Below are 71,224 nucleotides of genomic sequence, written 5' to 3' on the forward strand. Positions count from 1 at the left end.
GCATCTCTGGGTTGTGATTGGATAAGAAGAGGTTCTGGACTCAGTCAGGTCGCCAGGCTCTCCTTCCATTTTACTGTCAGCAGCTCACTTTTCCTATACAGTGCATTCGGAAAGAATTCAGACCCGTTCACTTTTTCCAAATGTTGTTACGTTACAGCATTGTTATAAAATTGATTAAATAAAGCATGTTCCTCATCAATCTACACACAATACTCCATAATGACAAAGCAAAACAAGTTTTTTGAAATTTTAGCAAATTTATTCAAAATAAAAAACATAAATACCTTATTTACATAAGCATTCAGCTCCTTTGCTATGAGACTCGAAATTAAGCTCTGGTGCATCCTGTTTCCATTGATCATCCTTGAGATGTTTCTACAACTTGAATGGAGTCCAGCTGTGGTAAATTCAATTGATTGGACAAGGTCCCACAGTTGACAGTTTATGTCAGAGCAAAAACCAAGTGATGAGGTCGAAGGAATTGTCCATAGAGCTCCGAGACAGGATTGTGTCGAGGCACAAACCTGGAGAAGGGTACCAAAAATGAATGTGGCATTGAAGGTCCCCAGGAACACAGTGGCCTCCATCATTCTTAAATGGAAGAAGTTTGGAACCACCAAGACACATCCTAGAGCTGCCTGCCCGGCCAAACTGAGCAATTGGGGGAGAAGGGCCTTGGTCACTGTCACGTCCTGACCAGTATAGGGGTTATTTGTTATTGTAGTGTGGTCAGGATGTGGCAGGGGGTGTTTGTTTTTTGTGGTTCAGGGTGTGTTTTGTGTATGTGTTTAGGTAGAGGGGTATTTGATGTATTAGTCTGGGGTTTGTTAGTCATTGTTCTATGTTAGTATATTTCTATGTTCTATCTAGTCTTTTGTATTTCTATGTTTAGTTTATTGGGGTTAGACCTTCAATTGGAGGCAGCTGGTTATTGTTGCCTCTGATTGAGGGTCCTATATTTAGGAGTTTGTTTTTGTGGGAGATTGTTCTTGTTTAGCTGTTTTGCCTGACAAGACTGTCAAGTTCGTTTTGTTTTGTATACGTTGTATGTGTTTTCCTTCTTCACCATAATAAAAAGATGAGTGTACATTTTCCCGCTGCGTCTTGGTCTCTACCCTACGACACTCGTGACAGTCACAGAGGTGACCAAAAACCCAATGGTCACTCTGACAGAGCTCCAGAGTTCCTTTGTGGAGCTGTGAGTACCTTCCAGAAGGACAACCATCTCTGCAGCACTCCACCAATCAGGCTTTTATGGTAGAGTGGCCAGACGGAAGCCACTCCTCAGTAAAAGGCTCATGACAGCCCGCTTGGAGTTTGCCAAAAGGCAACTAAAGTACTCTCAGACCATGACAAACAAGATTCTCTGGTCTGATGAAACCAAGACTGAACTCTTTGGCCTGAAAGCCAAGCGTCAAGTCTGGAGGAAACCAGGCACTACTCATCACCTGGCCAATACCATCACTACGGTGAAGCATGGTGGTGGCTGTATCATGCTGTGGGGATGTTTTTCAACGGCATGGACTGGGAGACTAGTAAGGACCTGAAAATAGCTGTGCAGCAACGCTCCCCATCCAACCTGACAGAGTTTGAGAGGATCTGCAGAGAAGAATGGGCTAAACTCCCCAAATATAGGTGTGCCAAGCTTGTAGCGTCATACCCAAGAAGACTCAAGGCTGTAATCGCAACCAAAGTTGCTTCAATAAAGTACCTGGTAAAGGGTCTGAATACTTAGATAAATGTGATATTAAAACATTTAAAAATTGCTAAAATGTCTAAAAATCTATTTTTGCTTCATCATTATGGGGTATTGTGTGTAGATTTATGAGGGGGAAAAAACGATTTAATCAATTTTAGAATAAGGCTGTAACATAACAAAATGTGGGAAAAGTAATGTGGCCTGAATACTTTCTGAATGTACTGTACACACACACTTTCACACACACTTATGCACACACATGGTCCATGCAGTGTGTACAGTATCCAGCCTCACAGCAGGGCACCAGGAGAAGCTTGGACGGAGAATGTGTGGTCATGAAATTACCCAGAATACTGTCAGCCATCCGTTAAAAGAGGGGCCCAGAGAGCACTCTCTGAGGCACTTAGAAAAACACACATAAACCCACACATCCATGGACGTTCCACCAATTAGGTGCCTTTTGAGTAGAGTAACTTGGTGATTTCTTCAAATGTATTTCACCTAGTTTTAACAGTCTGTCATAAAGAGCACATGTTCAACTTAATAAAAAACATGTTTTCCCATCTCAAGAGGTACAAAAACAAAATACTATAGTAAATGCCTATTAAGCGCAAAATAAGGTTACAGGGTTGGCCGTAACAGGGTTCACCGTAACAAGATTGACCGTAACAGGGTTGACGACTTCATCTCAAATCATCCATACATCCCCTTGTGACAGGGGGAATGGAAGCTGGTTGTATGCAAAAGGGAAGGACAATTGAATGCAAGCTTCACAAAAACATTGAAATTGTTAAAATATTTCTAGCCTATCTATCTATGGGTAACAGGATTGATGTGTTATGCTTGACCCACTCAGTTTCCCATCACCAAACACCAGAAAATGGCCAGAAAGAGTAGAACCGGCTCACCTCCCTTTACACTAGGATTTGACTATTAGACTGGGGAAAAAATGATTCGTTTCACCATGTTAAAATGAGAGTTCAGTTCACGTAACAGGGTTTTCCTTAAAATAAGGGCCATTTTTTTAAATCTTAAAATGAATCACTAATCACATGAAATAAATAATAATCTTCAGAAATGGCTTTGTCAAGCAACTAAATGACTAGGGTGATGAAAACGTGGATAAATGTTGGGGTTAAGTAGGTTAAAATGTTCCTTGAAGTCAAACAGGATGCATCGAGGGACAGAATTTTGTCACTATAGCAAGTCTTTATTGATATTAAAAATATGCTTTAATGAATTTTCAACGTGGTCTATATTAAAGGGCACTTCATTTAACATACAGTAACAAACTTTTAAAATTCTATATTTGTGCAAAAGTTCTACTTAAAATATCAAAGGGACGCAAAAGGCACTTATTTTGTGGAATGACCCACGCACACACACTCACACACACATAAACACACACACACGCACACACATCCCACTCTTAATGCTGGTCTCATTAGGGATAGCTTTGCTTGGCTTTTCTCTCTGATGGACCTCAGACCCATCAATTATCCTTATTGGATTTGCCTCATCACAGAACTGATATCCTTATCTGAAGAACAACAAGCCTTTATTATCATTGTCAGAGCGTTGTTTCACCCCCGTTTGGTCAACATCCACTCTCTGATCTACAATTCATAGCTAAATCAGAAACATACTTTGTTAGGAATCCGCCAAATTCAATTTTACACACTAAGCAGGAAAACTGAAGGCAGATGTTCCACCCTGTTACTGAGGCTTAATAATATTTCTACAACCTGAGGATATATTGCAGATCCATGCAGTACCCCATGCATGCAAAGCCAAAGCACACAGCTAAGCATAGGCCTGTTACAAAATGTTGTCATAAAAAGTCTGGATGCAGCTTAGTCCATGAGTCAGTTGTACCATGCACAGGATAGGATGGCATAGGACTGTAGAACAATAGAGTACAGAGAGGGAGAGATGGGGGGAAAAAATGGGTTTATGTACGTTTATGGACCTTTCACAGGAAAGCCTGTGTCTCTGTCTGGGAGATGAGAGAGCAGTCGGGCACAGGCCTCGGAGTGGGACCTCTGGCATGGAGCCAAGGTGGAGGAAACGGGGGGAGGGGTCTTTCAATGCACATACAGTTGAAGTCGGAAGTTTACATACACTTAGGTTGGAGTCATTAAAACTTGTTTTTCAACCACTCCACAAATGTCTTGTTAACAAACTATAGTTTTGGCAAGTCGGTTAGGATATCCATTTTGTGCATGACACAAGTAATTTTTCCAACAATTGTTTACAGACAGATTATTTTACTTATAATCCACTGTATCACAATTCCAGTGGGTCAGAAGTTTACATACACTAAGTTGACTGTGCCTTTAAACAGCTTGGAAAATTCCAGAAAATTATGTCATGGCTTTAGAAGCTTCTGATAGGCTAATTGACATCATTTGAGTCAATTGGAGGTGTACCTGTGGATGTATTTCAAGGCCTACCTTCAAACTCAGTACCTCTTCGCTTGACATCATGGAAACATCAATAGAAATCAGCCAAGACCTCAGAAAAACAATTGTAGACCTCCTCAAGTCTGGTTCATCCTTGGAGCAATTTCCAAATGCCTGAAGGTACCACATTCATCTGTACAAACATTAGTACGCTATTATAAACACCATGAGACCATACAGCCGTCATACCGCTCAGGAAGGAGACGCGTTCTGTCTCCTTGAGATTAACGTACTTTAGTGCGAAAAGTGCAAATCAATCCCAGAACAACAGCAAAGGACCTTGTGAAGATGCTGGAGGAAACAGGTACAAAAGTATCTATATCCACAGTAAAACAAGTCCTTTATCGACATAACCTGAAAGGCCGCTCAGCAAGGAAGAAGCCACTGCTCCAAAACCATCATAAAAAAAGCCAGACTACGGTTTGAACTGCACATGGGGACAAAGATCATACTTTTTGGAGAAATGTCCTCTGGTCTGATGAAACAAAATAGAACTATTTGGCCATAATGACCATCGTTATGTTTGGAGGAAAAGGGGGAGGCTTGCAAGCCGAAGAACACCATCCCAACCATAAAACACGGGGGTGGAAGCATCATTCTGTGGGGGTGCTTTGCTGCAGGAGGGACTGGTGCACTTCACAAAATAGATGGCATCATGAGGCAGGGAAATTATGTGGATATATTGAAGCAACATCTCAAGACATCAGTCAGGAAGTTAAAGCTTGGTCGCAAATGGGTCTTCCAAATGAACAATGACCCCAAGCACACTTCCAAAGTTGTGGTAAAATGGCTTAAGGACAACAAAGTCAAAGTATTGGAGTGGCCTTCACAAAGCCCTGACTTCAATCTCATAGAAAATTTGTGGGCAGAACTGAAAAAGCGTGTGCGCGTAAGGAGGCCTACAAACCTGACTCAGTTACACCAGCTCTGTCAGGAGGAATGGGCCAGAATTTACCCAACTTATTGTGAGAAGCTTGTGGAAGACTACCCAAAAAGTTTGACCCAAGTTAAACCATTTAAAGGCAATGCTACCAAATACTAATTGAGTGTATATAAACTTCTGACCCACTGGGAATGTGATGAAAGAAATAAAAGCTGAAATAAATCACGCTCTCTACTATTATTCTGACATATCACATTCTTAAAACAAAGTGGTGATCCTAACTGACCTAAAACAGGGACTTTTTACTAGGATTAAATGTCAGGAATTGTGAAAAACTGAGTTTAAATGTATTTGGCTAAGGTGTATGTGAACTTCCGACTTCAACTGTATCATGACCACTAAGAGTCTACTACTGGGGTGGATGACTTGGATGTTGTGTGTTCAGTATTTCAGTGTTTTGTGTGTGTCACGGGTGTCGTAGGGATTAGACCAAAACGTAGCGGGAACGTGTAAACTCATCTTCTTATTTTATTAAAGAAGGAAAACAAAAGAAACACGTATCCAAAAACAACAAACGACACTAAACAGTCCCGTCAGGTGCACGAACACAAAACAGGAAACAACTACCCACAAATCCCATAGAAAAAACACCCCTCTTAAATAGGACCTTCAACTAGAAGCAACGAGGAGCAGCTGCTTCCAATTGAAGGTCCACCCAATAAACACCACATAGAAATAGACATACTAGAACTAACATAGAAATAGACTAACAAGAACATAGCCCAACAAACCCCGAAACATTCTAAACAAACACCCCTCTTAAATAAGAACATAGCCCAACAAACCCCGAAACCCTCTAAACAAACACCTCCTGCCACGCCCTGACCAAACTACAATAACAAACAACCTCTTTCACTGGTCAGGACGTGACAGTGTTATTGTACATTGTCTGAATGTTTTTCACCCTGTATGTGTGTGCTTAAAGAGGTAAGTAGGGGGCTTTTAACTGTAGTGTATTCAAAGCTCCAGTTGCTTTGGTATCAGTCACAAACCCAATGACATTCAGTGCGGCTAAAAACAGCTCCCGTATAAAGTGAATATATCACATGTCACATTGACTGATGATATTTAAGAATGGGCTTTGCTCTGCCCAGAATGCCAACCGCCTTGCCCACCGGGGCTAAATTAAACGTACAGATTTTATCCCTGATAGATTGATGGGCAGTCATGGCATCACCAGCCAGAAGGAAGTCTTTTTTTAAGTCTGACAATTAGTAAATCTTTGATAGAGTCCCTGTTGTATGTGTCCTTCAAAGTATCCTCTAACATGTCTGGTAGGGTGAGTAATCAGAAAACCAATATATATTTTAGTGCACACAGCAGGACACTTCTTCTCTACTCCCTCAATATTTTCCCTCATCCTTCTGCCTTGTTGTTTTCTCCCACCAAAATTGTATCAATCAGTTTAGATAGTTTGCTCTTTTTTCATTCAGCACATTTTTTACATTTTTCTCTGTCAACCACAAGCGTAAAAGCAGCTTTCCCCGTTCGACCTGGAAAACATTCACATTACAGCTTAGTCAGAAGTGGGTCACATCAGCACTGCGAAGGGGAACAGAGGTAAACAATCAATGGACCTTTTCCTGGAGATCACAAATACACCAAAAACTCTGCATGTCATTGAAAGCTTACAAAGCAGCACTGCTACTGCCGATGCTACTGTCGATGCTACTGCTACTGCTGCTGATGACAATAGTAATAGCATTGTGTGTGCGTGTGTGTGTGTTTTAGGTGTGTGTGTTTGGGGGAGGGGGTTGGCATCAGGGTTGGCTGCGTTATGCCCTAGTAATGGGCTTTTAGCATGTGAGCTGTAATGGTTTGGATAAAACAACTGGGACGTAGCAGCGGGGGGACGAGCGTGACGGAGCGAGCAACATATGTGATTATTCTAATGACCTTAGATGGAAATATGTCACATTTTGTGGCATGCTGACAATTGGACATGCTGATGATGATTCAGCAGTCTGTGTGAGTGAGCGTTGAACCTCTTCCCTTACCAGTAAAACAGCACAATGATGAACATCATGTCAACATAAGTCAATAAACGCTGACGAGACAGAATCTCTCACATCCGGCTCAGGCTCCACCACATCTTATAATAAATAGATGGAGAAGAAGAGAACATGTAGGGGACTGACAGAGAAGGGAAAATAAAGAGGTTTAGAGTAAGGGAGCCTGAAAGAGAGAGAGTGGGAGACAAACAGAAGGTAGAGAGCTGAAGAAAGAGAGGGGTAGAAATAGATGGATGATGGAGTATAAAAGAGTGAGCGACCGGCTAGGTTGGTGGAGAGGTTGGGAGGTTACATGGTTATGGAGTCTTTGTGGACCAGTTTTAGACTCTTTAAGTAGATATATCCACTCTAAATTCACATATGTTTGCTCTTTATTTCCAGCACTGATTCTGGCATGAGTTATCTGGCTCTACATCAAGGCTGAAATGGTCACGCAAAGGTCACTATCGATAATATGGCAAGTCAAGAGGTTTTCTAAACCTAAGCCGTTATAATCTGTGTATAGTGTGCGTATAATCGTCTGTATTCATTTCATGTGTGACTGAGTCTAATGGAAGAATGATCACCCCCAATGATTTATTAAAGGCAGGCCATTAAAGTTGTGCGCTCTGAGAAGCACATTATTCTGTGGCTCGTTCGATAATGAGATCCGGTACAGACCAGACCATTTAACCACTGGAATGGGCTGAGCCCTGCATGCGGTTCACTGGCCAGGTCTCTCTGCCCTGGGTATGGCTCAGTCCTGTCTGCCAGGGAGAACTGGATGACGGGCTAACCTTGCTGCCTGGTCTCTGCCAAGTTTGGCGATGGGTCCGTGGGCTGTATTACCACCCAGCCCCCCTGGACAGCTGGCCACTGCCTCCACACCCGCCCCACCCTTTCACAACCATTCCAGGCCAAACGTCCGCTAGACTCCTAGATAACCAAACGTCTCGACCTCCTCCCACAGGAAACTCCCCCACCTGTTCCCTGCTGGGTGGAGAGTTATTAGTTACAGGGTTAATGCTGCTGGACCAAGGGAGAGAATGGAGAAAAAACATCTGAGATAAAATGAAGTATAGTAGCATTGCATGTGAATACAACACATGCTGACCACAAGAATGCCAAGTAAGCCTCCCATGGAAGAATCCCATCCCTTGCACCCTCCATCAGAATTGAATGGACTATTTCAGACTGCAGGCCTCCCCAGAGAGGGATTTGGGTAAGGTCAGGGTCAGGGTGTGTGCGTGCATACGTACATGAACATGCTTGTGTATAATGGTGTCTGCATACTGTCAGGATGGGAATGTCCAGGGAGAAATACATTTCAAATCAAATCAAACTTTATTTGTCACATGCGCCGAAAACAACAAGTGTAGACTTTACCGTAAAATGCTTACTTACAAGCCCTTAACCAGCAGTGCAGTTCAAGAAGCGTTTGCCACTCCTGTTGGATTTCTTCATAATAGTAGAGATTCAGGAAATCTGTCCAGCTGATTATGTTTTTCCACAGTAATGTCCTGCCTATAACTCCCAGACCACATGGGAAAGTTCTAATTACAGTACAGCATGTATAGTTCTACAGCACTGTCATATCCTGTCAGTATCAAATACTTCTCAACTGCACTGAGCACCTTATAACAACGAGTTCATCTCCACACCTCCATCTTCCTGGCTCACCCAGCAGTCTTCTCCTGGGATTATTAACACTCTCAGCGGTTAAGGAGATACAGCTGGTTCTATGGTTAGGGTCAGAGAGTCAGGTGTTGAAAGGGGGTTGGAGATACAGTTGGTGCTAGGGTTAGACATGGGATAGGAGTAGGAGACAAGGCTGGGCCTGGGGTGTGTGTGCGTGGTTCTGTTGAACGGAAAGAGACTGAGGTCAGTGTCACTCTAAGGCTAGGTGTGTTTAGTCTGGTTTTTCTCTGGTCATCTCATCACTCCTCATGCTGGCAGGGAAGGGCAGGAGAGGGCAGGGCAAGGGTCAGGAGGGTAGAAGAGTCCTCAGCTCTTGTCTGTGACAAAGAGATGATCACAGGCTGAGGGGGCGGGGGGGTGAGAGAGGAGAATGTCAATTGCATGCTCTTCGTGTCCTCTCTTCTCGCCTCCTTCTCAAAACCCATTGGAGGAAAAGGTCAGAAGGGAGGGACCTCTGGCTTTCTCACCAAATGGGTTTTGAGGAGACGAGGAGAGAGGACGCGAGACGTATGCATTTGAGATTCTCCCACATACTGTGAGACATAGAGAAAGTACATTAGCACTAAATACACCATAGTTCCTTCCCAAGAGAAATATAGAAGCACACTACTCAACATGTCTGCTCCATTAGCTCCTTCCACCAGATCAGTCAACCAACCCCAATGACCACAATCTGACATCCTCTGTTCAGATCACTACTTTTCTCTGCTGACACACACATCAAGCCCACATCCACCCTCTGCCTCCAAACTCCACTATAAAAACTAATTTGGCCTCTTGGGAAATCATCCAGATTTTATTCACAGTTGGCACTCAGTCCAAATATTTCATTGTACTTTTTGTATATCTTATTTAGTTCCACTCGCTCTCGCTCTCTCGCTCTTTCTCTTTGTCTGGCTGATCCTCAGTGCTTTGCAGATAAAACCATATTGTCTTTAAAGTCAGAATGAAAAATAGATAAAGAGGAAGTCAAAAGAAGTAAAAATGTTAAGGCTGTTTGTATTTGGAAGTCATGTGTGGGGTGATATTTGATCTAATTCTCACAAAACTATCCCTCATAGTTTTCTCTACTCCGTTTTGTAATGAGAATCAAAATGTATACTAGGACATTAGTAATAATGTCATATTCAATCTGCTGTCGTGGCTTTGTCTCATCTTCTTCAGTTCAGTCATCCTCTAAGTGGCATTCATTTGTTCTATGTAAGACAATGTAATGAATTTGCTGTACGTTGCGTTAACTCTGAATAAAGACGGGGGAAAATCGATGCATAATCCATTACCTTAACTGACGTACGTCCATTATTGTCATTGTGGAGCATCTTATCCGTGGTGTGGTGCAGTCTCTGGGCAAGTGTTCACATTCTCCCCCTTGGTTATGACCATTGGTCATTGGTGTGTGAATGTCTATGTATGTTGTGTAGTTTGAGGATTGGGGAGTAGTCGTGTAGTGTTTCTGTGGATAGGACATTAGGGTCCAGTGTTTGTTTATTTGTGTGGGTGTGAAAAGCGATGGGAGAGGTGATTGAGTATGCGTGTATGTGAACGACTGAAGAGGGAGTAGAAGAGAGCGATGTTTATTTGTCTAAGTTTGTGTGAGTAATGAGTAAAGAGACGTGTGTCTGGGTGAATCATTTGGATCTTTTATGTTGTCTTTAAAGTTCATGTTGAGGAGATATTCATCATTAGGTGTGCTTGCTGAAGGCAAAGCACAACAATTGATTTCTTCCATACTCTTATTATACTTTGATTACTTTAGCCCGCTCTAAAGCTTAAGCGATTTTTCTCTATGAACACGAAACCAACTTCCAAAACGTACAGACGGCCCCAACTTAGATTGTTTGAGAAAACATTTTTTTGATAGCATTTATACTTTGGAAAATGAGTTCCCAATACATTTCAATGGGGGGGGGAAGGCCATAGACTTTAATGGTGAAAGTAAATAATTCTCTATGTTCAGGCTATTCTAACATCAAATTCGTTAAGATCTTTATCAACTATAAATATATAAAATGTACATAAAATGACTCACCAACAGTTACTCTTGAGGATAAACACTCTTGGATTGTTTTATTTCCGCTAGAGCCTGTGTTCTACTGCCCCCTGCTGCTGAATGTCAGATATGAGGTGACTTTAAATTAAAGGAAGAGAGGATAGAAATAGGAGGATTAGGGAGACAAAGGACAGAGAAGAGGAAGAAAATAGTAAATGGAAGTGAAGAGTGCACTCTTGACGTTAGTACAACCACCACCAGTGAGTGATCACTGTCATACCCACTCCAAGGGTATTTCCACCGGCCACCCCTGCCACATCCTCCTCCTCCCTCCTGTCTGTCAGAGCCTAACATTAGCCTCACATCCAGCTCCAACCGTCTGTTTGTTTAACTCTTTTCCTGGCAGCTGTGGCAATCTGAAGGGGTTAAGGGTCAGGCAGGCCAGCGTGAGGGACAGGAGGCCTGATCAACCTCTTCAGTCACTGCAGGAGGAAGTGTTGACCTCTAAGGTCATGTCAGTACCCTTCAAAGCACAGGAACAACTCTGTGATGATGCAATGACACCTCCGTCATTGTCATTTCCTCCACTCACAAAATAAATATGAATTGATGGAATCAAAGTAAAGAAATCAGAATGTTAGGTTTATTTACTTTTCTAAGTTAACACTTTAGGAAAGGCAGATAAGGTAAAAAGGGCAAACACCTGAAATCAAATGGCAAAAACACTGTTGGATAAAGTAAATGCACTATTAGCACAAAACTTCAAAATAACAGGCACCTCAAACATATTGACAGGCATAAAGACAAACGAATTCTGGCAGGAACAATCATTGTATAGTTGTAACTGCTTCTTGAACATAATATACTAGTCTGCTGCTAGCATCATGGATAATGCTGTGCTGATCCCTAAGCAGAAGACATTTGTCATCGACAGTGCATTGTCAAAAAAAAATATTCTAGATTATTGCTCACTTGTAGCTGTAGTTACTTTACCCATGGCAACTAACTGCTACTGTATGGTTATGTGGTGTTCACATTGCTAGACTACAGTACACTTCAATACAGATTTTAATTAGAAATCTTTTTTTCTGAGTTTCTCATAGTGTCTATGTACCATAGTACCATCATTTATGGAGAAATGCTCCTAGGAACCAGTGACAGTTCTGAGAGTACCTGAGGGTTGCTTCTTAGATCACAAAGATGGCAGTCTGACTACATGTGAAGATCTCACTCTGAGTACTACATATTTTCATACAGAGAAACATGGAAACACACATTGGCATCCAAAGACACCACGGCACGCACACACACACACACACACACACACACACTTTGCTCAAAATGTCATCAACATCTTTCCCATGGAATGTGAACAGTCCATTTAACACACATCTCCTTCTTCTGTTAAACTTCTTTCAGGACGCAGGGATTCCTTCAACCTCTGTGTCGACTCTAGAAGATCCCAGGCAGCAGGCGATAGGGAACTGCATCCGTGTAGCGCTTCCAGTCTTTGCCGTACTTGCTGCTGCAGCGATGCTCGTCTCTCACACAGCGGTGCACCAGCAGGATGGTCATGTAGACGATGTAGAAGTAGGGATGAATGTGGCCGAAGCCGCAGGCTGCACAGTAGGCCAGCGAGCCCATCAGGTCGCCCATGTAGTTGAGGTGGCGTGCCACGCCCCAGAAGCCAGAGGTCATGAGCTTGCTGTGGTGCAGGCCGCCGTCACCCGAGCGGTAGGCACACTCAATGAAGGTGGGCTTCTTGCCCCAGATGGAGCACTTCCCCTCGGTACGGCGGAACAGGTCCTTCTGGTGGTTGGTGGAGCGGAAGACGTAGTAACCCACCAGACCCAAGAGGAGGACAGCAGCAGCATGGGCTGTGGAGAGCTGGACTGGGTTATACACCAGGTACAGGCCCTGTAGAAAGAGACATTAGGCCAAACATACAGTATGATTTCATGACTGTTGAATAGAAAACAAGAGAGAGACTAAATAACATCTACATTTAGATCGGCCAGTATAATAGAAGCGCATCGACTCAACTACAATTTCCATGACTCATATTTTTGCATTGGCTTCTGTCTTGGGTTTCTGACTAGTTTTTTTTATGACGATGTGACTTACCTGCAGCGTGTAGAGGAAGGGCAGCCACACACAGTCCCCCCAGCCCAGGTACCAGCCAAAGTGGTCATGGCAGATGTCAATCGTCTTCAGGTACCATGCCTCATTCCAGAAGAAGTCAAGAACATAGATTGCCTGGAGGGGTAGATATTACATTAGTAGCCATTCATTGGAGGTAAAGCTTGCCTAAACTGGTTCAGTCAAAGCTACCACTCTAAGGTCTAGTTTAGCTAGCTCACTTGCTAACATACCCTGCCATCTAGTGGTAAAGGGAGAGGAGTGTCTCACCTGCAGCACATTAACCAGGATCATGGAGTTGGTCACATAGCCATAGAGCTCCTGCTGTTTGGCTGCATAGGAGAGGTTGATTAGAGTCCAGGCAACAATACCAGGTCTCCCGTTGAAGAAGAGCTTGAAGTCAAACCATTTCCCGATGCGGGGATTGAACTCAATGCCCATCATGTAGTTATAGAAGACGTTGCCTGTGAATTTGCTGGAAAATGATAAAGGCAATTCAGATTAAATAGGCCCAAAGTGACAAGTTTGAATGAAATATAACAAATTATTGGGCGCATCTAGTCCTCACCAGTCCTCTGCATTGGTGGGGAAGAGGTAGGCCTTGACAAAGGCAAAGGTGGACACAGCATAGCCCAGTATGTTAGTGCACCACAGCAGTGGGATCCAGTTGTCAAAGATTATGGTGGGGGAAAACCAGTGGAAGTATTGAGCGTTGGCATACCATAGGGCATGGGTGATTAGCCACGACTGTAAACCATTGATCTCATACTTGTTTATGAGGCCTAGGAGAGAACAAACAACGTGGGGTGAAACCAATGACTGCATATATGAATGGACAAAGCCATCGATCACGTGACACTACTCATTTCTATGTGAAGACTCAATAGCGCATTGAAGCCAAATGAAGTTGTTTCAGATGGCGTCTCATGGAGACAACGTGCGCAGTTTGAGCTACTCCTGGAAGTGGCGTTGCAGGCTAGCTAGGTGCTGCCCCCTCTCATTGAGTAAATCAGGTTGAAGGTCGATCTGTAGGCTACCATTAGCAACTAAACTATCCTTAGAACTTTGTCTGTGTGTGATTTTAAAAATGATCTGTTCAAGGACATACATCTTGTGTATTGGAAGCAATTATCGGTACCATAAAGGTCTTAGATTTTGGGGGGGGATCTACACTAAGATTGCCCTATTTTCATTCACTATAATGGGAGATCATGTTTTCTGAAAACAATGCCTGCAGTACCGTGGTCAGGCTTGAACTTCCGTGGCTTCAATGAGAGGGGGCAGTAGTTCTCCTGGGTAGAACAGAGCCAAGTGTTTGCAGACGACTAAACTCAACACTATTGTGCACATAAAATATCTGTAAATATTAATAGAAACCAATCCTTCATGCAAGAAATCTCCAAAAACTACAATTTTCTCTTCTCAGGTGCCTTACCTGCTGGGGTGCGAGCGCCATCCTGAACCCCACCAGCATAGCCAGGCAGGAACTTATGAGTGATATCAGGAACACACATGTAGAGCACCACCTGATGGAGAAAGTGTCATTACACAGAACTCCCATCGCTGAAATATTCTGATGCAATAAACCATAATAAAATGTAATTTACACACACGGCCCTACCTATGGCCTTACCTGGAAGGAGACCCAGACGGTGTAGATCTGAGCAGCGGCCCAGGTGAAGGAGGGGGCCTTATCCCAGATGGAGCGCAGGGTGGCCTCTCCCCTGTAGAGCTCTACCAGGGGCTGGCTGACCGAGCACTGGTATTGGTCACACACCATGACGAAGAAGAACACCAGGAAGGGGGCTGTGCACAGCAGCAGGATCACAGCGCTCAGAGAGAACCAGTCCACCTCCCTAACAGAGTGGTAGGTGTGGAGGAGATGGGGGAAATAACATACAGAGTTGTAAAGGTGAAAATGCATAATCATTGGAGTGTTTATAATAATTCATAATTCCTGAAAATGTTTCCGTAAAAAAAAACCCCCAAAAAAACACTTGATAGCCTACTCTAATTTATTTGAGAATTGTTATTATTAGGCTGTAGATCTAATCTAACGTAAATTCTATGGTGCGAGGACTTTGCCTTGTGGTGTCCTGCCAACTTTGCTAGAGTTCACTCTAAAGATAAGATAAACTGGTCATGCTTACAGGCTAATTTGAAAAACACTGATTATATGACAAGAATGATATAGGCCAACATTTCAGTGACTCCATGTAGTGACTGTCCATCAGTGGAGGCTGCAGAGGGGAGGACAGCTCGTAATAACGGTTGGAACGGAGTGAATAGAATGGCATCAAACCCATGGAAGCCATTCTGTTGTTGATTTACTTCTGTGTTTTGGGTCGGTGTCCTTTTGCGTCACCCAACTTCTGTTGAGCTTCAATTGGCGGACAAATAGCCTAACATTCTCCTGCAAAATGTCTTGATAAACTTGGGAATTCATTTTTCCGTCGATGATAGCAAGCTGTCCAGGCCCTGAGGCAGCAAAGCAGCCCCAAACCATGATGCTCCCTCCACCATACTTTACAGTTGGGATGAGGTTGATGTTGGTGTGCTGTGCCTTTTTTTCTCCACACATAGTGTTGTGTTCCTTCCAAACAACTCAACTTTAGTTTCATCTGTCCACAGAATATTTTTCCAGTTGCGTTATGGAACATCCAGATGCTCTTTTGCGAACTTCAGATGTGCAGCAATGGTTTTTTTGGACAGCAGTGGCTTCTTCTGTGGTGTCCTACCATGAACACCATTCTTGTTTAGTGTTTTATGTATCGTAGACTCGTCAGAGATGTTAGCATGTTCCAGAGATTTCTGTAAGTCTTCAGCTGACACTCTAGGATTCTTCTTAACCTCATTGAGCATTCTGCGCCATGCTCTTGCAGTCATCTTTGCAGGACGGCCACTCCTAGGGACAGTAGCAACAGTGCTGAACTTTCTCCATTTATAGACATTTTGTCTTACCGTGGACTGATGAACATCAAGGCTTTTAAAGATACTTTTGTAACCCTTTTCAGCTTCATGCAAGTCAACAATTCTTAATATTGGGTCTTCTAAGATTTCTTTTGTTCGAGGCATGGTTCACATCAGGCAATACTTCTTGTGAATAGCAAACTCAAATTATGTGAGTGTTTTTTATAGGGTGGGGCAGCTCTAACCAACATCTCTAACCAACATCTCGTCTCAATGATTGTACTCCAGGTTAGCTGACTCCTGACTCCAATTAGCTTTTGGAGAAGTCATTAGCCTAGGGGTTCACATACTTTTTCCAACCTACATTTTGAATGTTTAAATTATGTATTCAATATAGACAAGAAAAATAACAAGAATTTGTGTGTTATTTGTTTAAGCAGACTGTGTTAGTCTGTTGTGACTTAGATGAAGATCAGATCTAATTTTATGACCAATTTATGCAGAAATCCAGGTAATTCCAAAGGGTTCACATTCTTTTTCTTGCCACTGTGTGTCACTTTTTAACTTATTTTAGTGACAGCGACCCATAACCCAATGACAACTGGAACAGACATATAATGGAAAGATAATGTGTGGGCGATGGAAGCTTGTGAACTGATTCAAACTGGTTGTTTATTTTCCTCAGTCAAATACTTTACTTCCTTTTCATACTACCTTTGTCTACTGAAGATTAAGCAGGTCCCCACACACAATCTTGCCCAATGCTTTGAGCTGCTGCACTCCCCAAAGAAATATAACGTCCCACTGTTCAGCAAGAATAGGAGCAGGACAAGTTTCATTCCGACAGCCATCAGGCTGCTGAACAGTGGGACATAGGACAGACGTAGGTCCAATGGTCAGACAGTAGGCCACAGGGACTGTGAATATGTGTGCATTAACGATGACATTTCCAGTGTTCTCTGTATTAGGTATTTGTATGCTGATTTCACAAAATGAATTTCCATATAAAATGGAGATTAAAGATGGAATCCGCACTTGGGGAAACAGCGCCACTGTCCGCCCCACAGCCGTTTCTGTTTTTTTTGGCGAAGCAGAGGTGGGGAGTGTAAAAGAAATCGCAGTACATATGCTGCTGCTCTTCGCAGTAACTACATTGTTGTTGTAATATCGCAAACAGATGTGGCAGTTTGACCAATAAGGATTGCAGCTTTAAGTATATCGTATCATAATCAGTCCTGAACCAACAGACAGCGAACCTAGTTACATGTGAACCCAGTTACCTGAGTAGAGCATTAATGACTACAGGCCTACAATAGGTCAGCTTCATCTTACCATGCTCTTCCCCACTGCCCTGCAGGTTCCTCTGTCATCTCAGACGCCCCCCCATTAGAGCTGAGCCTCTGGCGCCTCCGGGTGGCCTCCATGGCCACTGCAGAAGACATCTCTAGAGAAACAGAGAGAGAGAGTAGAGAGTCGTGGTAGTGACCAAGACATAACAGACCGACTGTACCTTATAGCCAATAAGGTAATGTGGGATATCAAAGTACATCTGGTGGCCTTTGAGGACCTGACCTAACACATTATGTGATGGTGCTGTACATGATACATGGTTAAATAATATTAGTAAACCTTAAGGATCAAAAGTCGATTACACAAGGCCGTATGGGGTGTGTGTCCAAGAGTGATAATGACAAGCCAGATGGCTACTATTTGATGCACACAGGATGTTGTATAATACAGATCAAAATGTCACAAATCCTTTGGTCCCAGTGTGGTAAGGCCTACAGTTTGTCTGTTTGACACATGCACAATTGTAAAGTTTATGAATAGACTTGAGCATGATAATTCTACAATGAGAGGTTTTAGCACAACACAGTTGTGTATGTTAGCAAATCTAATGCAAGTGTTCAAACATATCAAACACATTGGAAAAATGTGTATGTACACTTTAATAAGACCATAACTGCTTATGGTGTGTGATTACTAAATGGGCTCAAAGACACCATAGACACCACCCCCATCATTAAACTACTTCTAATGTTGCTCATCCCCTCCATTAATATAAACATGTATGCATGCATTACTACGTCGCTTTGGTTAAAAGTGTCTGCTAAATGGCATAGATTACATTATTATACCATACATCGGAGGTAGGGTCTACATATGTACTGTAACAATCCACAGAAAACAGTCCATAAACGGGGTCTGGAGGGGTAAATCACACCCACAGGGATAGTAATAGCAGGTCTCTGGGCATAGGTCATGTTATGTCAGCTGAAACGTTTTTGGACAAAATCCAACATACAGATAAAACGATAATGCTGAGGGGAACACCTTTTGTACGTAGTTGACAACGACACTTTTGGCAGAGTGGCGGCTGTCACACATTCACATAGACCTCTCAAATAATTTTGTATACAAGACTGATTGAGGTAAGTATGTGCAGAAGGTGGGTTTCATAAAAAGTATAGACTTCATTCTCCACCCTTTTAACGTTGCTTAAAATTACTGATAGGCCTACAACACGCGTCAGCTGCTTTTACACCCGATTATTGAATAAAATACCCGCAAGTCCCTGAAATGGTAGTGTCAATAATTCTGTACGACATGTAGACAACGGGTCGAATGAATAAATAGACGTTAGATAGAGGCTATCACAAAACAATTGATAACGAATTGCGTAACGCTGCCATAACGCACCTCCAGAAAAAGCCATAACTCATATGGACAATAGACCATGCATAATGTCGAGGATCATAGACGGAAAAATAACATAAGCATTATAAGCAGACATTGCATTTCAATAGGTCTGTCTAAAATATAATTTCGTAGGCTACTCACCAACTTCTGGGACCTATGGGAAAACTCTTGCACCAGATGTGTATGATATAACGAATAAAAGGTTCTTCATTAACAACAACTCCGCCCAAATAATAAATGCGTGCGACGTACAGCCAATAAAGTCTGAGTAGGGTATGCGCCGCACTGCCATATCGACCTCTGATTGGGTAACACTGACCTGAAGCCACTAGCACCTGATGAGCTCATGAATAGTTGGGCCATTAAAAATAATAAATCTACAGCCAATAACCCGACAGATTACCTGGCATTAAACCCAAATAAATCCTCAACATATTTTGAACCAATAAGTGGACAACATCACACAGTTTTGACGAGTAGCCACACTGTCTTCATGATGACAATATCTGCATACAGCTGTCAAATGATGACAGAATAATACAGGATTGTGTAGCTAAAATATATACAAATATTTATAGATTAAGTAGTAGGCTACTTTTATATTGTCTTTTTTTTCATGAAGTCGCAACTTTACACAACTTGTGAAGTTTGAGATCTACTTTTCACCTTGGTTTCCACAATAGTTTTTTTTATGGAAGCGTCACAATTTTTAAGTCTGAAATATATACAATTTCTAAAACATATGAAGACGACCAGTACATCTACTCCATACAGGCATCCTAATTTTGTACAGAAGAGGCGGAGCAGCTGGTTGTATAAATACGCTTCCTGTCTCTTTAATAAGACATGTGAGGAGGAGGGGCAGTATAAGCAAAGATTTGTATACCTAAACCAAGATAAACCACAGCCGTTTCAAATCTGTATTGAGATAAAATTAGCGCAATGTCGGCCAAAATCCATCGCGTTCCATCTTTTTCCCACTGCGGCCCCTCGGCTTCCGCTCACTACCATATTTGGTACATTATTTGAGCGAGTGGAAATACCACTCGGATGCTTCACATTTATGCATCCGGTGAAATATCTGTCGCGTTGTTCTAGCTGTGCTAGTACTTCCCGGAGCGAAGTGACACAATTGCAACTTTGGTAGTTTTGAGTCGAGTGTTACAGTAACTCATTTGAGAATTTTGACTAAGGTTCCAACGTTTGAATATCAGCAAGGCTACTTTGTTGAACCATTATATGAAATGGGACGAAAGGTTATATTAGCTACGTGCTCCTTGAATCAATGGGCACTAGATTTTGACGGAAACTTAGAGAGAATACTGAGAAGTAAGTCCGAATAAAATAATTGAGTATCACACTCTGCAAGCTTCTCCGAAGTAAAAATCGTCGAATTGAAGATGCATTGTCCATTTAATTTAAACTGTAGTGGGTTCATATACAGAGCTGTTTTAAAGGTAATATGATGTTGTAATGATTTATAGACATTCCACTTATAAGCCTGGAGTATGCTATACTAGGCAACTTGCTCTGCGGGAATAGCATGCAAGTCTTGCAATCTGGTCTCTGGACATGTCATTCATTTTAATAATGATATCTTTCTCATGACTAGGTATCGCGATAGCCAAGTCTCAGGGGGCTAAATACAGACTGGGACCAGAACTGGAAATCTGGTATTTATTATCTACATCTCCTTCATCAAAGTTGTGATTGTTGAGTACATTACTGTATACAGTACGTAACCTAGAGCACACATTTAGCTTATTAGACAAATGTATGTCTTTGTTTGTGGTCTTTTTATTTGACTCCTATAAAGCGCTGTGCATTTGCATATAATAAGCATCCTACATGGCCATGCCTGCTCTGAATTTCCATGAACTTTCCCTCAACCTCCTCTCTTTCTGTCCCTGGTCATCAGTGGGTATGGCTGTGCAGACCACTTCTATGAGTCAGACACCCTGCTGCACTGCTTCCAGGTACTCAGGAAGCTGCTGGAGTCACCTGTCACCCAGGACATCATCTGCGATGTTGGCATGTCAGTCACACTTCTCACAAGCACTTCAGCTCGGTTGTCCCTCTCTTTGCGTCCTGGACTATCACACCCAACTAAACACTGTATGTTGTAGTAAGATTTCCGTAACCTGTGGCTAATGTTCTCTATGTCCCTCTCAGGCCCATCATGCATCATAATGTTCGGTATAACTGCAGAGTAATTTTCCTCAACAGGTAAGTCTCGGAAATAAGCGATTCTGAATTGATGTAGGTTATGTGCATCGTCAATAGCAAGTAGGTGTAATTGTTCACAATTCTTACCCTCTTTTTAAAGGAAAATCTTGTTGATCCGACCCAAGATGCTGCTGGCAAACTATGGGAACAACCGGGAGTTCCGCTGGTTTTCACCATGGAATAAACTGAGGTTAGTGATCAACATTGAATCTGCACAAGAAAGCCTTCCTTCTGAACATAATGATAATACTTTGATAAACAGTGAAATTAGAGCGATTCTCCGGTACTTTTGTATACTTTTTAGCCAGTAGTTCGGAAAGTAAGGCTTACGAGCCAAAAGTAGTCTCAGAAAATGGCATACTATGTCACATATGTTCAGATATGTGCACCATGTCATTGCTCTCGCTCTGCTGTGTGGGCATCTTGCTAGCTGACACTCAAATGGCGAGGGGTTGAAGGGGGAAAATGACGCAGCACAGCTTCCAGAAAACAGTTGCTTTCAAACTAGGGATTTCGTGGCTAATTGAAGTAAGACAGTAATTCTGCTCATAGATTATGCATATATGAACTACACATGGACACATCCAGCCCAAAGCGGGAGGTTTAAAAAAGACTTAGTAGTCGCAGAAGTTCCGGAACGTCTTTAAATGTTCAGGTCAAAGCAGATTTGGTACGGGGAAAAGGACACTAATCCATATTTTTCACATCACACATAATAACATATATGCATTTTGCTGCACCTGTCAAAACACCTGCAAATCTCTGTACGTGACCATTAAACTTTGATTTGAACATGGCATTATTGTGTTTGTCTGCCACAGACATGTGGAGGAGTACTTCCTGCCCAGGATGATCCAGGACATGACAGGACAGGTAGGATCCATCTCTCTCTAATGGCGGGGTGTTGGTATGCACTAACAAGGATCAGTGATAAGAGGATTATTTGCACGTTTCTTCATTTAAAGGGAATCTGCACCATTAATATACAGTACCAGTAAAAAGTTGGACACACCTACTCATTCAAGGGTTTTCTTAATTTTTACTATTTTCTACATTGTAGAATAATAGTGAAGACATCAAAACTATGAAATAACACATGGAATCATGTAGTAACCAAAAAAGTGTTAAACAAATCAAAATATATTTCATATTTTTGATTCTTCAAAGTAGGCATCTTTTGCCTTGATGACAACTTTGCCCACTCTTGGCATTCTCTCAACCAGCTTCACCTGGAATGCTTTTACAACAGTCTTGAAGGAGTTCCCACATATGCTTGGCATTTGTTGGCTGCTATTCCTTCACTCTGAGGTCCAACTCATCCCAAACCATCTCAATTAGGTTGACGTCAGGTGATTGTGGAGGCCAGGTCATCTGATGCAGCACTCCATCACTCTCCTTCTTGGTTAAATAGCCCTTACACAGCCTGGAGGTGTGTTGGGTCATTGTCCTGTTGAAAAACAAATGATAGGCCTACTAAGCGCAAACCAGATGGGATGGCGTATCGCTGCAGAATGCTGTTGTAGACATGCTGGTTAAGTGTGCCTTGAATTCAAAATAAATCTGACAGTGTCACCAGCAAAGCACCATCACACCTCCTCCTCCATGCTTCACGGTGGGAACCACACATGTGGGGATCATCCGTTCACCTACTCTGCTTCTCACACAGACACGGCAGTTGGAACTAAAAATCTCACATCCATCGGTCTGTCCATTGTCCGTATTTCTTGGCCCAAGAAAGTCTCTTCTTCTTATTGGTGTCCTTTAGTAGTGGTTTCTTTGCAGCAATTCAACCACGAAGGCCTGATTCACGCAGTCTCCTCTGGACAGTTGATGTTGAGATGTGTTAGTTACTTGAACTCTGTGAAGCATTTATTTGGGCTGCAATTTCTGAAGTGCAGTTAATTCTAAGTGAATGTATCCTCTGCAGCAGAGGTAACTCTGGGTCTTCCTTTCCTGTGGTGGTGCTCATGAGAGCCAGGTTCATCATAGCGCTTGATGTTTTCTGCGACTGCACATGGAAACTTTCAAAATTCATAAAAATGTCTGCATTGACTGACCTTCATGTCTTAAAGTAATGATGGACTGTCATTTCTCTTTGCTTATTTGAGCTGTTCTTGCCATAATATAGACTTGGTTTTTTACCAAATAGGGCTATCTTCTGTATACTACCCCTACCTTGTCACAACACAACTGATTGGCTCAAACGCATTATGACGGAAAGAAATTCCACAAATTAACTTAACAAGGCACACGGTTAATTGAAATGCATTCCAGTTGACTACCTCATGAAGCTGGTTATGAGAATGCCAAGAGTGTGCAAAGCTGTCATCAAGGCAAAGGGTGGCGATTTTGAAGAATCTCAAATATAAAATATATTTTACATTTTAGTCATTTATCAGACGCTCTTATCCAGAGCGACTTACAGTAGTGAATGCATACATTTCATAAAAATTTTTCCCCCCGTACTGGTCCCCCGTGGGAATCGAACCCACAACCCTGGCGTTGCAAACACCATGCTCTACCAACTGTTTAACACTTTCTTTTAGTTACTACATGATTCCATATGTGTTATTTCATAGTTTTGAAGTCTTCACTATTATCCTACAATGTAGAAAATAGTAAAAATAAAAACCCTGGAATGAGTAGGTGCGTCCAAACTTTTGACTGGTACTGTATATGTGCAGCCATCAATAGTATCATCCATTTAATGTGATCGTTAATGAATTTCCTTTCCATTGTTCTGTCTCCTGAAGGACACTGTCCCCTTTGGTGACTGCGTCCTCTCAACCAAAGACACCTGCATTGGGAGTGAGATCTGTGCAGAGCTGTGGAACCCTAGGAGGTACATTCAATGAAGAGTCTCAAATGAAGGCCTTTTCTTTTCAAACCTTTACTCAATTTCTGTAGTGAGTTGTGTAGTACTGTGTGTCCTTAGTTATTTGTGTAATGGATCGAAGGAGAGCTGAAATGTTTTTGAGAGATTGAGATTGCATATGTGAATAAATATATACTGTGTGTGTGTGTGTGTGTGTTTTTCTAGTAAGCTACGGTATGTAATGATGTATGTGGGAATGTCATGTGCTTGGCAGCCCCCATGTGGACATGGGTCTGGACGGTGTGGAGATCTTCACCAACTCCTCAGCCAGCTACCACGAGCTACGCAAGGCAGACCACAGAGTCAACCTGGTTAAATCAGCCACCACGAAGGTGATCATACACACACGAACGGACGGACGGACACATGCATGAACACACACACATGTTATACAGCATATCAAACTCAACTCTGGACCTGGAAGCCAGTTCCACTGCATGTTTTCATTGTTCCCCTCTAATCAGGGACTGATTTAGACCTGGAACAGCAGGAGTGTACAATTAATTATAAGATAGAACAGAAAACCAGCAGGCCCCGGACTACGTAGGGTAAGAGTTGAGTACCTCTGTTATGCAGTATGTTTAGTGAGAATAGAGGTACTGCATGTTGCCTGCCCAGTAACCACTTGGAGGCACTGTTTTGTCAGTATAATACTGCGCCATTTCATAGTGTTTTTCCTACATGTATACAGTCGTGGCCGAAAGTTTTGAGAATGACACAAATATTAATTTCCACAAAGTCTGCTGCTTCAGTTACTTTTAGATATTTTTGTCAGATGTTACTATGGGATACTGAAGTATAATTACAAGCATTTCATAAGTGTCAAAGGCTTTTATTGACAATTACATGAAGTTGATGCAAAGAGTCAATATTTGCAGTGTTGACCCTTCTTTTTCAAGACCTCTGCAATCCGCCCTGGCATGCTGTCAATTAACTTCTGGGCCACATCCTGACCGATGTCAGCCCATTCTTGCATAATCAATGCTTGGAGTTTGTCAGAATTTGTGAGTTTTTGTTTGTCCACCCGCCTCCTGAGGATTGACCACATGTTCTCAATGGGATTAAGGTCTGGGGAGTTTCCTGGCCATGGGACCAAAATATCGATGTTTTGTTCCCCGAGACACTTAGTTATCACTTTTGCCTTATTGCAAGGTGCTCCGTCATGCTGGAAAAGGCATTGTCAGTCACCAAACTGTTCCTGGATGGTTGGGAGAAGTTGCTCTTGGAGGATGTGTTGGTACCATTCTTTATTCATGGCTGTGTTCTTAGGCAAAATTGTGAGTGAGCCCACTCCCTTGGCTGAGAAGCAACCCCACACATGAATGGTCTCAGGATGCATTACTGTTGGCATGACACAGGACTGATGGTAGCGCTCACCTTGTCTTCTCCGGACAAGCTTTTTTCCGGATGTCCCAAACAATCGGAAAGGGGATTCATCAGAGAAAATGACTACCCCAGTCCTCAGCAGTCCAATCCCTGTACCTTTTGCAGAATATCAGTCTATCCCTGACATTTATCCTGGAGAGAAGTGGCTTCTTTGCTTCCCTTCTTGACACCAGGCCATCCTCCAAAAGTCTTCACCTCACTGTGTGTGTAGATGCACTCACACCTGAAGGCTGCCATTCCTGAGCACCTCTGTACTGGTGGGGCCCCGATCCCGCAGCTGAATCAACTTTAGGAGACGGTCCTGGCGCTTGCTGGACTTTCTTGGGCGCCCTGAAGCCTTCTTCACAACAATTGAACCGCTCTCCTTGAAGTTCTTGATGATCTGATAAATGGTTGATTTAGGTGCAATCTTACTGGCAGCAAAATCCTTGCCTGTGAAGCCCTTTTTGTGCAAAGCAATGATGACGGCACGTGTTTCCTTGCAGGTAACCGTGGCTGACAGAGGAAGAACAATGATTCCAAGCACCACCCTCCTTTTGAAGCTTTCAGTCTGTTATTCGAACTCAATTAGCATGACAGAGTGATCTCCAGCCTTGTCCTCGTCAACACTCAAACCTGTGTTAATGAGAGAATCACTGACATGTCAGCTGGTCCTTTTGTGGCAGGGCTGAAATGCAGTGGAAATGTTTTTTTGGAGATTCAGTCCATTTGCATGGCAAAGAGGGACTTTGCAATTAATTGCAATTCATCTGATCACTCTTCATAACATTCTGGAGTATATGCAAATTGCCATCATACAAACTGAGGCAGCAGACTTTGTGAAAATTCATATTTGTTTCATTCTGAACTTTTGGCCACGACTGTATTTTGATTAGTATGAGATTGGTTAATACTTATTATCACATTGTTCCTAGACGTGTGTAATAACACTGTAATTACTACATAACAACATTGTTGTTACATGTTATTGCATAGTAATGAAGTTGAGCGGTTTCTGATATTACAAGTGGACTAAGGACAATTGTGTTGTTTTGCACAGAGTGGGGGGATCTACATGTTTGCCAATCAGAAGGGTTGTGATGGAGACAGACTCTACTATGATGGTTGTGCCACGGTGGCAATCAACGGGGACATAGTGGCCCAGGGAAGACAGTTCTCCCTGGATGACGTGGTAAGGACAGGTTAAACATAACAGAAGGTAAATGTGAGAAGAATATCTTACAGCCTATTATTTCACCCTCACTTCACACACCAGGGTGAGCTGTGTTTGATTATATGGGTTGGCCAAGTCAGCATGTTGTATAATGTTATCGTTAATTCTAGCCATTCCCAAAGTGAACTCGTGTGTGTGTGTGTGTGTGTGTGTGTGTGTGTGTGTGTGTGTGTGTGTGTGTGTGTGTGTGTTGCAGGAGGTTGTGACTGCCACTCTGGATTTGGAGGATGTCCGCAGCTACAGAGGAGAGCATTGCCACCCACACGTGGTGAGCTGACATCTCTCTTCAAAACAGGGCACTTTTTACTTCTCAGAAATGGTAGGTGTGATTCAGAAACACATTACTCCCCTAGTGAAACTAGCCACACAAGGGGAACCAGAGGTGATCCTGTTCAACATTCAACTCCCCAACCCAAGGCTCTGTCTCTGTCCGGTGTCGTCTTTCCTCCCTATACTGGGTACACAGAGAGTCCCTTCAGTTATTGACTCAGACTCAAAATAGCATGCCGGTTACATTTCAAATGTCACATGGTTTGCTGATATGTCCTCTGCTCCACTGTGTCCAGGAGTATGAGCACAAACCGTGCCATCGAGTCAAAGTGGACTTCTCCCTGTCTGATTGTGACGATGTCTACCTCCCCACTCACCAGCCCATTGAGTGGCAGTTCCACACCCCCGAGGAGGAGATTAGGTATGGTACCCCCTGACAAAGACTGTGATCACAAGAGTGTTGTGTGCTAAAATGCTTCCCATAATAAATAGTAGCTATTTCTGACTCCCTGTATTTCGTTTTTTCACCATGGAATCATTGAAAACAGACAGCGATAGCAGCCTACTATATTGCCACACAGTTGATTCAGGAGTTTGGCGTGTGACATTATTTTACCCTGACTGCTCCCTTTGTGTCTGAAACTGAGCTGCCTGTCTTTGGTGGAGCCAATCCCTGTCTGAGAGAAGTTAAAACTAGAGAAACACGTTTTTTTAAAGCTACTTTCCAGATCTTGTGACTGCCCACCTCATTACAGTTTACACATATATATACCTTTACAGTCATGTGACAAACAGCACAGGGCCTTCATTTTAACCTGCAATTTGACCCATGTCAAATACATGTACATGCGTGTCTCTGTGTTCTTGTCTTTGGTGTCTTCAGCCTGGGTCCAGCATGTTGGCTTTGGGACTACCTGAGGAGAAGTGGTCAGGTGAGTAGTGCTATATTTGGTTTAAATGATGTGTGAATGAGCTTATGCTTACCTGCTTATTACTGAATATTTGTACTAAATATACAAAGAATATACAAATTGTACTGAATATTTATATTGTCTGTCTATCTCTATCCATAAACACTCCTGTTATTCCCTCCTCCAGGCTGGTTTCCTCCTGCCCCTCAGTGGTGGTGTGGACAGTTCCTCTACAGCCTGCATTGTCTACTCCATGTGTGTGCTGGTCTGCCAGGCAGTCAGAGATGGCAGTGAGTAATGGACTGGATACTGTACAGGCTCATAGTGTTTTGTTGTGTCCCACAAGTGAAACAAAAGCACATGGCTCTCCATTCTAAAGTTTGACACTACAGCTTCTGACAGCTACAGCTTCAGGTTCTTCCCTTCCTCTCCCCGTATCAGACTCCCAGGTGCTGGAGGATGTTCAACGGGTAGTGAATGATGTGTCCTACACCCCCCGGGACCCACGGGAGCTGTGCGGACGCATCTTTACCACCTGCTACATGGCCAGTGAGAACTCCTCAGAAGGAACCCGTAACAGGGCCAAAGAGCTGGCGTCTCAGGTTGGCAGGTGAGCGTCACTGACCCCATCATAGTTGGGCAGGTTACAGAATAACAAATTAGAACACAATGAGACTCGCATCTGTTATAAATCTCACCTTGTGCTTTTCTTCAAAAGTTATTTTTCTTCTTTGTATTTATCTTGTTTATTCAGCTCACACATAAACCTCAACATCGACATGGCAGTGAAAGGCATGCTGGGAATCTTCTCCATGGTTACGGGAAAGTGTCCCCAGTTCCGTGCTAACGGTGGAAGCACAAGAGAAAACCTTGCCCTACAGAATGTGCAGGTGGGTTAAATGTCAAGGAGTACTCCAGTACATTGTTCAGGTGTTACCTGAAACACTTCAACAAAGCAGAAACCCGTTATTGCAAAATTAACCCCAAAAATGGTTTCTGAGATGAGCAGAGCTTTTCCCCCCGCTTGCATTTCTCTTTAATCGCGCCATTTTCACACATGCTCACCACAATCCTCACACTATCATGTTCCAGTTAAACGGTCTGACCTGAGTAAGCAATTGTGTGGTGTGTGAATTGTATGAAACTCTTATCCACTATCCTGTCCCTTCTAGGCCCGAATCAGGATGATTCTGGCCTATCTCTTTGCTCAGCTCAGTCAGTGGGCTGAGGGGAAACCTGGTGGCCTCCTAGTCCTTGGCTCAGCCAATGTGGATGAGAGGTTAGTGAGTACTAGAGAATGTCAATGTTTTTTTTTAACTATGTGCTGTCTGCATCAGTCCAACAGGAAAGTACAAAAAGTGTATGATCCCTCTCTGTATTTGACCTTCACCTCAATACCCCTCTATTCTGCAGCCTCACTGGTTACTTCACTAAGTATGACTGCTCCAGTGCTGACATCAATCCCATTGGGGGCATCAGTAAGACAGACCTAAGAAGCTTCCTGCAGTACTGTGTCGAACAGTTCCAGCTCACCGCCCTCAAAAGGTGAAGCACGCTGCTCTGCAATCCCGTCTTCTTCTCTGGGACAATACAGTGCCTTGCGAAAGTATTCGGCCCCCTTGAACTTTTCGACCTTTTGCCACATTTCAGGCTTCAAACATAAAGATATAAAACTGTAATTTTTTTGTGAAGAATCAACAACAAGTGGGACACAATTATGAAGTGGAACCAAATTTATTGGATATTTCAAACTTTTTTAACAAATAAAAAACTGAAAAATTGGCCGTGCAAAATTATTCAGCCCCTTTACTTTCAGTGCAGCAAACTCTCTCCAGAAGTTCAGCGAGGATCGCTGAATGATCCAATGTTGACCTAAATGACTAATGATGATAAATAGAATCCACCTGTGTGTAATCAAGTCTCCGTATAAATGCACCTGCTCTGTGATAGTCTCAGAGGTCCGTTTAAAGCGCAGAGAGCATCATGAAGAACAAGGAACACACCAGGCAGGTCCGAGATACTGTTGTGGAGAAGTTTAAAGCCGGATTTGGATACAAAAAGATCTCCCAAGCTTTAAACATCCCAAGGAGCACTGTGCAAGCGATAATATTGAAATGGAAGGAGTATCAGACCATTGCAAATCTACGAAGACCCGGCCGTCCCTCTAAACTTTCAGCTCATACAAGGAGAAGACTGATCAGAGATGCAGCCAAGAGGCCCATGATCACTCTTGATGAACTGCAGAGATCTACAGCTGAGGTGGGAGACTCTGTCCATAGGACAACAATCAGTCGTATACTGCACAAATCTGGCCTTTATGGAAGAGTGGCAAGAAGAAAGCCATTTCTTAAAGATATCCATAAAAAGTGTCGTTTAAAGTTTGCCACTAGCCACCTGGGAGACACACCAAACATGTGGAAGAAGGTGCTCTGGTCAGATGAAACCAAAATCGAACTTTTTGGCAACAATGCAAAACGTTATGTTTGGCGTAAAAGCAACACAGCTCATCACCCTGAACACACCATCCCCACTGTCAAACATGGTGGTGGCAGCATCATGGTTTGGGCCTGCTTTTCTTCAGCAGGGGCAGGGAAGATGGTTAAAATTGATGGGAAGATGGATGGAGCCAAATACAGGACCATTCTGGAAGAAAACCTGATGGAGTCTGCAAAAGACCTGAGACTGGGACGGAGATTTGTCTTCCAACAAGACAATGATCCAAAACATAAAGCAAAATCTACAATGGAATGGTTCACAAATAAACATATCCAGGTGTTAGAATGGCCAAGTCAAAGTCCAGACCTGAATCCAATCGAGAATCTGTGGAAAGAACTGAAAACTGCTGTTCACAAATGCTCTCCATCCAACTTCACTGAGCTCGAGCTGTTTTGCAAGGAGGAATGGGCAAAAATTTCAGTCTCTCGATGTGCAAAACTGAAAGAGACATACCCCAAGCGACTTACAGCTGTAATCACAGCAAAAGGTGGCACTACAAAGTATTAACTTAAGGGGGCTGAATAATTTTGCACGCCCAATTTTTCAGTTTTCTATTTGTTAAAAAAGTTTGAAATATCCAATAAATTTCGTTCCACTTCATGATTGTGTCCCACTTGTTGTTGATTCTTAAAAAAAAAATTACAGTTTTATATCTTTATGTTTGAAGCCTGAAATGTGGCAAAAGGTCGAAAAGTTCAAGGGGGCCGAATACTTTCGCAAGGCACTGTACAAAACAGTCAGTATAATGTCAGGAGACTCACCATGTTGCCAACGGTCTTCATGTCCTCTGTAGTATCATGGCTGCACCTCCCACTGCAGAGCTGGAGCCCCTGACGGACGGCCAGGTGTCGCAGACTGATGAGGTAACGAGTCAGCATGTCACCTCAAGTGGAGCCAGATGTGGCCTTGGGCCCTCTGATTATGTTGATCGTTGTGGGTGTGGCCAACCACATATGAATTGACTATTTATTTTTCTATTTATTTATTTTCCTACTGTTCACACACTGCTATGATTGACCGTTCTTTATACGTATTAAGAAAAGTTGACATTTCAGACTTCCAGGTGAAAGTCATACCATAAACCCTCAGCTCTATTCAGCTTGACTACTGTTGTTATTGTCCCACCATGTTTTTCTTCTGTGACTGTGTGACTCAACTTCCCCTGTCTATATATACCACCTCACAAGCTTGGAAAATTAATGTCTCTTCAGGGATGTCATCTGCGCACATGGTTTGTTCAGTTACGGTGTAATCTGACCTCTTCCTTATCCCTTGCTGTCGTCCTCTCTCTTGCTCTCTCTGTGTCCCCCTTTCATTAGTCTGATATGGGGATGACATACTCGGAGCTGTCTGTGATTGGCCGGCTCAGGAAGATCTCCAAGTGCGGCCCGTACAGCATGTTCTGCAAACTCATCCACACGTGGAGGGAGGCCCTCTCCCCTCTACAGGTCACTCTACACCCCTGTATCGTACACCATTTACTATTTTCATATAGTGGCATATGTGGCAAATGTCTGCCATGTAAAATGAGGAAAAATCTCAATGATAGTGTTCTGTTTCACACAAAGTCATGTTTACACTGAGTGGACAAAACATTAAGAACACCTTCCTAATATTGAGTGCCAAAAGCGTTCCACGGGGATGTTGGCCCATGTTGACTCCAATTCTGGTGGACAATGGTGGACAATTCTTGATACACATGGGAAACTGTTGAGTGTGAAACACCCAGCAGCGTTACAGTTCTTGACACAAACCGGTGCGCCTGGCACCTACTACCATACCCCGTTCAAAGGCACTGAAATATGTTGTTTTGCCCATTCGACCTCTGAATGGCACACACACACGATCCATGTCTCTCAATTGTTTTAAGGATTAAAGGTCCTTCTTTAATCTGTGTCTTACCCTTCATCTACACTGATTGAAGTGGATTTAACAAGCGACATCAATTAGGGATCATAGCTTTCACTTGGATTCCCTTGGTTAGTCGGTCATGGAAAGAGGTGTTCATAATGTATGCTATGTATTTGTATGATTTGAGAATAACACTTCTTCTGACCATTTGACATTTCAGGTGGCTGCCAAAGTGAAACACTTTTTCCAGATGTATTCTGTGAACAGACACAAAATGACAACTGTAACACCATCCTACCACGCTGAGAGCTATGGCCCCGATGACAACCGCTTTGACCTCAGGCCATTCCTCTACAACACTCGCTGGTCCTGGCAGTTCAGAGCCATTGATAATCAGGTGGGGATCCGACAGTCAACATGACATTTTTTTTATTTGACCTTTATTTAAGGGCAAGTCGGTTAAGAAGAGATTCTTATTTACAATGATGGCCTACCCCCGGCCAAACCCTCCCCTAACCCGGACGACGCTGGGCCAATTGTGCGCAACCCTATGGGACTCCCGGTCACGGCCGGTTGTGATACAGCCCGGGATAGAGCCTAGGTCTGTAGTGACGCCTCTAGCACTGCGATGCGGTGCCTTAGACCGCTGTGCCACTCAGGATTAAAAAAAATGTTACTGTGGATCTCTCACATTTGGTTGTTCCGTCCTCAATGGCTTTATCGGATTTTATTTAATCTCACAAGAATTGTGAATGTCCACTGAACATGGTAAGTTACACTGCCTGTCACCAAGGGAGTACCCTAAGGCTCGATCCTAGGCCCCACGATCTTCTTCATTTACATCAACAACATAGCTCAGGCAGTAGGAAGCTCTATCATCCATTTTATATGCAGATGATAGTCTTATACTCAGCTGGCCCCTTCCTGGATTTTGTGTTAAATGCTCTACAACAAAGCTTTCTTAGTGTCCAACAAGCTTTCTCTACCCTTAACCCTGTTCTGAACACCTCCAAAACAAAGGTCATGTGGTTTGGTAAGAAGAATGCTCCTCCCCCCACAGGTGTTATTACTACCTCTGATGGTTTAGAGCTTGAAGTAGTCACCTCATACAAGTACTTGGGAGTATGGCTAGATGGTACACTGTCCTCAGCACATATCAAAGCTGCAGGCTAAAGTTAAATCTTGACTTGGTTTCCTCTATCGTAACCGCTCCTCTTTCACCCCAGCTGCCAAACTAACCCTGATTCAGATGACCATCCTACCCATGCTAGATTACGGAGACATCATTTATAGATAGGCAAGTAAGGGGGCTCTCAAGCGGCTAAATGTTCTTTACCATTCGGCCATCAGATTTTCCACCAATGCTCTTTGTAGGACACATCACTGCACTCTATACTCCTCTGTAAACTGGTCATCTCTGTATACCCGTTGCAAGACCCACTGGTTGATGCTTATTTATAAAACCCTCTTAGGCCTCACTCCCCCCTATCTGAGATATCTACTGCAGCCCTCATCCTCCACATACAACACCTGTTCTGCCAGTCACATTCTGTTAAAGGTCCCAAAAGCACACACATCCCTGGATCGCTTGTCTTTTCAGTTCACTGCAGCTAGTGACTGGAACGAGCTCCAACAAACACTCAAACTGGACAGTTTTATCTCAATCTCTCCATTCAAAGACTCAATCATGGACACTCTTACTGACAGTTGTGGCTGCTTTGCAAGATGTATTGTTGTCTCTACCTTCTTGCCCATTGTGCTGTTGTCTGTGCCCAATAATGTTTGTACGATGTTTTGTGCTGCTACCATGTTGTGTTGCTACCATGCTGTGGTGTCATGTTGTGTTGCAACCATGCTGTTGTCATGTTGTGTTGCAACCATGCTGTGTTGTCATGTGTTGCTGCCTTGCTATGTTGTTGTCTTAGGTCTCTCTTTATGTAGTGTTGTCTTGTTGTGATGTGTGTTTTGTCCTATATTTATATACAGGGGCAAGAAAAAGTATGTGAACCCTTTGGAATTACCTGTTTTTCTGCAAAAACGGTTGTCACATTTGATCTGATCTTCATCTAAGTCACAGCAATAGACAAACATAGTGTGCTTAAACTAATAACACACACATTATTGTATTTTTCTTGTCTATATTCAATACATAATTTAAACATTCACAGTTTAAGTTGGGAAAAGTATGTGAACCCCTAGGCTAATGACTACTCCAAAAGCTAATTGGAGTCAGGAGTCAGCTAACCTGGAGTCCATTCAATGAGATAAGATTGGAGATGTTGGTTAAAGTCCCTTGCCCTCTAAAAAACACTCACAAAATTTGAGTTTGCTATTCACAAGAAGCATTGCTTCTTTTTTTTCTTTCATTGGTTTCAGAGCTGGTCATGGGTGCACCTCAGCCACGCTCAAGGTCCTAAACGATATCTTAACCGCCATCGATCAGAAACAGTACTGTGCAGCCGTATTCATTGACCTGGCCAAGGCTTTCGACTCTGTCAATCACCACATCCTCATCGGCAGACTCAACAGCCTTGGTTTCTCAAATGATTGCCTCGACTGGTTCACCAACTACTTCTCTGATAGAGTTCAGTGTGTCAAATCTGAGGGCCTGTTGTCCGGACCTCTGGTAGTCTCCTATGGGGGTGTCACAGGGTTCAATGGGCCGACTCTTTTCTCTGTATACATCAATGATGTCGCTCTTGCTGCTGGCGAGTCTCTAATCCACCTCTACGCAGGCGACACCATTCTGTATACTTCTGGCCCTTCTTTGGACACTGTGTTAACAACCCTCCAGACGAGCTTCAATGCCATACAACTATCCTTCCGTGGCCTCCAACTGCTCTTAAATACAAGTAAAACTAAATGCATGCTCTTCAACCGATCGCTGCCTGCACCTGCCCGCCCGTCCAGCATCACTACTCTGGACGGTTCTGACTTAGAATATGTGGACAACTACAAATACCTAGGTGTCTGGTTAGACTGTAAACTCTCCTTCCAGACTCACATCAAACATCTCCAATCCAAAGTTAAATCTAGAATTGGCTTCCTATTTCGCAACAAAGCATCCTTCACTCATGCTGCCAAACATACCCTCGTAAAACTGACCATCTTACCGATCCTCGACTTTGGCAATGTCATTTACAAAATAGCCTCCAACACTCTACTCAATAAATTGGATGCAGTCTATCACAGTGCCATCCGTTTTGTCACCAAAGCCCCATATACTACCCACCACTGCGACCTGTACGCTCTCGTTGGCTGGCCCTCGCTTCATACTCGTCGCCAAACCCACTGGCTCCAGGTCATCTACAAGACCCTGCCAGGTAAAGTCCCGCCTTATCTCTGCTCGCTGGTCACCATAGCTGCACCCACCCGTAGCACGCGTTCCAGCAGGTATATCTCACTTGTCATCCCCAAAGCCAATTCCTCCTTTGGCCGCCTCTCCTTCCAGTTCTCTGTTGCCAATGACTGGAATGAACTACAAAAATCTCTGAAACTGGAAACACTTATCTCCCTCACTAGCTTTAAGCACCAATTGTCAGAGCAGCTCACAGATCACTGCACCTATACATAGCCCATCTATAAATAGTCCAAACAACTACCTCTTCCCCTACTGTATTTATTTATTTATTTTGCTCCTTTGCACCCCAGTATTTCTACTTTGCACACTCATCTACTGTCAAATCTACCATTCCAGTGTTTTAATTGCTATATTGTATGTACTTCGCCACCATGGCATATTTATTGCCTTTACCTCCCTTATCTCACCTCATTTGCTCGCATTGTATATAGACTTACTTTTCTACTGTATTATTGACTGTATGTTTGTTTTACTCCATGTGTAACTCTCTGTTGTTATATGTGTCGAACTGCTTTGCTTTATCTTGGGCAGGTCGCAGTTGTAAATGAGAACTTGTTTTCAACTTGCCTACCTGGTTAAATAAAGGTGAAATAAAAAATAAATAAAATTGCCTGGTGTGAACCATGCCTCGAACAAAAGATATCTCAGAAGACCTAAGATTAAGAATTGTTGACTTGCATTAAGCTGGAAAGGGTTACAAAAGTATCTCTAAAAGCCTTGATGTTCATCAGTCCACGGTAAGACAAATTGTCCTTAAATGGAGAAAGTTCAGCACTGTTGCTACTCTCCCTAGGAGTGGCTGTCCTGCAAAGATGACTGCAAGGGCACAGCGCGGAATGCTCAATGAGGTTAAGAAGAATCCAAGTGTCAGCTGAAGACTTACAGAAATCTCTGGAACATGCTAACATCTCTGACGAGTCTACGATACATAAAACACTAAACAAGAATGATGTTCATGGGAGGACACCACGGAAGAAGCCACTGCTGTCCAAAAAAAAAACATTGCTGCATGTCTGAAGTTTGCAAAAGAGCACCTGGATGTTCCCCAGCGCTACTGGCAAAATATTATGTGGACAGATGAAACTACAGTTGAGTTGTTTGGAAGGAACACACAACACTATGTGTGGAGAAAAAAAGGCACAGCACACCAACATCAAAACCTCATCGCAAATGTAAAGTATGGTGGAGGGAGCATCATGGTTTGGGGCTGCCTCAGGGCCTGGACAGCTTGCTATCATCTACGGAAAAATGAATTCCCAAGTTTATCAAGACATTTTGCAGGAGAATGTTAGGCTATTTGTCCGCCAATTGAAACTCAACAGAAGTCGGGTGATGCAACAGGACACAAAACACAGAAGTAATTCAACAGAATGGCTTCAACAGAAGAAAATACGCCTTCTGTAGTTCTGACCTCAACCCGATTTGAGATGCTGTGGCATGACCTCAAGAGAGCAGTTCACACCAGACATCCCAAGAATATTGCTGAACTGAAACAGTTTTGTAAAGAGGAATGGTCCAAAATTCCTCCTGACCGTTGTGCAGGTCTGATCCGCAACTTCAGAAAACGTTTGGTTGAGGTTATTGCTGCCAAAGGAGGGTCAACCAGTTATTAAATACAAGGGTTCACATACTTTTTCTACCCTGCACTGTAAATATTTACATGGTGTGTTCAATGAAGGCATGAAAACGTATACTTCTTTGTGTGTTATTAGTTTAAGCAGACTGTGTTTGTCTATTGTTGTGATCTAGGTGAAGATCAGATCAAATTGTATGACTTATTTATGCAGAAATCCAGGTATTTCCAAAGGGTTCACATACTTTTTCTTGCCACTGTATATACACTACTGTTCAAAAGTTTGGGGTCAATTAGAAATGTCCTTGTTTGTGAAAGAAAAGCAAAAAAATGTTGTCCATTAAAATAACATCAAATTGATCAGAAATACAGTGTAGACATTGTTAATGTTGTAAATGACTATTGTAGCTGGAAACGGCTGATTTTTAATGGAATACCTACATAGGCGTACAGAGGCCCGTTATTAGCAACCATCACTCCTGTGTTCCAATGGCACGCTGTATTAGCTAATCCAAGTTTAGCATTTTAAAAGGCTAATTGATCATTAGAAAACCATTTTGCAATTATGTTAGCACAGCTGAAAACTGGCCTTCTTTAGACTAGTCGAGTATCTGGAGCATCAGCATTTGTGGGTTCGATTACAGGCTCAAAATGGCCAGAAACAAAGACCTTTCTTCTGAAACTCATCAGTCTATTCTTGTTCTGAGAAATGAAGGCTATTCCATGCGAGAAATTGCCAAGAAACTGAAGATCTCGTACAACGCTGTGTACTACTCCCTTCACAGAACAGCACAAACAGGCTCTAACCAGAATAGAAAGAGGAGTGGGAGGCGCCGGTGCACAACTGAGCAAGAGGACAAGTACACTAGTGTCTAGTTTGAGAAACAGACGCCTCACAAGTCCTCAACTGGCAGCTTCATTAAATAGTACCCGCAAAACACCAGTCTCAACATCAACAGTGAAGAGGCGGCTCCGGGATGCTGGCCTTCTAAGGCAGAGTTCTGTCCAGTGTCTGTTCTTTTGCCCATCTTAATCTTTTATTTGTATTGTCCAGTCTGATATATGGCTTTTTCTTTGCAACTCTGCCTAAAAGGCCAGCATCCCAGAGTCGCCTCTTCACTGACGTTGAGACTGGTGTTTTGCGGGTACAGACTGTGGTTGCTGATAATGGGCCTCTACGCCTATGTAGATATTCTATAAAAAAATCAGCCCTTTCCAGCTACAATAGTAATTTCCAACATTAACAATGTCTATACTGTATTTCTGATCAATTTTGTTATTTTAATAGACCAAAAAATTGCCTTTTCTTTCAATCAAGGGCATTTCTAAGTGACCCCAAACTTTTGAATAGTAGTGTGTATGTATATATATATATATATATATATATATATATTTCGGCCCCGCAGGAGGCCTTTTGGTAGGCCGCCATTGTAAATAAGAATTTGTTCTTAACTGACTTGCCTAGTTAAATAAAGGTTCAATAAAATAAATAAATATTGTTATTTCATACACAGGTGTCCAAGATGGAGGTTGGGAATGGCGACCACGACTAAGGCTCCTCCCAATGCCAGAGCAACATCCCAAAGAACTAATCTAAATTGTGACAATAAACACTATGGTGCAACTCCAAACAATCTTACTGTACACACAATGCCTTCTTACTGTACAGTATTCCAATTTCTGAAAATAGACCTAGGCTACTGATTAATATTGTAGACTCTAACAATGAAGGGTATTCAAAATGAGTATTTTGTGTCAGTGGTTCAGCATGATGTGCATTATGTTGTCGTTCTACATGCTCTAGGCCAGCTTAAACTGGAGGTCAAAAGGAGTAACAATGTCTTGTAAAAAATATTCACAACAGTCTATTCTCTCAGGTTCAAATACAATACACTTGTTCATTGAAATAGTGATGTACAGCTTTACTATTAAACACGTTTTATCTTGTTTTGTACTGTTATCAATGATGTGTATAACATGAGTCTAAGCGGTAACATTTACAACCAAGGAAGTGGCAAACCGAAAACGAGTAAGTGTGAAACGTCTTCTACGCACCACTTTTATTGGCGCGTAGAAAGCTGCTGATTAACAAAATAGAAAGGAAACTACCACTAGACTACCATTGTTTTAAATTACGAGTTACTAGAGGCATTTTTTGGGGACAGGCTACTCTTGAGTTACGCGCGGTGAGTCACCAGCTGGTGAAAAGTGATACTTGAGGACACAGGGAGGAGTAGGCTTGCTAGTTCGTTTCCTAAAAACAGATTTCCCGTAGTCTTTAAGTGGAGAAACTCTGTAAATATAAAACTATGGATTTAACGTTTTTGACAGCATAACATGTTTTCTGTCTCTGACAGTTTCAGTATAGTTCTCATTCTCTTTACTAAAACTGGCCATTTACACTTGGCGGAGGTTCAGTTTGTTTTACCTGAGTTACAGGCGCAGCATAAACAAGTTTACAGTCGCTTAGTTAGGTCAAATTTACTAGATGGAATCGGAACCACTGATGACTGGAAGCATTAACTACGGCTCCCACCCTGACAACAATGATCACCTTGAAAAGGGATCCCCAAAGACGAGACGTCTGTCCTACTCGGTTGCTGCAGAGTATTGCTGTGTCGAAGGGGGTAAGCGTTTCAGTTGTTCACAATATCTGAAGCATAGCTTCATAACATGTTAGAACACGGTCATAACCATTTCATGTCATAACTAACATAATCTGTCATAATATTTTCACAACGCTGTCATTACACATATTTAGACCTGTTGTGACATGTGACATATGATACGGTCCTCTACCCTTTCGCCGAAGTATACGATCGGGCCACTGATCACCCAGTCTCTTCTTGTCTGGACGGTGTTACACTGACATGAGATGGAATTAAAATGGTTGTATATACTACAGTCAACCAAATTGTCACCAAATGTAATTATTGACTGTAATGTGACTGTATCATGAGAGCATACCCCGTAGCACTTCCAGGATGCTCTGCATTTCCTTCTTTGCAGCACCTCTCATCTTGAACAAGGACAACAGTCTTGTAATGATCCAGCTTCTCCATGAAGGTGGACTGAAACCGGATGGTTGTAATCCTTCTGAAGTCCTTCTCAATCTGTGAGAGAAAGAAACAGAGAATTGTGACTGATGCTGTGATGAGTATCTCAGGTCAAGACAACAAAGAATAATGATTCATCGTTACATTAATTATTGGCTATTGTCATTCAACTGTAATTTGACGCGAGTGGGCTGAAACAGGCCCGGACATTTGTCTTTGAGGTCAGGTCACTCACAGGAAGTTAGACTCCCAAGTTGTTTATGGCAGCCTCCCTCAAAGCCTTCACCTCCACAATGGATACAGATGCATGAGCTATCTACTTTCTCTGAAAAATATAAGAACAGAAATCAGAGTAGAGTATGCAACAATGGGGTAATACCGCTAAAGAAAGGCACACTAAAAGCTAAGGCTACATACCAATAGCTAACGAATTCACACATTGTCAAACACATTCAAATCTTATTTTCTCAATGTTTTCATAACATATAGCTAAGGTTAGCTATCAACTATTCATGTTGCTAGCTAACTACAGTACCAAGTTAGCTAGCTAGTGTTTGTTAATCACAACTACTAGGTAAATATCCACCCATGCATTGTAACGTTATAGGCAACAACAGTACTACAGCTATTATTCCGCAAGGTGAGGTGTTAAAAGGTATTGAAAACAGGGGTGTCAATCATTTTTACCCCTACCTTTTTGAGAAAAAAGGTATTACTTGTTAAACAAAATATTTTTCTGAGCCATTGTATTAGTATAAAATAATAGCATTTCCCCAATTGTTGAGAATACAATGTAAAACCAGTATTTAAATTATTTATTTTATACAGTACAGGTGTCAATAATTTCGAGCCCCACTGTATATACTGTGTATATATAAATATGATATAATATATATAATTTCAAACTGTCTGGAGGCCTAACACATACATCACCATATATCAGTCATAAGTAACAAATGCTGTCCTGCTCTTGAAATCATGCAAGTCATCAGCAACAGAGCATTGGGGTAGGCACATGTTTGATATCAATGCAATTGCCATGGTAATAAAATGGTCTATTTCAGGAAATGTTATAAAACATACTATTTACAAGTAGGCTATGCTTGAATGGAATGGTTTGTCTTGTGTGGTAGGTTTTGTGGGTTTTAACACTCTTATGTAGGTGTCATAACCAGCCATAAAACATTGTAATATATGTCACAACACACATAAATATGTGTTATAACAGTGTTATGACAGGTCATGACATGGTTATGACCGTGTTGTAAGGTGGTATGACGCTATGCTACAAGTAAAGTGTTACCAATTGTTTTTAATGTCTCAAAACTCTATTTGAGTGGTCCACAATGTGTTTATAAAAAATATTTAAGATACTTGGTGACAGTAGAAATCATTGACAGGAAGTTTTCTTTGGCAGCAAATTGTGGACTGCTTTTGAGAAAAGTAGGCCTTGTCAGAGACAGCCATGATGACACATAATGTGGTTCTAGTCAGCAGTGGTAGTGTGGAGGGGAAACAAAGTCTAATATGAGTCATCCAGTCTGGGTTAATAACAATTGCTCTATGGGCAGGACATGTTCTTTCAAAATATGTGAAGAAAATAATAGTCACCTGAAAAGGGAAACACTATCAAACATGCATGTGACCATACATTATGACTGGAAAATGTACCTTTAAAAGTTAGACCAGTGGAGTGACATTACAGAGGCAGTGGGATTCTGGGTTAACGGTTCAGCTGTATGTTGAGAATTTGAATGAAGCCTATCATTCTTGTCATACTAAATGGAGGGAAACAATAAACAGCCCAAATCCTATGAATTGCCCTGAAGCCAGGTTGAAATGCCAAGTTCCACATTGTGTTATATCCTGTTGAACAAGGATGGCCCTGCTCTAGATTACTCTGCCCTTTTCAAACGTCCCGTTTTACTGATGATGTGCAGCTCTACTTTACACCCCACACAAAGCTTTTGAAAGACAGTCATGTAATGAAATAGACTACATTGCCAAAAGTATGTGGACACCTGCTCGTCAAACATCTCATTCCAAAATCATAGGCATTAATTTGGAGTTGGTCCCTCATTTGCTGCAATAACAGCCTCCACTCTTCTGGGAAGGCTTTCCACTAGATGTTGGAACATTGCTGCAGGGACTTGCTTCCATTCAGCTACTAGAGCATTAGTGAGGTTGGGCAAAGATTAGGCCTGTCTCAGAGTCAGCGTTTCAATTAATCCCAAAAGTGTTTCGATGGGGTTGAGGTCAGGGCTCTGTGCAGGCTAGTCAAGTTTTTCCACACTGATCTCGACAAACCATTTCTGTATGGACCTCGCCTTGTCCACGGGGGCATTGTCATGCTGAAACAGGAAAGGGCCTTCCCCAAACTGTTGCCACAAAGTTGGAACCACAGAATCGTCTAGAATGTCATTGTATGCTATATTGTTAAGATTTCCCTTCACTGGAACTAAGGGGCCTAGCCTGAACCACGAAAAACAGCCCCAGACCATTATTCCTCTTCCACCAAACTTTACAGTTGGCACTATGCATTCGGGTAGGTAGCGTACTCCTGGCATCCGCCCAACCCAGATTTATCCGTCGGACTGCCAGATGGTGAAGTGTGATTCATCACTCCAGAGAACACATTTCCACTGCTCCAGAGTCCAATGGCAGAAAGCTTTACACGACTCCAGCCAAAACTTGGCATTATGTATGGTGAACTTAGTCTTGTGTGTGGCTGCTCAGCCATGGAAACCCATTTCATGAAGCTCCTGACAAACAGTTCTTGTGCTGACGTTGCTTCCAGAGGCAGTTTAGAACTCGGTAGTGAGTGTTGCAACCGAGGAAAGACAATTTTAATGCGCTACACACTTCAGCACTTGCCAGTCGCATTCTGTGAGCTTGTGTGGCCTACTACTTCGCGGCTGAGCCGTTGATGCTCCTAGATGTTTCCACTTCATAATAACGCCACGTGTAATTGACCGGGGCAGCTCTAGCAGGGCAGAAATTTGACAAACAGACTTGTTGGAAAGGTGGCATCCTATGATGGTGCCACGTTGAAAGTCACTGAGCTCTTCAGTACGGGCCGTTCTACTACCAATGTTTGTCTATGGAGATTGCATGGTGGTGTGCTCGATTTTATACACCCGTTGGGGTCTGGCTGAAATAGCCAAATTCACTAATTTGTAGGGGGACAAATGGGGACAGAGACAAATCCAGGAGATAATATGGCTTCTTGGCACAGATCAGAATAGCTGTATGAATTTGATATATTGTTGTAGACCCAAACTGAACATAATAATTGAATTGAAGTGACAGTCCAGTCAGTGAAAGAGAGTTCAGTTGCCATTTAGATGTGTGATCAGGTCTGTGGAAAAATGCCTGGAATCAGTAGCTAATTTAATCTGACTTGGCGAGGGATGTTTGAAGCACACTATCCAGACTTGGTTATAATTCAATTGGAGTATTTGAAAGATTAAGATGAATTCAGACACGCTAGTGTTGAACTTTTTTGCAAACACGTGCATACAGGCCTATCATAGGATTAGGATATGTGCTCAGACTTTGACCTCTGTGGAACTGTTTTTGTTGTATAATCAGTGGCCACTGATAAAAGGTGAGCATGAGATGCAAGGTTTTGGTTGTGGTTTATTAATCTGCTTGAGAAAAGCTACAGATAGGTCGATAGGTTTGTTTTCAATGTTTTGTTTTCAATCAACGCAAAGTAGGACTTCATTTGCTTGAGAAAAACTACTGTTTTGCATCACTTGCTTAATCATTTCCCTCTCCTCTTACACAGGTGATGAGGATCTCTACCTCCAGCAAGCTGTTGTGTTTATTGAGGACGCCATCCAGGTGAAACATATATATCCTTTGTATGAACTGTCGCTGTAACTGATTGAAATATATTATTTGTATGACTTGTGTTGATTATGAACTGTCCCTAAACTGCTGTTTAAAACAATGAAATGTGTTTCTTGTTCTACAGTACCGATCCATCAATCATAGAGTGGATGCAAACTCATTACGTCTGTACAGGTGGTACTACTCCAGGTTATGGCAATGGTAAGCCGCTACTGTCGCGATGAGTCAAAGTATATTGTTCTGGATTGTTCTGCATGTTTCTATTCTTATATTTGTCCTATCCTCTAAAGTCAAATCATTATATCCTTTCTGCACTGCATCCCACTGCAATGTGCAGTATTCGGTATTGTCATCAGCATTGCTGACTTAACTCTGTCCTGTCTTCCTCTGTGGTTAAGTGTAGTGAAAAGAGCACTTTATGACGGTGAAGCCAACCATCACCCTTCCCGTTCTCAGTTTGAATCCCTCTCACAGGTTTTGTGTCATTGTTAAATGACTGTCTGTGTTGCTCAGGGGGCTGGGCCTGACTATTGCGGTCGTCTTGATGCTGGCTTTCATCGAGAGGCCCTCGTCCTTCTCCTACACATCAGACCCTCGCTTCAGACCTCCCCCCTGGGAGCCCCCCTGTGGCCTGACAGAGGGCATAGAGATTGTCTGCCTCGTCATCTTTGCCATTGACCTCACCACCAAGGTAACCATCAGGCCATGTTTCTGACAATGTCAACGGGGAAGAGAGTAGATGGGCAACAAAAAATCTCAAAGTACATGAACATCCATTTTGTGTCTTTATTTGCAATAAATATATATATATGGCTCGAGCTTAATCTATTGTCCTTAGAGCTATTTGATTGGCTGGGACGAGTTCCGGAAATGCAAGTGGTTGATTGTCTACATCTTGGCCGTCTCAGCATCTGTAATTGATTGGACGTTGACGTTGAGCATGTTTTGTGATCAGGTGAGATCATATTCAAAATATTGGTTTATACATCCTCTGTATCATGTCTCATGACAGTTGATAAAGACATGGTTTACAATACAAAGACTCAAATGGAACATTGCTCTTTCCCTTTGTTGTTCGATGGCAGAACCTACGAGTTAGGAGACTCATTCGGCCCTTCTTCCTCCTTCAAAACTCCTCCCTGATGAAGAAAACATTAAAGTGCATCAAGAGGACTCTCCCAGAGATAGCCAGGTAATTGTATTACCCACCAACACTTTGTTCAATCTCATATCTTCACTTCACAGCTTTACAATGATCGTCAACCTCAAAGTACTCTCACTTCTGTTATCACATGCATAGTTCCCTAAAACTGCGTTGTAGAGTATATTTAGGGTTATATACTGATACATGATTCACTCTTGTTTCAGTACATGTGAGACCCGCAGAGGGCACCCTAATCTACTTATATATGTATATAGGCCTGACAGTCATTGCAGAGGCGTGTGTCTAATGCACCACTCCTCTCTCTCTTACCTCTCAGTGTTATCCTGCTCCTGGCCCTCCACCTCTGCCTCTTCACCATGATTGGCATGCTGCTCTTTGCCAAAGGAGAGGTACGCTCTGTTACACCCTGCTGGCTTTACTGTTGACGCCCAGTTCTCAAGCCTGAACGTGCCCCTTTACCTTACCTCACTACTGTTTTATTCACACGGCGGTACAGGCGTGAACAGAGCTTGTAGATGTGTAGCATTACACCTGCCTGAATAGAGACCTGTACAGAAACTCACCCCCACATGACCAGGATGAAGCGCAATGGATGTCCATTTAACATGGTTGTTATAACGGAGTTAAGTATCTCCGTATTACCTCTGTTTTGTCCCTAGAACCCAAAGCACAACGGGGAGTGGGAGACCTACTTCAGAGACTTGCCCACGTCTCTCTCCTCTCTCTTGGTGCTCCTCACAACAGCCAATAACCCTGATGGTAAGTTCACAGTGTAGGTCATAGTGAATGAAACATATATTTTCTGCTGCATAATGTACAGCTGTCTACTCCACCTAAAGCTGTCTTCATGTTTTTAACAGTGATGATTCCGGCCTATTCCTTAAACCGAGGATACTCCATCTTCTTCATTCTCTTTAGTGGTTTTGGTAAGAGCTAGCCACCAAATGAGCTGTTCAGGGACAAGGAAAATAGGAAACAGATTGAGTGGTAACACAGCTAGTTGTTAATTTGTCCTATTTACTGCTCCCAGGAACCTACTTCTTGATGAACTTACTAACTGCCATCATTTACAACCAGTTCAGGGGATACCTGCTGGTGAGTTTAAGACTGGCACTGGACATATGATTTAAATATCAGAGCATTTTAAGGTACAGTGTAAACCCCATAGAATATCATGATGAAACTGTTCTCCTGTGGCAGATGTCTGTCCAGGCATCCATCCTAAGGAGGAGACTGGGCGTCAGAGCTGCCTTTGAGGTCATGTCCTGCCAGGGGCGGGGTCACGACGCTACACACTCAGAGGAGCATGTGTAAGACTGCTCATTCTCTTACCCTTAAGCCCTACACACACAAAGACACACACACACTGAATGGCCTTACATCTTGTCCCTCCCAGAGAGCGTGTGCGGGTGGATGCATCTTTGCAGGTCATGGCGAGGGTACAAATGAAGTCCTACTACAGACAAGCCATCATCAAGGTGAGAAAAGGCTACAGTGCAAATCTTTAGAACATGTGGATAAACATTTGAATATAACTCCCTTTGAATGTGCCTGTTTCCCTGTCTCTCGCTCTCTCTCTCACTCTCTCGCTCTCTCTCTCTGTGTCTCTCTCTCTTCCTGTAGAGAGTGCAGCAGTTGTCAGATGGCTTCATCCAGTGGGAGGCCTTCCGGAGTCTTTTTGATGAGCTGGACAAGGACCGCATCAAAGAGGTGGGGCCACATCTCATTAACTGCTCTGTGCTTCTTCACCGGATCAGTGTTACTGTTTTGGATGAACTTCAATGTTGGTTCTAAACAGGCTTATTTTACTTGTCTAAACGATAGCTAGAATGCTCCTGTAGGATTTGACGAGTCTTCATTGTCTTTCTCCTGCAGCACCCTCCGAAGCCAGAGTACAACTCTCCACTCCTCCAGAGGCTTCAGTTGGTTTTCAGCCACTACTATGTAATGATAGTGGGCAACGCCGTGGCCCTGGCCAATGTCATGTGCATCTGTGTAAGTCCAGGACCTTCTGACAGACAGTATGTTGTGCCTGTTGTTTGTTTGTCCAGCATATTACATTTACATTTAAGTCATTTAGCAGACGCTCTTATCCAGAGCGACTTACAAATTGGTGCATTCACCTTATGATATCCAGTGGAACAACCACTTTACAATAGTGCATCTAAATCTTTTAGGGGGGGGGGGGGGGGTGGGAGTTAGAAGGATTACTTTATCCTATCCTAGGTATTCCTTAAAGAGGTGGGGTTTCAGGTGTCTCCGGAAGGTGGTGATTGACTCCGCTGTCCTGGCGTCGTGAGGGAGCTTGTTCCACCATTGGGGTGCCAGAGCAGCGAACAGTTTTGACTGGGCTGAGCGGGAACTGTGCTTCCTCAGAGGTAGGGGGGCCAGCAGGCCAGAGGTGGATGAACGCAGTGCCCTTGTTTGGGTGTAGGGCCTGATCAGAGCCTGAAGGTATGGAGGTGCCGTTCCCTTCACAGCTCCGTAGGCAATCACCTTGGTCTTGTAGCGGATGCGAGCTTCAACTGGAAGCCAGTGGAGAGAGCGGAGGAGCGGGGTGACGTGAGAGAACTTGGGAAGGTTGAACACCAGACGGGCTGCGGCGTTCTGGATGAGTTGTAGGGGTTTAATGGCACAGGCAGGGAGCCCAGCCAACAGCGAGTTGCAGTAATCCAGACGGGAGATGACAAGTGCCTGGATTAGGACCTGCGCCGCTTCCTGCGTGAGGCAGGGTCGTACTCTGCGAATGTTGTAGAGCATGAACCTACAGGATCGGGTCACCGCCTTGATGTTAGTGGAGAACGACAGGGTGTTGTCCAGGATCACACCAAGGTTCTTAGCACTCTGGGAGGAGGACACAAGGGAGTTGTCAACCGTGATGGCGAGATCATGGAACGGGCAGTCCTTCCCCGGGAGGAAGAGCAGCTCCGTCTTGCCGAGGTTCAGCTTGAGGTGGTGATCCGTCATCCACACTGATATGTCTGACAGACATGCAGAGATGCGATTCGCCGCCTGGTTATCAGAAGGGGGAAAGGAGAAGATTAATTGTGTGTCGTCTGCATAGCAATGATAGGAGAGACCATGTGAGGATATGACAGAGCCAAGTGACTTGGTGTATAGCGAGAATAGGAGAGGGCCTAGAACAGAGCCCTGGGGGACACCAGTGGTGAGAGCGCATGGTGCGGAGACAGATTCTCGCCACGCCACCTGGTAGGAGCGACCTGTCAGTTAGGACGCAATCCAAACGTGGGCCGCGCCGGAGATGCCCAACTCGGAGAGGGTGGAGAGGAGGATCTGATGGTTCACAGTATCAAAGGCAGCAGATAGGTCTAGAATTAGATTAGACCGAGACTCAACTTGTTTGGTCTCTCTGTTTCTCTCTGTGTGTTGCAGACCATACTGGTGCTTGACTCCGAGAAGTCCATTGCAGAGCGGGATGACTACTACATGGAAGTTATTAACTGTTTCTTTATTCTATACTACCTGATGGAGATGAGTCTAAAGATATTAGCCTTTGGGTGGAGGGGCTACCTGTCATACAGAAACAACATCTTTGATGGACTTCTCACAGTTTGCCTTCTGGTAAGATATTCTGTAAATGACAGGAAACATATTAAAGGTGCAATATGTAGAAATCACTCGACCATTTCAATGCTTCTCCTAATTTCAGTTTGACAATGTATAGTGTGTGTAGAGAATCATTTTACAGTCAAAACTGCTCTGAAGCTACATACTGCCCTTTAAGCATATTTCTGTCTTGGTAATATAACTCAAAGTATTTTTTTATATTTTTTTTACAGCTCCTTCAGATCACCATTTTTGCCACCTACAGGCTTCCATTTCCTAAATGGTTGGTGTCTTCACTTTGGTCATATTTGTCACTCAACAAATACATTCTGTAGAAGGAAATTGTTCTGAAGGATGGTGCTCATTTATATATACAGTAACAATAGTGATGAATTGTTGGCTCCTGAGTGGTGCAGCGGTCTAAGGCACTGCATCTCAGTGCAAGAGGTGTCACTACAGTCCCTGGTTTGATTCCAGGCAGTATCACATCTGGCCGGGATTGGGAGTCCCATAGGGTGGCGCACAATTGTCCCATTGTCTGGGATTGGCCGGGGGTAGGCCGTCATTGTAAGAATTTGTTCTTAACTGACTTGCCTAGTTAAATAAAGCGGGGGAGGAAAGAGTAACAGGTACATGGGAATGGTCTAAAACAGGAATAGAAACATGGACATGAAGATATGTTACATAGTGATAAACATAGCAGAGGAAGAGAGTTACTGAATAAAATGCTATGAATGGATGAACGATAATAGATAAGAAACTAAGTAACTCTGTGAGATTGAATACACCTTTGTGTTGTCCCAGGAACCCAGCGTCGCGTGGTCTGATGTCTCTGTGGGAGATGGTACGTCTGGTCAACATGCTCATCGTCGTCCGCTTCCTCCGAATCATCCCTGATATCAAGGTGAGGAAGTGGTGCCGCTGAGTAGTAGTAGTGCCATCATTTTCAATGTATGTGACAAGACCACCGAATATGTTGTATTTGGCTACACCTAGTGGTGGAAATGGTTTATTGCTCGACTTTTGCTATATTTTGGTGTACGGTATGTCAATTGAGTTGTATTGTTGTAATTTCATGCCGGTACAGGCAATGTCTTTATCATCTCTGGTTATGCATGTTGGTATTACAATATATAAATAGTCATCCTTGTGTTTTAATGCCTCTTTTAGCTGATGGCCCTTGTAGCGAGTACTTTGGTTGACCTGGTGAAAAACCTCCGAGCTTTTGCAGGAATACTAGTGGTGAGTGACTCAATGACACTTGTTTTTTCTCTTTCCTTCTCTCATCCAGCTAGTCATTTTAAATGCATCTCCATACACTAGGCGTCTGTTTGCGGGACATCATGGATTCCCTATCATAAATAACATCCTGTTTGTTCTTTAGGTGGTGTTCTATGTGTTTGCTGTCCTTGGCATCTGGCTGTTCCAGGGAGCCATCACAGCTCCAGGGAAGATGAGGTACAGTTTGACAATTATGTATTTGAAAGCTTGTACACTATTCACAAACATCGAAAGTAGCAATGGCCTCATACAGTAGCTAATATGGCTGTTTTAATGTGTTTAACTGTGTGAGGTAATTGGAAGTTGTTTTGTACGTATTCCATTACAGTGTGATGTCCAATTCCAGTATGGAGAACATCACCATTAACTTCACCATGGAGTGTGGTTCCTACGAGCAGCTGGGCTACTGGCCAAACAACTTTGACGACTTTGCTGTGGGTGCCCTTCTCTTGTCTCTCGCTCTGCCAGCACGTGAAGTAGAATCATAGGCAGAGAACATAGGGGAGGCTTAGCTCAAGGCCAATATTCTGTCTACTGTTGTAAGAGACCGGTTTAATGAGAATAGACTTTGGAAGGAATGAAACTGTAGAACACATGGTTGGCATTCTATCTGTGACTCATGTGTACTGGCTCTGACTGGGAAGGCTAGTGTTGTGGGGGTAACCTCTCAAGGGGATAATGCACTGAAGTAACTTTTAAAAGACACCCGTAAAATACCATGGTGGGTATGTTGACATTTCAGTCCTGATCAATCAAATGAATCTTTAAATTGTGTCTAAATGTTGAGAGAGAGAGAGTGGATACTAACCTGTGTTTTCTTTCTCCTCTCCCTCGGTTTTGCTCAGTCTTCCCTCGTCCTCCTTTACAACATCATGGTGGTGAATAATTGGCAGGTGTTCATGGATGCCTACACCAGATACACCACAGAGTAAGCCAACAATAATACAAATCCGTACATGATTCTTATGATCCAACTGTCAGACGCTTCAATTCGTTTCCCTATCCACTAGAGGGCAGCAGTTGACGCTGAAGCACATCAGTCCTTTTCATTTTGGGCCATGCCTTACTTTAGTGAGCTCCCACTTCATAATATTTATCTAATTTCAGTTGTTCCCTAAAAAATTGCAACTGTTTGGTTGGTTAAATAAGCTTTTGTACCCAACTCAGGAGCAAGGCTAGTAACAGTGAAAATACATGTAGGAGTGGGGCCATAGTTCACGCTCGTTATTTGCCCTGCTTAAAGAGAATGAAGACAAGTTAATTGTGCATGGGGCTCTGTTTGTAAAACAGTGATTATGGGTAATGGGGATGTGTCCATGTAAACAGTTGATCAGGTTTCTTCTCTCCTCCCAGGTGGTCCAAGGTCTACTTTGTCTCCTGGTGGCTTACCTCCTCTGTCATGTGGGTCAACTTGTTTGTGGCACTCATTTTGGAGGTATGTATCAACTTATGCTGGCCTGATTTGTACTTACTGTAGTTTAAGTGCCAGATGTTTTCTAAAAAGATGTAAGCTCAATGAATCCTCTGTTTTATGTGAAAGAACTTCATCTATAAGTGGGACCGAAGTGTCACATGTTCAGTGGCGGACGTTGAGCGAACAGGCTATGAGACCACTGTCCAGCTCATGTTCAGGTAGGTTGATTTTTAACTCCGCTCTACCTCTGGCTTTTTGCTTCTGTTTGTTGTCTGGGCGGTTGCATATTCCTACTATTTGTTGTTGGTTTTAGGCCTATCCCAGTCACAAGCTGGGATGCCCTCACTGTCAGTGGTTCTGCCAGTTCTCTGTGAATGCAGTCAAATGTTTTGACTGTACATCTTAGCATCAAAAGGCACTGCCTAAAACCATGCCCTTTGGCTACTCACATTTCACTACTGTATCACTTTTCCCAAAAATCTGCGGAAATGCTTTTATCTGGGCAATTGTGTCTGGTGAGCTTTCTGATAACAAACTCTTAAAGGGCATGTATTTCTTCATGACCTAGCTTGCAGATAATTCATTATATAATTTAGGGCTGGAAATTACCAGGGACCTCACGATATGATATTATCACAATACTTAGGTGCCGACATGATATGTATTGCGATTCTCGCGATTTTATTGCGATACTAAAATTTGGTTTGCGATTCGATGTTCCAAACATATGTCTGCTGCAGAGGGACAAGAGAGAGACTTGATCAGTCGTGGAAATGAAAGCGCTGAAAACATCTTGGCTCACTATTTATAGGATAGGCGCAGGTACAGCTTAGGTGTTTAGATGCAGGTACAGCTTAGGTGTTTAGATGCAGGTACAGCTTAGGTGTTTAGATGCAGGTACAGCTTAGGTGTTTAGATACAGGTACAGCTTAGGTGTTTAGATGCAGGTACAGCTTAGGTGTTTAGATGCAGGTACAGCTTAGGTGTTTAGATGCAGGTACAGCTTAGGTGTTTAGATACAGGTACAGCTTAGGTGTTTAGATACACGTACAGCTTAGGTGTTTAGATACAGGTACAGCTTAGGTGTTTAGATACAGGTACAGCTTAGGTGTTTAGATGCAGGTACAGCTTAGGTGTTTAGATGCAGGTACAGCTTAGGTGTTTAGATGCAGGTACAGCTTAGGTGTTTAGATGCAGGTACAGCTTAGGTGTTTAGATGCAGGTACAGCTTAGGTGTTTAGATACAGGTACAGTTTAGGTGTTTAGATGCAGGTACAGCTTAGGTGTTTAGATGCAGGTACAGCTTAGGTGTTTAGATGCAGGTACAGCTTAGGTGTTTAGATACACGTACAGCTTAGGTGTTTAGATGCAGGTACAGCTTAGGTGTTTAGATACAGGTACAGCTTAGGTGTTTAGATGCAGGTACAGCTTAGGTGTTTAGATGCAGGTACAGCTTAGGTGTTTAGATACACGTACAGCTTAGGTGTTTAGATGCAGGTACAGCTTAGGTGTTTAGATGCAGGTACAGCTTAGGTGTTTAGATGCAGGTACAGCTTAGGTGTTTAGATGCAGGTACAGCTTAGGTGTTTAGATACAGGTACAGCTTAGGTGTTTAGATACAGGTACAGCTTAGGTGTTTAGATGCAGGTACAGCTTAGGTGTTTAGATGCAGGTACAGCTTAGGTGTTTAGATGCAGGTACAGCTTAGGTGTTTAGATGCAGGTACAGCTTAGGTGTTTAGATGCAGGTACAGCTTAGGTGTTTAGATGCAGGTACAGCTTAGGTGTTTAGATACACGTACAGCTTAGGTGTTTAGATGCAGGTACAGCTTAGGTGTTTAGATGCAGGTACAGTACTAGTCAAAGTATCGATATAATATCGTCACAAATAATATTGCGATATCTAACTGTATCAATTTTTACCCCATCACTAATATAATTCGAAGCAAAAACATCCGCCCACCTTTTTAACCGCTTAACTAAACGCATGTCGCTGAAATATTTGCTGAAGGTGTGGTTGATATGTTTAGCAGGGACAAGTCAGAAGAGCAACCCTGAATGCCCATCCCTAAATGTACATTGTGGGCTACAGCAGCCACTTGCATGAGCGTGCTTCGCTTCAACTCATTGTGTGTCTCTTGACACAGTTTCGTGTCCTGTCTTTAAAACTCCACTGTACCTTCCAGAGAACAAATTCAGGAGCCTACAGAGGAGGAGCTGGTCACCCAACTCCACCAGCACCCTCACCTGCATCTCAGCTGATGACCCTACACCCCTCACACGCCATCGGACCCTACGTCCAACCAGGCTTGTGCCAGTCCAAAAATAAACAGGGCCTTTACTGGCTATCACGTATTTCTGTGTGAATGTCAGGGACTCAAAAGCACAAAAGGGACAATATTGTTAGTGCTCTCTCAATTCTGATTAGTCCTATGTTGTCACATTTTTCTATGTTTTTGCACTCAAGCCACTGAACAAATGCCTGACTCCCTGCATCTGTTACTTTAAAAGTGAGTTTGAAAGAATACGTTGCTAAGCCTTTTGTTCATGGCGATCACTATATGCCATCAAACAAAACAAAATGCACCTCTGTTCTTAATGAAAGTATTTAATAGGGAGTAAAAAGGGGAAAGGACTCGTTTTTATTCGTATATTTGTCATGAAAGCTGTTTTTTTTTGCTTACCTGCCTTGCAATGTAAATAGGATTTTAATGCAATTTATAAAAAGAAAGCTGTACAGGGTGGAAACATGGGATGCATTTTATATTTGTGCTTTTAGCTAAATAAAGAAATCTCAGTGAACGTTATATAAATGACGAAATATGTGTTTAGCATGGCTGTAAATTATTCTCTCAAATGTGTAAGAAAAATTTTAGACAAGGCCCGCCATTGCTGTTTTTTTGCATTAGGTAAAATCTCTCTTGGATAGCTACAGCTACAATTTCATCTTTTATTTGTATTTTTTATTTAACCTTTTATTTAACTATCTTGAAGTTACATAACTACCTGACTGTTGCAATCAGTTGGAAGGTGCCGGCATTGTGTGTTTTCTGAGACCCTCGGGTCTTCCCGACCATAAGCACCAAATGATGTCTCCCTCTTCCACACTCATCAGGCCAGGCTAGTTAGTGCTAAGATTAAATGAAGATTCCTGCTGATGCATCCTGGTGATGGTCATTTCAGATAAGGGTAATTAGCTCCCCGGGGCATGCAAGTCTTGACTGAGGAATCCTGCTCACACTGTGGAATGGTATGGTATAGAATGGAATGGAGAACTGTTATTCTACCAGAAGGGCAGTGGGAGGAACATGTGTTTTTGAGAATAATACAAATGGCATGTTTTACAACGTCATAATAAAATGCAATCAGAAAGATAATTACTGTGATCAAGGCATGGCACCGTTCTAGGCATTGTCCCTGGGGTTTGTTCTGTGGTTCTATGCTAATAGAGTACACACACACACACACACTGGTGTTGACACTCCACACCTCACACACTAAAGCTTCATGTTTACTGGAAACAGACGAAGGCAAACAAGCCAACCTCCAGAGGGCCTGACATCAAAGCTCTGACCTCCTCTCCTCCCACTATTTGTTTTCTTTTCCTCTTGGTGAGTTTGGGCTCGTGCAAGGCCTTACCACAAACCCTTTCCACAACCACATAAGAATGTAGGGACATATCAGGTTAAAAGCCCATTGCATGACAATATGACAGACCATTGAGATATGATGTCTGCTATCTAGCCTGTGTAGGGCTATCTGGACCCTTTGAGTCTCAGAGTAGTGAGTTCTAGATTCTAGAACAGGGATGGGTAACTGCCGGGGGCCCACTTTTGTAGGCCAGCGGACCAATTAAAATTATTTTTTTGGGGGGGGGAACTCAGTCGGGGTCTGAACTTACTGTTGAGAGTTAGAATAATAGAATACACAAGATGCAATTTTGAGATTTGGTTGTGCGTCAGAAGTCACACAATTACCCCATGACATGTTTTTTTATTGGTAAGTTAGTCTAGCGGCCAGCTATCTAAACTTGTAGTAAGCATGGTCGAATTACCAACCGGCATGGGTCCCATTGATCATCAGTTATCATATTAAAAACTGCAAACATTTGCCTCCACCCCTATGGCAAAATGTGTAGAATTGCATGAAATTGGTTATAAAACAAAAACATTTTCTCTACGCCCCATGGCAAGATGTGCAGAATTGCAGGAAATTAACTTTAAAACGTAAAATGTTGCCCATCCCTGTTCTAGAAGGTTGAAGCTTCTATCAATTTTGCCAACATGTCAGCCATGTTCTATCTAGAGCCCACCACTGCAGTGAAGGCAGAGCCAGAGGCATCCCAGACGAGGCATGATTGGTGATAATTAGAAGCAGGTGGTTAATGAGTCCAGCAGACTAATGACTACTGCTTACCCAGCTTGACGAGGACAGATTAGGTCAACAGAGCCTGGCTGTCTGGAATGCCAACACTAGCAGGAGGGATAGGCCTAGGTGATGTGTGGTAGAGCAAGGGTTCCCAAACGTTGTTACTCAGGCCCCCTTTCCACCATTGGAGAACATCCCGTGCCCCCTCCCCCTGCGCACTTTATATTGGCACAAGCACTGTTCATGATACAAACTGTTCAGACTCCTCTTGTTGGCGAAGAGAAAATGCAATTCTACAGATTTTGTTATGGTGTGCGGTGCAGAGAACATTTTGCAGTTTTGAAGTAAATTTCCTCGAATTCTCCACATTTTCCTGTCTTATGTCTTATGTGACATTTCAGTGACTCAAACATGACAACAAAATCAATGGGCTAAAAAAACCTAGCTAAGAAATGTGAACTGACATGACCTTTAGCTTCCCTGTGGCTCAGTTGGTAGAGCATGGTGTTTGCAACGCCAGCATTGTGTGTGCAACGCCAGGGTTGTGGGTTTGATTCCCACGGGGGGCCAGTACAAAAAAAAAAAATGCATGAAATTTATGCATTCACTACTGTAAGTCGCTCTGGATAAGAGCGTCTGCTAAATGACTAAAATGTAACTGTAAAAATGTCTATACATTTCTGAAAAGTTATAAACCGCTCTCTATGGTCTGCAGGTTGACAGGAACTGCTGATGCACTACCCAATTTCGAAATTGCACCCTGTGCATTTTACTATTGCAACATTCAGAGGTAGGTTGAAAGCCGGATTGAGTTCCTTAAAAATGAAACAAAATCATGCCCTTTACAGGCTAGCTGTGGGGACACAGTCTGGGAATGACTGTGCTAGAGGAATGCAGGCTGGGCAGATGTATATACGTGGAGATGTAGACTCTAGACATACTGTCCTCCTGCTCAAACATGGATACGGGACAATGGTTGATCCCCAGTGGCTGCTGTAGTTTCATTGACCTCAGTCAGTTGTATTGTATTGACTGTGGTGGCATTTATAGTCATTACATCCCCTAGGACCCTACTATATCACTGCAGTGCATTTCTTTACCAGACCATAATGTGTTTACCCTGTCGTTTATTCAGTCACTGAGCTTGGCTGGGTTTGTTTCTGCTTCCTCAACGTTTCCCAAAATCAGTCATGGGGACCAAAGGTTTTTGGCTTTGCCCTAGCACGAAAGAGCTGATTCAAATGTAAAACTTGATGATGAGTTGATTATTGGAATTAGCTGTGTAGTGCTAGGGCAAAAACCAAAACGTGGGGTCCCCAGGACCGAGTTTGGGAAACGCTGGTCTCTAGGCCTACATGCATACCAAACAGCATGAGGAATCAGGGTTACAGTAATTGGTTGAATGAGTCACGTGTCTCTGTCTGATCGCCAGCTGTCAGTGCCTCTATCCCCCCTCACACATTCCCTGCAGAAGATGTTCATGGGAAACTAGCACTCTGTGTTACCTGCCAAACTAAATGATGTCATAGCCTGGCGACCTTTTGCTCTGTGCGCTGAAATGCCATGGATGAGAGATGTCAGTTCTCCAAGCATTTGAAGAATGCAGGTGCCGACAGGGGAGGTGACCCAACAGGGTTAGCTCTCTCTCTCTCTCTCTCTCTCTCTCTCTCTCTCTCTCTCTCTCTCTCTCTCTCTCTCTCTCTCTCTCTCTCTCTCTCTCTCTCTCTCTCTCTCTCTCTCTCTCTCTCTCTCTCTCTCTCTCGCTCTTTTACTAAAGAGGATATTGGAAACAAAGTGAGGCATTCACATGCAGTGACAAACAGAGACTAGTTGGTCTTGCCTCCTACTGCTTGAAGGAGGTGGTGTTTGTTGCTCACTGTGGGTTTTGGTTGATCTTTCCCTGTGTTTGTGTTATTCCCTGTGTGAAGCAGTTGGCACGACTACCAACGCTAGTTACAGCACGTGGGACTGATAACCCTTTTTGTTTCTGGAGTAGCAGAAAACATCATAATTCACACTGCTTCTGAACCTGTATTTCCCTACTAGTGAGCTCATTGTGGTGGTCGTCAGTCCTTCCAGAATTGTTCTACTAATATCTTGTCATTCTCACTGACCTGAAAGGGTTCTGAGCAGCTGCACCATGTTCTCACTGATTACCGAGGGGAGGTTTTTCCCCCATTATCTGTCTTTTCTCTCTCGTTCTCTAATAAGGGAATTACTGCTCTTTTTGTTCCTGATCAATATGCTTCACATGATCAGTCAGATGGTTTGACTGTATCTCAAGGTCTTTCTTATTTGGGTGAATAGGCCTAATACCAACATATATGCTATTGAAAATCCAATTGAACTGCCAATTCTGTCCCTCTATTGAATCTCAAGCTGTCACCCTTATAAGTAGTGTGGGGTCTAGAAAGTTGAAGAATATTGAACAAAAAGATTCCATTCACCATCCAGCTGCTGATCGTGGATCATCTCTCACCTCTTAAGTCTCGCCACCATAGTTAATAGAGGAGGAGCGAGGAAACTGATCTAGGAGCAACTGTCGAGGGGCAGGTTTAGTCGCCACCTACTTCTCCACCTTTCCCTGTTCACCTGAAGGCTTAGCTAATCTGCCTCTATAAGCTCTAATGATACCTGCTGGCCCCGGCCCGTTCTTTCACCCCTTTCACCAAATGCGGGAGGCCTGCTTTTACAGGACCTTTTGAAGTTGCCGCACCTGGTTGCGATCTTAAATTTCGCCCAGGGAAAACGCGGATTTATATAATTAAAGGGATCCAACTCCACAGGTCTTTATGGTGAGGTATTGGGCTGTTCTCACCCTTTGTGAAGCCACAGGAAGAGAATAGAAGGAGATGTCCCTACGCCCACACCTCCATATAGCCTGTACCCTTTACTCTGAGACCAGGCCACCCATGTCTGGACACACGGGAGAGGTATGACCTACACCACATATCACCTCCCCTTCACCACCTACTGCCTCACAACTCCGTCACCACATCTTCCAGGTCCTATATGAGGTCTCCCTGACTGTAATTACTCAGCCGCCCACCACACCGACCGACCGACCGACCGACCGACCTGGCCCCTTTCTTCTGTTCAATGGCTGCCTGCCTGCCCTACTGAGTGGGAGCAGATGCACCTGTCTGTCAGGCCCTGCCCAGCTCCTTTCTCTGCCTGGTGGAGAGGCGGAGCTGGGGCTGATGCCCACTCAGGTGAGCGGGGCCATTGATATGGGGCACGGTGCACTCTGGCAGCCTCCTCCAACACCTGCCAGCCAGGTGCCACTTTATCGCCTCGCTGCCCCCTCCCTCTCGCTTCTGTTTGTCCGGTTTCACTCCCCATGCAGGATAAGGAGGGCTGTAAACAATAAAGGAGAAAGAGGGGAAAAGTTCAGGACATTCCACTTTCAGCCTGTCTCACGCCAAGCCCATCTTTAGCAAGCAGCAGCTGGTTCTCACTCGCCCACTTTCTCTCTCTTGCTCTCTCTCTCTCTCTCGCTCTCTCTCCCACTCTGGGTGTGTGAGTGAGAAAGAGAAGTGTATTGCTTTGATCAATACTCCAAATTGCATAACACAATAGTAAGAATTTTAGTTGAAATGACTAAGCATTAGCTACAGATATTTTATTGAAGTGCCCTTTTCAGTGATTGAATATTCAGTCAAAAACCCACAAGAATACTTTCGTCAAGTTTCTTCCGCACTTTATGGCAGAGCAGACTTCAGAAAAACGAGATGCTGTTCAAAGCACTGTCGATTGCTCTGCCAGCCTAATGACATGAAAAGCGATTTCTGCAAACACCCCTCTCTGTGTCTGGCACTGTAACTCTCCAGTAATAAATTAACTTGTGGCCAAAGTGCGGAATGCATTCTTCAGCAGCGGAAGCAATCAGTCTGCCCGTACTGCCCTTTCTCTCCCGCTCAAAACACTTAGAGAGCAGGCTCATTAGCATACAGGTGAGAAGAAGTAAGTAGATGAAGCAGGTCTTTAGAAAGGGAAGAGGGAACGACTAGGGCGATGATTGCAGAGTAAGAAGCAACGTTTTTTTTTCTGGGAACAGAATGAGGGGGATTTTCCCTCAGAAATATTTAGGTCAACATTGGCATGTAGACAGAAGCCAGCAGCTGTCCTCTGGGCTCTGTCTGTAGGAGGCAAGGCAGCCATTAGTCTCTGTCAGAGCAAAGCTGCTCTTGGGAACTTCCATACTTAATGACAGGGATCTCACCGCTAGATGGCAGTAGTTGCTTTCTAGATGCAACAAGTCCTAGATGCAACAGGTGGTGAATTCTATGAGACCATCTTACCCCCCACTTTTTCTATGAAGAGAAAACAAAGGGCTTGTAGTTTATGGAAGTTTTTAAGACCTAGGCCTACAGTGTTACCAGTTTTATCAGGCATGGTGTGCAAACATGAACATTAAAAAAACGTCCAGTTCCCTGTTGTTGGACATAGCTGGCTTTTTAGTCATGCTGTTTGCTGGACCCTGGTTAAATAGAAGGACTGCTCTGCATTGCTATGATAATGATGAGGTTATCATATGATGTCCATTATGGCCCAGCTCTTATCACCCCTACATCAGCGGCCCCTACTCCCATCCCAATGTTGTTCTGATTTCTCAGTAATCCACCTTGACAAAGCGTCTCATATTTTTATAAATGTTGATTGACCCCCCTTTAGATATAAAACCTATTTAGCTACTCTCCATATAAGGGCCTATTGTTCATCGTCCACATTCTTGTGTGTGTGTGTGTGTGTGTGTGTGTGTGTGTGTGTGTGTGTGTGTGTGTGTGTGTGTGTGTGTGTGTGTGTGTGTGTGTGTGTGTGTGTGTGTGTGTGTGTAGAGATGAGGGGGAGCCATCTCCTGTGGGCAGAGTTGTACTTAGTTGCGGTGAACGTGAGAAGGGTCACTGATGTGGCATCTTAAGTTTCCTGGTAATCGCTCTTGAAGGAAGTGTTCAGAGTTTCCCACAGAGACAGGACAATGAGTCTAGTCTTGGTTAGTGGAACGCAGCTACCTGCCACCCCTCTCCCTCACTCGCTCTCCCTCCCAATCTCTCAAATCATTCTCCATTGAAAGGGAGCCTACATATTTTCATAGATCAAGTCTCTTCGCAGACGGTATGTAATGGATACTTCTAGAATGGAACTGTTTCTATTGGCTTTAATAGATCTGCAACCTTACCTTGAAAATGTCCAAAGCTGTTTCAGTGATTTTTAGGGAATGCGATTTCTTAATCATGTTTTTGCACTGGTAGGTGGGGAGAGTTACAGGTAGTGAATTCAGGTGTGCTTCAAAACGTGGCGTCGTAGTCCTTAATGAACTCCATGTATTGTTCGGTGTGCAGTGTCGTTTTGGCAGGACTGTAGCCTACCCAAGTGCCTTGAGAAAATGTGGCGGGATTGGCCGGATGGACGTGTGTGTTTTTGCCATATTAGTAGGCCCATCCTGTTAAAGCCAAGGATTATTCTCTGCTTTAAGCCCATGTCACCACTGTTTAAGACTGTTAGTGGTTTCGATGCGCTCCAATACATTTTCTCAGAGGCTGACGGAACCACCTAAGCTCATTACAGTCCTGTGGGCAGCGGTGTGGTGTCTAGTGGTTGACCCTGCTGACCCCTAAGGGTCACGGGGTCAACATGCAGGGTCAACGGAGGGGGTGCCATACAATGAGGCTGACATGATAAACATGAGCTCCCAAGGGACAATGCTAACAGTTCTCTATTCTGGATCTATACCACTGAGCTATAAATTGAATGCATCCATCCAACTTGATTTCATTGATGACCCTGAAAAGGAGGGAGTCTATGGGAATCCGGGGTGAAGTTGGGTGAATGGTTGGTGTGGAGATGGGGAGCTAAGGAACAGATATCCTCACTAGAATGTCGAAGCTGAACTTCTTGCTCTGCTTACAGCCCTCTGATATGACTTGGCTGCAAAGTCCAAACATTGTCCTGGCCTTCAACCTTAACCCTTGTGAACGGTAGTCTTCATGGCAGATCAGACCACCACCAGGCCAGGGATGTGAGAAGTGAAGTGGGGAAAGCAATGAACATGGAGGTCTCGGTGCATAATGTTCTGGTGTGGATCTCGGATGGATGCGGACTTGTCAGATGAAGGGAGAGCTGGAAATAAAAGAGGGTGAAAATGATGTCAATGAAACAAATGAGAATAATGAAGAGGAATAATCTCATGGAAAAGAAAGCTCCTCGTAGTCTGGATGGATGAACGAGGGAGGCGGGAGGAGAGAGGAGGGAAGAGACAGGGTGCGGAAGAGAAGGGGGCTCCTCACTTCGCTCGATTAGCACGGTGTGCAGTATTTTAGCACCCCCCCCCCACTCGCGCATGCCTCACACAGTTGCCATCGTTAGCGGCGGCAGTAGCCTGTCAGGCGCTCTGGTGTGCAGTGTAGGGCCTCCTTTGTGCCAAGGTGGGGAGGGTGTTGGAGGGGGGGATGGAGGGGGAAGCAGGGGCAGCCGGCGGGGCCTTGCAGCTGTCGCGAGGGTCGGCCCATGGACGCCTGTGATCAGCCAGCCGTGAAATCTGCCTTGAACAGCTCTGCATTCAGGGCACAGGCAGACCCTGACCCAACCACACACACACACACACCCTCTCTTTGACTAAACCTTCCCTTTACTAGTGGGGCTCGAATGGCGCCAACTATTAGTTGCCCCCTTTCTGTCAATAACCCTACCCCCCTTCCTATTCTAAACAGGCATCTAAATACACTAGTAACAACTTAAAGGAATGTAACTTCACTTCTCACTGAGGAAATGACTTGTTCAGACATACTTTTGGAAAGCTTAAAAAGGATGAAACTGGTCTGTGCGTTGCATTTCATAACTTGTGCTAGATATCACTTTTCTCTTTACAGAGAGATAGGATCATAGTTAAGATAAGGATTATTCCCTCTCTCACCCTACTATCACCAGACTGATCATCAATGGCCCAACTGTTGCATGGTATGCTGGGAAGTCTGGTAGTGGAAATTTACTGTGACCTCAGCAGGCAAATGTTGGATTTGCATAACGGGTGTCGGATGGTGATTGGTGAAACCTGGCATTCCTGGTCTTGTCTGGTTCCCCTCTCTGACACTGTGTTCAGGGGAGAAGGAAGATGGGCGCTGAGGGGGGCGTTGGGGGGGAATTCCCTAAAGCTATGGAAAGAATTGGATGTCTGATTAGAAGAAAATATGTTTGGACCACTTCCATTATGGTTGCACAACAGTCACACAACAGTCTTTATAATTGTTGATCAGTTATTTGTTTACATTTGATTATTTATTCCGTTGACGATAGTGATGGTTATGACAGCGCAATGCTTGTGAAGTATTGAATGTGTTGCCATTGGCATAGAAATGAATTATCCTTAGGAACCATAACCCTTTTTCTTTAAAATGGCCATACTCGCCGTACCCATCGCAAGCAGAAACTGTGATGCCGTATGCTCTAAACGGGACCTGGTGAATAATAGATGGGTGTGACACCTCAGGATTCCATCAATATGATGTAGCTTAATGATGTTGTGATCTGCGCTGGCCTGTGTATCTGGAAGATCAGCTCAGGTCTGAATGGAAGACAGGGAGGCTAGCCTGCCCAGGCTGCAGAATGGTTCATGGGTGAGTCCTGTGCCCTGGCTGCTGGGCTCTAAGTTGGAGGTTGGATCTTGGATGGGAACCCAGGCGGCTGCTCCTGCCATAGCAATGGAGCAGCCGCCCCCGGCCCCCACCTCCGTCCCCTCCTCCTCTCCTCTTCGCCCCCATCCAACCCCCTTCATCCTTTCAAGTTGTGCCAGAGCAGAAGTCTGCCCTCTCTACTTGGGGTTATTGTCTGCCACTTCCACTTCCTCTTTTCTCTCGCTTCTCCTTTCCTGGAGACACCACTGTTTGTTTAGTGACTACACACACCACCCGTACTGCTTCTCCACTTGCGCGGTTCAACGCTTTCTGTTGTATGCAGCTAGAAGTACAGTATGGCGTGCCTTCAAGGAAAGCCATGACATTTACTGCAATGATCACTCTTAGACTGTGACATTTCATATTTCTGCATTTTTTACAATTCACCCATATTGCTGCAACCCGCTGGTTGATTCTTATTTATAAAACTCTCTTAGGCCTCACTCCCCCCCATCTAAGATATCTACTGCAGCCCTCATCCTCCACATACAACACCGGTTCTGCCAGTCACATTCTGTTAAAGGTCCCCAAAGCACACACATCCCTGGGTCGCTTGTCTTTTCAGTTCACTGCAGCTAGTGACTGGAACGAGCTCCAACAAACATTCAAACTGGACAGTTTTATCTCAATCTCTTCATTCAAAGACTCAATCATGGACACTCTTACTGACAGTTTTGGCTGCTTTGTGTGATGTATTGTTGTCTCTACCTTCTTGCCCATTGTGCTCTTGACTGTGCCAATGATGTTTGTACCATGTTTTGTGCTGCTACCAATTTCTGTTGCCGCCATGTTGTTGTTATGTTGTGTTGCTACCATGCTGTGTTGTCATGTGTTGCTGCCTTGATATGTTGTTGTCTTAGGTCTCTCTTTAAGTAGTGTTGTGTTGTCTCTCTTGTTGTGATGTGTGTTTTGTCCGGTATTTATATTGTATTTATTATTTTAAATTTTTTTACATTTCAGGCCCCCGTCCCCGCAGGGGGCCTTTTGCCTTTTGGTAGGCCGTCATTGTAAATAAGAATTTGTTCATAACTGACTTGCCTAGTTAAATAAAGGTTAAATACAAAACATTTAAAAAATGGTATTGAATATAGCATGTGTGGTCGTTGATCATGTTGATCAGGTCTGAGGTGAAAGAAGGATTCCCTAATGTCAGTGGACATCTGTGTTGGTAAGAAAGATTGGCCAGTGATAGAGAACATGTCTCTGCAGGCAAGAGAACTCGCCCTGGAGCTTCCAGAGAGAAGTGGATGGACCAGTGAGCTACACAAGTCATATTTCCTTCTGAACGTTCTTCAGTAGACTCAACTCCCAGACAGGCTTATATGATTTTCTTTCTGAAATACTGATTTTTACTCCTTGTTGATACCAGGTAACTCCTGTGCATCTCTATGGAACTAACAAACACAGCTAGTTGACCTCAACATCAAAATGAGGCTGGCTGTCCTGCTTCCCGGATGCCCTGTTGCTCTGCACTTTGTCTGTTTCACCTCTGGATCAGTCGCACATGAAGAACCTTTTGAACTGTGACCTTTCACCATGACATTCCAATCTCTCCCAGAGCTCCAGAGCCCCTGGCCAGGTCTACATCAGTCCTGACTAGTAGGACTGCTAGTCATGGTTGGGCGGTTGCTGGTGTTTATTTACTGTTGACTCCGTTTATTTACTGCCCGCCGAGCAGAGAGAACAGAGGCCCCTGGTTCTCACCCTAAACCCCTACACCCCTACCCTATCCCAGCCCTGTGTCAGGGTCTCAGACCCCAGGCAACTCCGCTTTGCTATCCATGACTGAAAAAAGAATGGTTTGCGCCCTGCATGCGGTCACATTGACAAGGCAGTGTTAAGCTTGCAATTTATGTAACGGTACTGTAACTATGTTTTGGAAGCCATTTTGGATGGATCCCTCATCATGACTAAGGATACACTCCACTTAGCTCTCCCTTCTGTTGCGATGTGGTAAAGCAGAGGTTGTCACATTTAAGCATGAAGTTCCAGAGTATTGATGGTTGTCTTTCCTCCCTGGGAGTTAATTGATTGATTAATGTCACCGATTGGCCAGACAGTTCCTTCACCTGGAGCCCCAGGGTTGAATCAATTCCTGATTAGGATGAAAGTATGGAAACCAGCATGAGTCAGACCTCCAGGCCTGGAACTGAGAAAGGGGCTAGCATGACCTCCAGGCCTGGAACTGAGAAAGGGGCTAGCAAAACCTCCAGGCCTGGAACTGAGAAAGGGGCTAGCAAAACCTCCAGGCCTGGAACTGAGAGAGGGGCTAGCATGACCTCCAGACCTGGAACTGAGAAAGGGGCTAGCATGACCTCCAGGCCTGGAAGTGAGAAAGGGGCAGGCATGACCTCCAGGCCTGGAACTGAGAAAGGGGCTAGCAAAACCTCCAGGCCTGGAACTGAGAGAGGGGCTAGCGTGACCTCCAGACCTGGAACTGAGAAAGGGGCTAGCATGACCTCCAGGCCTGGAAGTGAGAAAGGGGCAGGCATGACCTCCAAGCCTGGAACTGAGAAAGGGGCTAGCATGACCTCCAGACCTGGAACTGAGAAAGGGGCTAGCATGACCTCCAGGCCTGGAACTGAGAAAGGGGCTAGCATGACCTCCAGGCCTGGAACTGAGAGAGGGGCTAGCATGACCTCCAGACCTGGAACTGAGAGAGGGGCTAGCATGACCTCCAGGCCTGGAACTGAGAGAGGGGCAGGCATGACCTCCAGACCTGGAACTGAGAGAGGGGCAGGCATGACCTCCAGACCTGGAACTGAAAGAGGGGCTAGCATGACCTCCAGGCCTGGAACTGAGAGAGGGGCAGGCATGACCTCCAGGCCTGGAACTGAGAGAGGGGCAGGCATGACCTCCAGACCTGGAACTGAAAGAGGGGCTAGCATGACCTCCAGGCCTGGAACTGAGAGAGGGGCAGGCATGACCTCCAGACCTGGAACTGAGAGAGGGGCTAGCATGACCTCCAGACCTGGAACTGAGAGAGGGGCTAGCATGACCTCCAGGCCTGGAACTGAGAGAGGGGCTAGCATGACCTCCAGACCTGGAACTGAGAGAGGGGCTAGCATGTGATTTGACAGACAATGTAATTTTTGGAGGCATCTGACTGCTCTGAAACAGAAAAACATCTGAATACGTGTACCATGAACTGATCTAAGAAAATAATCTCAATGTCAACAGGCTGTTTTCCCTTATCAGGAAAGTCAAAACCAAGGTCTTTAAATCACACCCCCATGGGTAAACTCCATGTACTAGCCCTATACTTTATTCAAGATAAGGCTGTTCTTCACACTACTGGCAGATTAGTGCACTCAACACCTTTCACAGCAGACGGTTATGACTCGTCTCCCCTCAGACGGAAAAGCCAGTCAGGCAAGGTGAGATTCTTTTGTGATATTTACACAGTATACTTAGAAAGTATACTTAGACTACAACATCTGTTGGAGAAAGGCTTTGGTGGCCCAACAGGCAGATAGCTACAGTTGATTTTCCAGTTGTGTGTTTGTTTTGTTTTACAAACACACAACTGCCTGTCCCTCAGGCTGTTCCGAACCCGGACACCTCTTCAAACAGGATACAGTGGTGGACAGAAAAGGAGATTTGAAGTGATAGAGGAGAGAAAGGACACAATTGTCTCTACAGCCCTCTTCTCCTTCCCTGTGACAGCCCTGCATGCCCCTGGAAAGAGAAAGGAAAGCGATTTAGAGAAAGAGTGCGAGCGAGTGAGAGAACGCCGTTTCGCTGTGCAGCTGCTCCTCTGGATGATTTTGGATTACATCAGCAGCCGAGAAGAAAGGAGGGAAGGAGTGATCGAAAAGGGGCACAGGGAGAAGGGTGTGAGGCACACTCCACAAATCAGGGCTCCTTTCTGAAGGGAGCAGGAGATTGCTCCGGAGTTCCTCTTGACAGAGCTATCATTGTTAGCAGGCTGAAGTGGCTGAAGACAGCGATGAATAGTGCTGTGGACTGTGCCCCCCCCCCAACACCACCACTGCACCCCATTCCACCGCCTCTGAGTTGTCTCTGTAGGCTGGGTTTGTGAGCAGCATACAATCACATTCCTTAGCAGGACTGTCTCGATTTCTCCTCTAGGATTAATAGATTCACATGTTTGAGGGAGAGGGAGAGAAATGTATAAAAAGGTAAACATTGAAGGGGTTGATAGAAATGAATCAGTATCCTAGACAAGTAGTGGTTACATAATATCTTGTGGACAGACAGAGACTACGTAAAACATCTGACCAAAGTCTGTGAGATTTGAGTTCTGGGTTAACCGAGTTTAGTGGTTCCATTGCTGTTATTTCTACCATGTTCTCCGGCGCTCTCATGGTAGTGCTGGTGGTCCTGATTCTCTTTAGGAGGATAATATGGCATACTGTCTGCCTTGTTATCGGGGACAAGATGCTCAACAGGCCCGCTAAGTCCAGAGCAGCCACACCGGCTCTTCATCATATTAATAATAATAATAGTCAGTTGAGCCATGATGAAGATGAGGAGGAGGATGATGTGTTCCCATAACTACTATGGTTTTCAATTTCATTCACTGACTATTTGTATGTGGATATTCTGTGTATTCTCACAGTGACAATAATAAGGTAATAAACATGTCTTAATTGTTGAATGGTATGTTTTTTTTCTCTCGTTTGTGTGACTGACTGTGTGTGTGAGAGCGACTTGGGTGACTCACTCTTTGTATCGTCATTGTGCGGACAATATTTAATTACAGCCTGAAAACTATTTATTGAGTAAAAAAAAAAAATCGGAGGAAATATAATGTGTCATGGTGCTTTCCCTAGCAGAAAAATGCTCCTTAAAACGGAGCAATAGCTTATATGCAGTACAATACATATACGGAGAGTTGAATTACACACATTAGTCTTTTTCCCATGCTCTCACTTAATGGCCATCTCAAGGGAAGGTTTGCTGTGATCATAGAGCTATGTGTCATTGAAGACTATTTATATTGGTGAAAAGCACCAGTGATGTCTTCTGGGCTTTGTTTGCTTAAAACGAGAGCAATGCATTACTGTGGAATAATTGATTTTATTGTTACTTTATTTGGGGATATTTTTTAGAAGGTCAACTGGTCTCAAGGTCTCTGGTTTGTTGTGGTCTAGCAGGAACCAGCTAACAATGCAGTGCCGTTTCAGACAACCTAGAAGTAGGCAAATAACAATGGTGCAAAAGATTGAATGCTGTTCTGACAAAATAAAGATTATTTAATTTACTACCCTGGTGCCTGTCTGTGAAATAAAATGGTGCTGTAATATATTAGCATCCAGTGGGCCTGTGGTTCTGGGTGTGTGGCCACTCCTGAGCCCAATTACCAGCACAAGCTTTGTCAACAGGAATCATAATATACTAACCCTGACATTCTGTTCAATCTCTGAACACTCACACAGTGCAGCTGGGATGTTTTGTAAGGCTGGTTTATGATGAGGAAAATGGATGTTTGATTGTTCAGGCCCTATGAAGCAAGAGCTGGAAAAAGACGTGAATCAACGCATGAGCAGAATGTTATACGTGACACAAAGAGAAGTGACACATTTATGAGGGGGTGACTGTGAAAGAATGACCCTTTTCTACTAGAAGGGTCGTCTGCCTTAAATTGGATCTTGGCCGCATTTCTTTCTCATTTGTGCTGAAATGGCACCATTGTGTTAGTCCCCTTGTTTATGACTCTTTTTTGTGACTGTTGTTTTGTTACTTGTAAGTGAGGGCACAACCCCTCTTTGTGTGATAACTCTGCCCCAAACGAACAACACAGTGGGGTTGGGGAATGTGATGTGTAGGGTGTGACTACATACAACCTCTCCCTCAGCAGATCCTTGTGGTTGATAGATGTTTAATGGCACTTTTATTAGCCCTCAAAGTCAAGGGCCTCACCTATTGGAAGGCAGGGAGATCATATCTCTGCAATATGGGGTGGTCCATCAGTACACTTGTGATCATTTTTCCTGCCATTCTGTCTCTCAGCTTGGTAGGTAATGCTCCCACTGTTCAGCTGTAGAAGAGGAGGGGTGACTTCCTCCACTAGCTGTTATTGTGTTAGCTATACGGAATGGCTGCAACACACAGCACACATGCACGCACACACACACACACACACACACACACACACACACACACACACACACACACACACACACACACACACACACACACACACACACACACACACACACACAGTGCATCTGGACCCCATGATCGACTTTTGTGACCCCCTATGAACTCCAGCCCGTGTTTGTCTTGCCAGAGGTGCGTGGACACAGGGATGGCAACTTGCAGCACAGTCACCCACCATGTTACAGAGTTTCGCTTCTGCTCCAACCCAGGATGAAAGCAGGTAGGGGAGGGAGAGGGGATGGGTTTACCAGTCTGCAGGGCGTAGGCCTTTCCATTGGAATACCAAAAGCATGTCCGTTGACCACTCCAGCCATATTCCAGCTAAAAGACATCGTTAACTTTCTTCTCGTATTCATTTCCATATTGAACATATGCACGATTAATACATTTATTGTATAAAAACCTCTTGCAAGGTGATACTTTATTTAGTTTGCTGCTACTCGCTGTTTGTTATCTATTATCTATGCATAGTCACTTTAACCCTACCTACATGTACATACTACCTCAATTACCTCGACTAACCTGTAGACCGGCATATTGACTCGGTACCGGTACCCCCTGTAAATTGCCTCGTTATTGTTATTTTATTGTTACTCTTTTATTTGTTACTTTAGTTTATTTAGTAAACATTCTCTTAACTCTCATTTTTCTTAAAACTGCATTGTTGGTTAAGGGCTTGTAAGTAAGCATTTCACGGTAAGGTCTACACCTGTTGTATTTGGCGCATGTGACAAATACAATTTGATTTGATGCTATATTTAAGCAAATAAAGTTAACCAGGGCTGTCAAATGGTTAAAAAAAAATGTAATCTAGTTAATCGCAGGAATTGCTGTAATTAATCACGATTAACCGCAAATTCAGAATTTGCCCAAATTAAGCTGTAATTTACAATTTTTTTATACAAAATCGTTACAACAATATTGGCGTTTTAATTTTGTCCAAAGTAACAGCTAGAAAAATAATGTAGATTGATAAAGCACACTTTCTATAACCTCAATATCAACTTGTTGTCACGTGTGCTCGCTCTCCGGACTCTAGGTCAGCAGGCTGCTCGTTATGGAGCACACCTGTCACCATCGTTACGCGCACCTGCGTGTCATCAAACTCACCTGGACTCCATCACTTCCCTGATTACCTTCCATATATATGTCACTCCCTTTGGTTCCTGTTCGTGTCTCTTGTTTTGTTCATTTGTTTATTAAATTATGCACTCCCTGAACTTGCTTCCCGACTCCCAGCGTACTCGTTACAGAATAACGCCTCACCAAAGGGAAGAATCAGGGGGTGTTTTTTATTTATTTTTGTATTGGAGGTGATGTCGAGTCCGGGTGTCCGAACCGGAGCTACCTGGGAGGCCTCAGACGGTTTGTCTGGTTCCCCTGCCTCAGCTGGCTCGACGGGTTTCCATACCTCAGCGGGATCGATAGGCTCCCAAGCCTCAGCGGGATCGATAGGCTCCCATGCCTCAGCTGGCTCAACAGGCTGCCATGCCTCAGCTGGCTCGACAGGCTCCCATGTTCTCAGCTGGCTCGACAGGCTCCCATGTTCTCAGCTGGCTCGACAGGCTGCCATGCCTCGGCTGGCTCGACAGGCTGCCATGCCTCGGCTGGATCGACAGGCTCCCATGCCTCAGCTAGCTCGACAGGCTCCCATGCCTCGGATCGCTCGACAGGCTCCCATGCCTCGGCTAGCTCGACAGGCTGCCATGCCTCAGCGGGTTCAACAGGCTCCCATGCCTCAGCTGGCTCGACAGGCTCCCATGCCTCAGTTGGCTCGATAGGCTCCCATGCTACAGCTGGCTCGATAGGCTCCCATGCTACAGCTGGCTCGACAGGCTCCCATGCCTCAGTTGGCTCGATAGGCTCCCATGCGACAGCTGGCTCGATAGGCTCCCATGCCTCAGCGGGCTCGATAGGCTCCCATGCCTCAGCTGGCTCGATAGGCTCCCATGCTACAGCTGGCTCGATAGGCTCCCATGCCTCAGCGGGCTCGATAGGCTCCCATGCCTCAGCGGGCTCGATAGGCTCC

General features: G+C 43.8%; 3 protein-coding genes across 8 annotated transcripts; 2 read left to right on the top strand and 1 right to left on the bottom strand.

The window, feature by feature from the left end:
- Positions 1 to 11,404: 11,404 nt before the first annotated feature.
- Positions 11,405 to 18,812, bottom strand: LOC106562054 (7-dehydrocholesterol reductase). Its single transcript, XM_014126598.2, has 8 exons — positions 18,674 to 18,812; positions 17,165 to 17,276; positions 14,556 to 14,778; positions 14,358 to 14,448; positions 13,491 to 13,704; positions 13,193 to 13,397; positions 12,908 to 13,039; positions 11,405 to 12,700 (listed from the first exon to the last, which is right to left on the bottom strand). The coding sequence occupies exons 2-8, from the start codon at positions 17,272 to 17,274 to the stop codon at positions 12,236 to 12,238; spliced, it is 1,440 nt and encodes a 479-aa protein (XP_013982073.2). The 5' UTR covers positions 17,275 to 17,276; positions 18,674 to 18,812; the 3' UTR covers positions 11,405 to 12,235.
- A 761-nt stretch (positions 18,813 to 19,573) lies between these two features.
- Positions 19,574 to 38,641, top strand: LOC106562053 (glutamine-dependent NAD(+) synthetase). 5 transcript variants are annotated; one of them, XM_014126594.2, is made up of 21 exons: positions 19,574 to 19,861; positions 20,145 to 20,205; positions 20,451 to 20,567; positions 20,705 to 20,758; positions 20,859 to 20,948; positions 21,580 to 21,631; positions 23,512 to 23,600; positions 23,848 to 23,965; positions 26,059 to 26,190; positions 26,429 to 26,500; positions 26,799 to 26,923; positions 27,386 to 27,434; positions 27,601 to 27,703; positions 27,855 to 28,023; positions 28,168 to 28,303; positions 28,586 to 28,692; positions 28,827 to 28,958; positions 30,703 to 30,772; positions 31,229 to 31,357; positions 31,981 to 32,157; positions 38,209 to 38,641. In XM_014126594.2, exons 1-21 carry the CDS (start codon positions 19,777 to 19,779, stop codon positions 38,245 to 38,247), a joined length of 2,106 nt encoding a protein of 701 aa, XP_013982069.1. In that variant the 5' UTR covers positions 19,574 to 19,776; the 3' UTR covers positions 38,248 to 38,641. The 5 variants fall into 5 exon arrangements, with proteins under 5 accessions (XP_013982069.1, XP_013982070.1, XP_045545018.1 ...); XM_045689063.1 differs by having other exon boundaries at positions 19,708 to 19,989; XM_014126595.2 differs by lacking the exon at positions 31,229 to 31,357.
- Positions 38,642 to 38,846: 205 nt separating this feature from the next.
- Positions 38,847 to 54,408, top strand: tpcn2 (two pore segment channel 2). 2 transcript variants are annotated; one of them, XM_014126592.2, is made up of 24 exons: positions 38,847 to 39,321; positions 43,541 to 43,596; positions 43,730 to 43,806; positions 44,119 to 44,296; positions 44,444 to 44,560; positions 44,691 to 44,797; positions 45,087 to 45,159; positions 45,430 to 45,529; positions 45,631 to 45,696; positions 45,801 to 45,865; positions 45,971 to 46,080; positions 46,167 to 46,248; positions 46,394 to 46,480; positions 46,646 to 46,765; positions 48,164 to 48,352; positions 48,571 to 48,620; positions 49,142 to 49,241; positions 49,508 to 49,579; positions 49,722 to 49,795; positions 49,947 to 50,052; positions 50,464 to 50,546; positions 50,972 to 51,053; positions 51,159 to 51,250; positions 53,218 to 54,408. In XM_014126592.2, exons 1-24 carry the CDS (start codon positions 39,183 to 39,185, stop codon positions 53,291 to 53,293), a joined length of 2,301 nt encoding a protein of 766 aa, XP_013982067.2. In that variant the 5' UTR covers positions 38,847 to 39,182; the 3' UTR covers positions 53,294 to 54,408. The 2 variants fall into 2 exon arrangements, with proteins under 2 accessions (XP_013982067.2, XP_013982068.2); XM_014126593.2 differs by lacking the exon at positions 38,847 to 39,321 and adding an exon at positions 43,354 to 43,429.
- The last annotated feature ends 16,816 nt before the right edge of the window (positions 54,409 to 71,224 follow it).

Source organism: Salmo salar, chromosome ssa11 (genome assembly GCF_905237065.1).
Source record: "Salmo salar chromosome ssa11, Ssal_v3.1, whole genome shotgun sequence".
Lineage (NCBI taxonomy): Eukaryota > Metazoa > Chordata > Actinopteri > Salmoniformes > Salmonidae > Salmo > Salmo salar.

What these genes read in the sequence shown, in the direction of transcription:
- LOC106562054 (XM_014126598.2), bottom strand. Translation starts at nt 17,274, where the DNA reads ATGTCTTCTGCAGTGGCCATGGAGGCCACCCGGAGGCGCCAGAGGCTC. An exon ending in CCGTCTGGGTCTCCTTCCAG is followed by an intron (nt 14,449 to 14,555) that starts GTAAGGCCATAG and finishes TTTCTCCATCAG; the next exon opens with GTGGTGCTCTACATGTGTGT. An exon ending in CCCACCAATGCAGAGGACTG is followed by an intron (nt 13,398 to 13,490) that starts GTGAGGACTAGA and finishes ATCATTTTCCAG; the next exon opens with CAAATTCACAGGCAACGTCT.
- tpcn2 (XM_014126592.2), top strand. Translation starts at nt 39,183, where the DNA reads ATGGAATCGGAACCACTGATGACTGGAAGCATTAACTACGGCTCCCAC. An exon ending in ACTCTCCCAGAGATAGCCAG is followed by an intron (nt 44,798 to 45,086) that starts GTAATTGTATTA and finishes CTTACCTCTCAG; the next exon opens with TGTTATCCTGCTCCTGGCCC. An exon ending in CCAATGTCATGTGCATCTGT is followed by an intron (nt 46,766 to 48,163) that starts GTAAGTCCAGGA and finishes TGTGTGTTGCAG; the next exon opens with ACCATACTGGTGCTTGACTC.
- LOC106562053 (XM_014126594.2), top strand. Translation starts at nt 19,777, where the DNA reads ATGGGACGAAAGGTTATATTAGCTACGTGCTCCTTGAATCAATGGGCA. An exon ending in GGACCAGAACTGGAAATCTG is followed by an intron (nt 20,206 to 20,450) that starts GTATTTATTATC and finishes CCTGGTCATCAG; the next exon opens with TGGGTATGGCTGTGCAGACC. An exon ending in ATCATCTGCGATGTTGGCAT is followed by an intron (nt 20,568 to 20,704) that starts GTCAGTCACACT and finishes TGTCCCTCTCAG; the next exon opens with GCCCATCATGCATCATAATG.